This window comes from Salvelinus sp. IW2-2015, linkage group LG16 (genome assembly GCF_002910315.2).
Source record: "Salvelinus sp. IW2-2015 linkage group LG16, ASM291031v2, whole genome shotgun sequence".
NCBI lineage: Eukaryota > Metazoa > Chordata > Actinopteri > Salmoniformes > Salmonidae > Salvelinus > Salvelinus sp. IW2-2015.
The window spans coordinates 33708854-33777066 of NC_036856.1; the positions used below are offsets into that span (position 1 = coordinate 33708854).

A 68213-nucleotide genomic window follows, 5' to 3' on the forward strand; every position below is an offset into this window, starting at 1 on the left:
TTTCCCATCCATCCAGAAATGTCCTTAACTTTCTCTGGGCCTGGGGCAGAATCTCCGTCTCTCATCAGTCTTGAAAGTAGGTAAAAGAGGCTAAAACCACGGTTGAGAAGGAGAAGCCTTCCAATTGGCCAAACTAACATCGAGGCTGAATTGCAGGCAGGCAGCTCTACTGCGAAGACCTCTGTGAATGTTGTCCTGTTACACACGCTGCCTGGTCTGCAGTCTCCTCCTGGGTTGTGATTACTTTGAACCCTCCACAGGATATTGGCCCTAATCTTACTGTATGTTGTTACTGCATTAGATTACTGAGAGAGCACATTCAAATTGGAACTGGAACGCTTTAGTCCACCATAACATTGGATTTAGTGTGCTTTTCAATAGGCTTGGGCGGTGTACCGTATACCGGGGTATTTGGAAAAAGCCACAGGATGGTTTTTCAATATCATCAATACATCAACTATTTACTTGAAGTTTTTCAATACATTTGAATATTTGTAGCTACTTTTAAATGAATACCTGCAGTCAACTTGTGCAATACGTTAGGAGATCAAGCAGATTGCATTCTTCATTTCACCTGACATATTCTTTGACATTATGAAGTTTACCGTAGTTCCCCAGAACAGTTGAGCCAGTCAGGTGTTTTGTTTGTTTGTAAACAGCACAACTGGGAGAAAGCAGGAGCTGGTGAGTCCATAGCGTTCTATATCTATCATTCTATATCTATTGGTGAGTCTCTGTGAGGCGCACATGAGGTGATGAAGTTACACTTGTATGCAATTCACTACTAAATGTTTACCATCAGATATATTACAATGACTTTCTGCAAGAAGTCAAAGTACTCTGGATGAGTTAGCTGTACAGTTGCCATTTTTTCCCCTGTGCTTCCTACTAGTGTTTTTTTTCTCCTCCCTTTTTCTCCCTTCTGCTCTGAGTACACACTGCTGTTCCTTCAAAAAAGCATGCATCACAACTTTGTTCATTTGCACAATTTATCGTAAATGTCCACACTCACCGAAAATGACATGCAGTAGCCACTAGCTATGCGTGAATAACTTTATGAGCTGGATTTGCCTGTCTTTGCGATTAGTTATGTTAGTTTTCGCACGTTAACATTTAGCTAACAGCGTCTGTGATTTCACTATTAGTTTTGTGCTAATCTTGTTAGCATTCTGGTAATAGAGGCCAATGGGCTTTTCATGCGTTTTTAGCGTCCCCTTTGTGTGCTATGCCAGCAATGACAATATGAAAATCTAAGATACCCCTGAAGCCTACTTACCAAACGTACAGTTGAAGTCGGAGGTTTACATACAGTTAGGTTGGAGTCATTAAAACACTCCACAAATTTCTTGTTAACAAACTATAGTTTTGGCAAGTCCGTTAAGACATTTGCTTTGTGCATGACACAAGTAATTTTTCCAACAATTGTTTACAGACAGATTATTTCACTTATAATTCACTGTATCACAATTCCAGTGGGTCAGAAGATTACATACACTAAGTTGACTGTGCCTTTAAACAGCTTGGAAAATTCCATCATGGCTTTAGAAGCTTCTGATAGGCTAATTGACATAATTTGAGTCAATTGGAGGTGTACCTGTGGATGTATTTCAAGGCCTTCCTTCAAACTCAGTGCCTCTTTGCTTGACATCATGGGAAAATCAAAAGAAATCAGCCAAGACCTCTGAAAAAACAGTCGGGTTCATCCTTGGAGCAATTTCCAAACGCCTGAAGGTACCACGTTCATCTGTACAAACAATAGTACCCAAGTATAAACAACATGGGACCATGCAACCGTCATACCGCTCAGGAAGGAGACGCGTTCTGTCTCCTAGAGATGAACGTACTTTGGTGTGAGAAGTGCAAATCAATCCCAGAACAACAGCAAAGGACCGTGTGAAGATGCTGGAGGAAACAAGTACAAAAGTATCTATATCCACAGTATAAAACGAGTCCTATATCGACATAACCTGAAAGCCACTCAGCAAGGAAGAAGCCACTGCTCCAAAACCGCCATAAAAAAGCCACACTACAGTTTGCAACTGCACATGGGGACAAAGATTGTACTTTTTGGAGAAATGTCCTCTGGTCTGATGAAACAAAAATAGAACTGTACAGCCATAATGACCATTATGTTTGGAGGAAAAAGGGGGAGGCTTGCAAGCTGAAAAACACCATCCCAAATGTGAAGCACGGGGGTGGCAGCATCATGTTGTGGGGGTGCTTTGTTGCAGGAGGGACTGGTGCACTTCACAAAATAGATGGCTCCATGAGGATGGAAAAATTATGTAGATATATGAAGCAACATCTCAAGACATCAGTCAGGAAGTTAACGCTTGGTCGCAAATGGGTCTTCCAAATGGACAATGACCCCAAGCATACTTCCAAAGTTGTGGCAAAATGGCTTAAGGACAATAAAGTCAAGGTATTGGAGTGACCATCACAAAGCCCTGACCTCAATCCAAAATTTTGTGGCAGAACTGAAAAAGCGTGTGCGAGCAAGGAGGCCTACAAACCTGACTCCGTTACACCAGCTCTGTCAGGAGGAATGGGCAAAATTCACCCAACTTATTGTGGAAAGCTTGTGGAAGGCTACCTGAAACGTTTGACCCAAGTTAGACAATTTAAAGGCAATGCTACCAAATACTAATTGAGTGTATGTAAACTTCTGACCCACTGGGAATGTGATGAAAGAAACAAAAGCTGAAATAAATAATTCTCTCTACTATTATGACATTTCACATTCTTAAAATAAAGTGGTGATCCTAACTGACTGTAACGGCTTTCCTCTTTTTCTGGCGAGGAGTAAGAGATATCAGACCAATGTGCAGCGTGGTAAGTGTCCATTTTAATATATAACACTGAACAATACAAAAAATAACACCGGTGAATGACCAAACAAAAACCGAAAAAAAAAAAAAAAAAAAAAAAAAAAAAAAAAAAAAAAAAAAAAAAAAAAAAAAAAAAAAAAAAAAAAAAAAAAAAAAAAAAAAAAAAAAAAAAAAAAAAAAAAAAAAAAAAAAAAAAAAAAAAAAAAAAAAAAAAAAAAAAAAAAAAATCAGTCCCGTATGGTACAGACACAGAAAACAACCACCCACAAAACACAAAGGAAAACAGGCTACCTAAATATGGCTCCCAATCAGAGACAACGACTGACACCTGCCTCTGATTGAGAACCATACTAGGCCAAACACATAGAAATAGAACAACAGAACAAAACATAGAAAAACAACATAGAATGCCCACCCCAACTCACGCTCTGACCAAACTAAAATAAAGACATAAAAAAGGAACTAAGGTCAGAACGTGACACTGACCTAGGASAGGGAATTTTTACTAGGAATAAATGTCAGGAATTGTGAAAAACTGAGTTTAAATGTATTTGGCTAAGGTGAATTTAAACTTCCAACTTCAACTGTATATGCCTATAGGTGTAGTTGGCTTGATATTTGAAACTTGAACTCTTTTAACATATTTTTATTGGATTTACTTTCCAGTTCTATAGTTAACAAATGCAATAAATATGTCAATTCACAAAACAAAAGCAGTTCATACATTCTCATAAATAGTGTTACCTTCCTAGAATATGGGAAGGCTGGGAAGAAGGTGTGCATTTCCTAAGATTGACATAAATGCTCAAGTACAAACACATACAGTTCCAGTCAAAGTTTGGACACACCTACTCATTCAAGGATTTTTCTTTATTTTTACTATTTTCTACATTGTAGAACAATAGTGAAGACATCAAAACTATGAAATAACACATATGGAATCACGTAGTAACCAAAAAAGTGTTAAACAAATCAAAATGTATTTTATATTTGAGATTCTTCAAGGTAACCACCCTTTGCCTTGATGACAGCTTTGCACACTCTTGGCATTCTCTCAACCAGCTTCATTAGGTAGTCACCTGGAATGCATTTCAATTAACAGGTGTGCCTTCTTAAAAGTTCATTTGTGGAATTTCTTTCCTTAATGTGTTTAAGCCAGTCAGTTGTGTTGTGACAAGGTAGGGGTGGTATACAGAAGATAGCCCTATTTGGTAAAATACCAAGTCCATATTATGGCAAGAACAGCTCAAATAAGCAAAGGGAAACGACAGTCCATCATTACTTTAAGACATGAAGCTCAGTCAATACGGAAAATTTCAAGAACTTTGAAGGTTTCTTCACGTGCAGACGCAAAAACCATCAAGCGCTATGATGAAACTGGCTCTCATGAGGACCGCCACAGGAATGGAAGACCCAGAGTTACCTCTCCTGCAGAGGATAAGTTCATTAGAGTTACCAGCCTCAGAAATTGCAGCCCAAATAAATGCTTCACAGAGTTCAAGTAACAGACACATCTCAACATCAACTGTTCAGAGGAGACTGCGTGAATAAGGCCTTCATGGTCGAATTGCTGCAAAGAAACCACTACTAAAGGACACCAATAAAAATAAGAGACTTGCTTGTGCCAAGAAACATGAGCAATGGACATTAGACCAGTGGAAATTTGTGCTTTGGTCTGGAGTCCAAATTTGAGATTTTTGTTTCCATGGTCTCCGCATGTGTATTTCCAACCGTGAAGCATGGGGGAGGAGGTGTTATGGTGTGGGGGTGATTTGCTGGTGACACTGTCAGTGATTTATTTAGAATTCAAGGCACACTTAACCAACATGGCTACCACAGCATTCTGCAGCGATACACAATCCCATCTGGTTTGCGCTTAGTGGAACTATCATTTGTGTCTTCCGCATTTAACCCAACCCCTCTGAATAAGAGAGGTGCGTGGGGCTGCCTTAATCGACATCCACGTCTTCGGTGCCCAGGGAACAGTTAACTGCCTTGCTTAGGGGTAGAACGACAGATTTTTACCTTTGCTATTATTCTAATGAGCTCCTCCCCCAAACGGACAAATTTGGTTGACCGGACCAAATCTCTACCAATCATAGACGTCTTATGTTTCACGTTTAGTATATTCGCTAGCTAGCAAAACATACTGTAGCTAGCAAGCTAAGGACACTGCACTGACTTGGCAGCTGTTTCATGGAAACTAGCTAATCCATTGTGATTGAATTATGTCAATACTAGCTACAGTTGTTCACTAGCTTGGAGGAAGTGTTTAGTGTTGTGTMCATTGCGTTTGTACACCTAGCTAGCTACCATCCCATAGCCTACATTGCATATGAAGTGTGACTGGCTCATCCATGGATGTACAGAGAAAATGCCCGATTTGTTGCCACTTTTTTTTGTTTGCTCCCCCAGATAGGGGTTTGTGCATTCTGATTGGCTCATAGTCAAGTTGTTGGCCAGTGACAAGCATCGCAATTCTACAAGAAGAATCATCACTACCAGGGTCAGCACGCAGCAAGTACCGCTTTTGTTCTAGCAAGAGAAAGAACAGCCTCCCACTGTGATAAGTACCTACTGCAGTGAGATTCTCTGTGTGTTTCATGCTTTACAGAGGGTCAAGGATCATACKCCCAAGGCATGCTAATCTCCCATGTTATTGGTAATGGTGAGACATTAGCATGTCTTGAGGGTGTGATCTTTGACCCTCTGTAACTTTCTCACTCATCATTATTCACGATTAATTCAGGATTATCTGTATTCATAGTAGCATCCACATTTAWTGTAGAGGTGTTTAGAAACATTATATTCTTATCATAAAAGTGACTACAAAATGGCAATACATTATTTATCATTAATTTCTATTGGGCAAAAAATAATCTGAAACATAACGTAGAGTCACAAGCTTAATATAGTCATTTTGTGCTAGGAATATGGGACCAAATACTAAACTTTTGACTACTTTATTTATACACTTTTTTAGGGGTGTTAATATTTTTGACCACTAACTTTTTGAGAGATTTTTWTWTATTTTTTAAACAATCTCTTTCTCTGAGCAAATATTAGTATAAAATAATATAATTTTCCAKGTTTTTTGAGCATACAATATAGAATTATGTATTTTATACAGTCATTGCCCACTGGGCAAATTACGTTGAACCAATGTGGAATAGACCTTTATCAAGGTTGTCAATKATTTCTTAATAATTTTGGGCTTGAAGTGACAAATCCGAACTGCCCACTTTTGCAAATCCGTGTGAATGTGGTGTCTTTTCCTATGATGTGACACAAATTATTTTCATCCTACATTTCGTTTCAGGGCTGGGTTTTATTTTAATGTTACCACCCACCAGCATGTCATTGTTTATAAATCCAAAAACGCTGCACAGTTATTCCTCTTTGCGACTGAGATGAGCCAAACAGCCTTGTGTCCACTTGGCTGCCTGAGCCACGGAGCAAATTAAAATAGTGTGTGCAAATTTATTTTTGCACCTCCACTTTTTTTTTTACCAGAACATTATCATAATCCATTGGATCATTTGTAAATGTTCACTTATTTAGCTAGTCAGTATAAAATAATCTCCCCTAAATCAATGTTTATGACAAATCCAGCTCCAGACCCAGCCATAGAGCCAGCTGGCTAATCTTTTGAATACAGTGTWGTTAAAAAAGCAACAGATAACATTAMCTAGKTAATGTTAAGGTTAGAAAGATGGATAGGTAGCTAGATAGATAAGGTTAGAATGCTAGCTACACTGACAGCTGTCAGTTCCCTATTTGTTGGTGTTTATCAACTCCACATGGAAATTCACACACACAATTTGTATAAGTAGCCTTTGTCATTCTTCAGATGTGGAACTTAAACGTGCATTCTTCTCAAGGACAGAAAATCACATCAAAATAGTGGCGGTAACTTGTTCAAGACTTTTTCTAGTAGATGTTTTTTAAGACCCTTTTCTAACTGTGACCAGAAATCAAAGCCTTTGCTTTTTCCACATTTTTAGGATGGAAAATGGTTGAAAAACATATCTATGCCTTAATTTCCCCAAAATATAGACTCTTATATTTCATTTGACACCATTTGATATGCTCCTATGAACTTCACATGTTGGTGCTCATGGCTCCTTTTACATGGAAATGACCTTCACCATTACATATGATACATATGTCCAGCTGATGCAGCTTCTGGCTACTGTACCTGTGTCAGTGGGTCAGTGTTGCTATGGTGCTGCACATGGAGAATAAGGCCTTMCCCTCACCCAGCATCTCCAGTTTCCCTCTAATGGAACAGAGATGGGTAGATCGAGGGTGATTGAGAGATGGAGAGTGGAACAAGTGAAATGAGAGASGGGGAGCTTACTTTACCTGTGCGAGGTCTTTGTTCCCTTGTAGAGTATTTGTGTGGGGTATTTGTGTCACTGTGTCTCTTGCCCTCTGGCACTCACACAGCAGTAGCTTCATGACTTCCTTTTGAATTTGTTTGCATCTGGTTTAGATTTATTTAAGCAACTGAATTGTATTTCTCCCAGATGGTTGGTTGGGATCCCACCACCATGCTCTACAGCACTCTTTTACCCCACATGGTTTTAATGTGGATCACATAAGGACTTCTCTGCTTGCTATGCACCCAAATGGACACCAGTGTTTCTCTGCTAAGTGCGCAGGACAAGCAGCAAGCTCTTCATGTCCGCCACAGGTATGTGTGTTCTCTCCTCTCSTTTTGGGCATGTAACTATGCTGCCCTTTTTGGAATGTTGAAGACTTGCTGCTGAGTGCTTATCAATTAAAGGGATCTTATATAAATAAGAAATATTATAASAAATTATACCATAGTCTAATTCAAGAAAAAACTATTTTCCCAGGGCAGTAGGGAAGGAGTATACTAAAAATCATATCTGGCGTATTATCGAAAATGTATTGTGTTTAGTGTATTTTGGTTAATTCAGTGTTCAGTCTGTGTTCCCTGTGGTGACAATGACGGGGGTGTTCTCAGTCTCAGTAAACCTACCTCCCAGTGGGAGGCCAGTGATATGGAGTTGAGAGGCCTGTTGGAGTAGGCAAAAGAGGCCTGGGTTGTAAGCAGTGTCTCGTTCCTGTCAATATTTTATAGCAGAATGAAACAATAATGAGAATCCTCAAGCGATTGACTCGCTTTCAAATGTCTATACAGTTTGGCTTCTGTCCTCCACAGTGCACACTGTGTGAACCCAACCACACATTGGTGGGAACTCTCCATTTTGGAGCGTGTTTCTGAACTGAAGAATATTTTAAAATGTATACTATTGTCATTTCACAGACTGGTTTTCCTGGAATATAGGCCTAGTCTGAGAACCTCACTTACCCTGTCAGTCGAATACGTTGACATGTGTTGACAAACAGCCTTTGAGGTTTTTGGTAGAAAGCCATAGGATTGAATCCAATCCAGGGAATTCTATGTTTAAACTCCCATATCATATAGATTGCATAGCAACGTCTCTCTTGCTTGTAAAAATAGCCTGCCTCATTTCARGGGAGTAAAGATCCAGGTCAACAGACAAATAATCTCATGTCATTGCCATGTCCTTGACCAAAACCTTAATTCAATATAGCCTAACTCAGAGGCTTGACCTAACCAGTGCCTGGTCAGTTGGGGTTGTGGAGCTTTGATGCTGATCTGTTCTTGTGAAAGCTAATTTGTGGACATAGTGGTTGACCATAGCATACACCCAAGCCACGGGCACCTTGGGCCAGGACAGTCATTAATGAGTTAATGCACTAAATACACACAAGTGGATTTCTACAGATTGGCTTTATTTACCTGATTGAAGGATAAGGAGAGGGCTACAAGAGTGCATTGTGGGGAATGGAGTTTTTACCCTGTTCGATATGCTGCTGTAGTATCTGACTTCATGATATCTGTGACTTAAGCCTTGTTCACACTGCAGGCCTRAATACTCAAATCAGTTTTGTTTTTCAAATATTTTTTGGACTAATGACRGTCCAAACAGCAAGTTACAAATGACTAAATCGGATTTATGTGTGTTCAGACAGCAGTCGTTTGCTGACAAGGCTACGCTGGTTGTCATAGTAACGGTGTGTGTGTGTGCAGTGGTGTAGACTGATTGGTGGTGCTTGTGCTTCCTATCATTCAGAAGTTATGTAGCAAGCTAAGGTGACAATGCCTGCTATGGACATTTCTCAGTTGCTTTGATGTTCACAATCATAGGGTAAGAACACTTTTAAAGCCTTAAAGAATAAGATAATCCAAATTTCAAAATGAGTCCTAGCTAGCTGTTTTGCTTTCTAGCACATTCACTCATTTGTTTGTAAACAATTAACAAGCTAATTAGCTACCACATGTTCTTTTCAAACTGTCAACAGAGTAGCTAGCAAGCAACAAGATATACCAACTAATAATCTAAAAAACACTTGAGGGCAAATAAATCKGATTTTGACCTTCAGACACATGGCCAGGAATCAGATTTGTATCTGACTTCAAACCACCTACAAAGGTGGTTTGAAATGTGACTTGAAATATCCGATTCCATYTGCTTTTTGTCTGTTCAGAATGCAGGAAAAAGAACAGATTTGAATTGGATACGCAAATAAATAGGATTTGAGTCACTTCAAAGTGCCAATGTGAACACGGCTAAAGAGTCCGACCTCACTGAATCTCATGTACGGGTTCACTGCATCTCATCTCGTCTCTTTTTATTAAGATCTGTTTCAAGACAATAACATCTTTCAATAAGTGTCCAGTATTATGGCTAACTGCTTTATTGTGACACCAGTAAAAAGGAGTGAGTTTGACAGAGTGCATTAGTCGTCCCCAGAGCCACTTAGTAGCCCCTGTAATTACCTCTGAACATGCTGGCTAATGAGATGTGACACACACCAGCCGGTGGCCCAGATGAGGAGGGAGACTGAACCAGAAATGCAGCCGTCGGCTTAGCCCAGCTTACTGTAGTCACTACAATTCCTGAACCCATTCCTGTACGTGAAAACCTAACGTTACCCGGAGACTGAYGCCCTGACTGAACTGTCAACAAAAGATTTGACGCTCTGGACATCCAACTGGGAGGGGTCAGGAATCTCTGGACAGAAGGCAGTTGTAGCCCAAAGTTGTGCTGTTACGMCAGGTCAGAGAGACTGTTTTAGAGACTGTGTCGTTGGCGGAGAGTCTTACTAGGGAGAGGAGGTTTTTTGGCTGTGTCTGGGCTGGCTAACAGGTCATCGTCCTCGGTATGTGTCAGCATGCGAAACGACAGCAGCTGAGTTGTCTCACCCTGAAGGAGCAGGTCTCAATCATAACCAGTGACAGAGTGATCGAGAAGCTTGAGATGTCCATCCTGTCAAGGGTCCGAGAGTGGGTGAGGATGAAAAGAGGCAGCAGGTACAGTACTGTATGTTGTTTTAAGGTACAGTACTGGATGTTGTTTACAGGTACAGTACTGTATGTTGTTTTAAGGTACAGTACTGGATGTTGTTTACAGGTACAGTACTGTATGTTGTTTACAGGTACAGTACTGTATGTTGTTTACAGGTACAGTACTGTATGTTGTTTACAGCACTGAGGTCTATTGAAGACTGCTCTTGACTGGCCCAAAACTTAGGCATTATATTCTAATATAACTCTAATCACTGTAACGATTTGTCTTGAGATGGACATTGGTTTGTGGTGAAGTGCTATTTTTCAGCTAATGTTCACTAAAGTTTGAATCAGATGCTGGGAAGTGTTTGATTGGTATGAGGAGAGCAGGTGGTTATTGTATTTCAGGTATTGGATTGAGTTGACAATGTTCTTACCACTCCAGACCCCATGCATACAGCAGGCTGTATGTAATATGCTGTGCCATATGGAGGTGGGAGTCATGCTTGGACTAAGCCATGATGTAGGTTAATAATGATGTGATGTCATAATAATCCCATAGTTTCCACCACCTCAGCACTATATTCTCCTGGTAGATAATCTCGTCCCCAGGCTAATAGCCCAAGAGTCTGGTGAACGACATTACTATCCTGGAGAGAGCATATGGAATCACTTGTTATTGTTTTTCTGTCTTTATCTGTAGTGGCATGAAAGGAAGCCTGAAGCCTTTCCTTTTAAGAAAGCAACAGAACTTCCTGGAGGAGTAACCAACCACAGCTGTTTTAGAAGCCAGTGGTGGCAGGGTGTGGACTGTGGAGTTCTACAGTATAGATGCAGATCCTAACCACAAACACATATGGGTGTGCTGTGGAGCCGAACTGCATTGGTGGAGAGAAGTTTGGTTCTGTATACCAACATGACAAGGTATTTCTACAGTCCATGTCATTGGTCTGGTGTAGGGCTGTGATGGTCATGGAATTTTGGATGACAGTAATTGGACAGCCAAATGACCACTTCACCGTAATAACTGTTTGAATAGGCAAAAAAWTTGTGTGACTACACATTTTCTCCTCTCATCTGCTACTAACTGCATGTGCTGCCATAGAAATTGAATATATAGAACAGGCAATGATGGCATGATGGGTGGACTGCTGTAAAATGTGTAAAATATGTGCTATGATTTGTTGATTCAACTCAACTGACATTACAAACAATACATTCCATTGCATGAGCCACATCAGTAACATAATTTGAATGAACATTCTACATTAACATGGAAATTATTGCATCACAATACCAGACAGCCATTGCGAGTGTACCCATGAGTTTACCAGTCAAATTACCAGGGTTAGAGGTTCCAAGCCCTTTCTTTTGATTATATTTATGTGTGCTGCTGCATTGTGGGGTGCGTTTTCTAGGCAACCGAAGAKCCAGTTGCTTGTTTCTGCAAGGCGCAACAAAGCAAAGATGATTTAGTATGAAGATTTTTAGAAACTGCTTCTCCAACGGAAGTCCCCGATCAKAGCTTTAGGCGATGTCATGGCGACGTTGGCTAGCTAAACTTGCGCMCAGAAACACGTCATTGGGACTAACAGTTGTGTCACGACGAACTGCGCATGTGCATGCCATCAAACGAAAGTCACTCCTTCGGTAAAGTTGTCTTTGGCTAAAAGAAAAACGTGTCAGTTTGTCATTTTCATAAAGTTGGAGTAATAACATGTTTAGCTACTTAAGACATTGGCTCGAATCTAGGTTGTGCCTTTAGAAATCGAGAAAATGAACAACTAGGGAATCATTTTTAGCTTATCTCATTGACTTCCCAAACCCTGGTCGAGTCTGCCAAGTCTGCTTTGCAGGAGTCCCCGGAAGTATCACGATGTTGGGCCTCTGGGTTTAGAAACTCTGAACAAATTTTCATAACATTTTTAAGAGTCCATGTTATGGCCGAAACTGACTCAATCGCATAAATTCGTGGCGGTCKCATCTTTAGTCAGCTGTTGTTGTTTTATTTACGGCTATGGCGGTTATTTTATTTTCATGATGGTCTTCATACACGGTAATTGTGCCAGTTTGAGTGCCAGTCTGTTTGTGCTATCATGCCAACTCTTGTCATGCCATGTTTGGCTTGACAATGATAGCAGTTGTCATGTGTGCAAACAGATCTGAATGGGGCAGTACTCTGACCGTAACTGATCCTTTTGCTTTTTTCTATCTRATGGTATGTGTATATTTGTTGTCAAGTGGTGGTTGTTGTTGTTGGCTTTTAATGTTGTTTTATCCTGAATTTCCTCTGATATTAGTTTATGTTCCTAGACAGTCTGATCACGCACACACACATAGAGACTATGGGCTATAATGTGTTCTTCTTCTCCTTCTAGGATGGAGACGTCTTGTCTGGAGTTGGCCTTGGAGGGGGAGAGGCAGTGTAAGGTGGGGAATTACCGTGCCGGGGTCTCCTTCTTTGAGTCGGCAATCCAGGTTGGCACAGAGGACCTCCAGATCCTCAGCGCCATCTACAGCCAGCTGGGCAACGCATACTTCCACCTGCAGGAGTACAGCAAGGCTCTAGAATACCACCGCCACGACCTCAACCTCACCAGGTACACAATACCGCCTCAACCTCACCAGGTACACAGCACCGCCACGACCTGACCAGGTACACAGCACCGCCACGACCTCACCAGGTACACAGCACCGCCTCGACCTCAATCTCACCAGGTACACTGCACCGCCACGACCTCAACCTCACCAGGTACACAGCACCGCCTCAACCTCACCAGGTATACAGCATCACCACGACCTCAACCTCACCAGGTACACAGCATCGCCACGACCTCAACCTCACCAGGTACACAGCATCGCCACGACCTCAACCTCACCAGGTACACAGCACCGCCACGACCTCAACCTCACCAGGTACACAGCACCGCCACGACCTCAACCTCACCAGGTACACACACTTAGCAGGACCTCACACTGACCAGGTACACAGCACCACCATGACATCACAACACAGCTACAACCTCACTCTGACCAGGTGCACACTACTGCCATGACCTCACTCTGACCAGGTGCACACTACCGCCATGACCTCACTCTGACCAGGTGCACACTACCGCCATGACCTCACTCTGACCAGGTACACAGCACTAGAGGTCGACCGATTATGCTTTTTCAACGCCGATACCGATTATTGGAGGACCAAATTACATTTGTAATAATGACAATTACAACAATACTGAATTAACACTTATTTTAACTTAATATATTACATCAATAAAATCAATTTAGCCTCAAATAAATAATGAAACATGTTCAATTTGGTTTAAAAAATGCAAAAACAAAGTGTTGGAGATGAAAGTAAAAGTGCAATATGTGCCATGTAAAAAAGCTAACGTTTAAGTTCCTTGCTCAGAACATGAGAACATATGAAACCTTTTAACATGAGTCTTCAATATTCCCAGGTAAGAAGTTTTAGGTTGTAGTTATTATAGGAATTATAGGACTATTTCTCTCTATACCATTTGTATTTCATATACCTTTGACTAGTGGATGTTCTTATAGGCACTTTAGTATTGCCAGTGTAACAGTATAGCTTCCGTCCCTCTCCTCGCCCCTACCTGGGCTCGAACCAGAAACACATCGACAACAGCCACCCTCGAAGCATCGTTACCCATCGCTACACTCTGCAAGGGGAACAACTACTCCAAGTCTCAGAGCGAGTGACGTCACCGATTGAAACGCTATTAGCGCGCACCCCGCTAACTAGCTAGCCATTTCACATCGGTTACACTATGTACAATTCTGGCAAATTAATTACGGTCTTTGTTAGGAATAAATGGACTTCACACAGTTCGCAACGAGCCAGGCGGCCCAAACTGCTGCATATACCCTGACTGCTTGCACYGAACGCAAGAGAAGTGACACAATTTTCCTAATTATAAGAAATTCCTGTTAGCAGGCAATATTAACTAAATATGCAGGTTTAGAAATGTATACATGTGTATTGATTTTAAAGAAAGGCATTGATGTTTATGGTTAGGTGCAACGACAGTGCTAAATCATCAKCCGTTTGGCGAAGTAGGCTGTGATTCGATGAGAAATMAACAGGCACTGCATCGATTATATGCAACGCAGGACACGCTAGATYAACTAGTAATATCATCAACCATGTGTAGTTAACTAGTGATTATGTGAAGATGTATTGTATTTTATAAGTTTAATGGTAGCTAGCAACTTACCTTGGCTTCTTGCTGCCCTCGCGTAACAGGTAGTCAGCCTGCCACGCAGGCTCCTCGTGGAGTGCAATGTAAGGCAGGTGGTTAGAGCGTTGGACTAGTAACCGGAAGGTTGCAAAAACGAATCCCCGAGCTGACAAGGTAAAAATCTGTCGTTCTGCCCCTGAACAAGGCAGTTAACCCACCATTCCTAGGCCGTCATTGAAAATAAGAATGTGTTCTTAACTGACTTGCCTAGTTAAATAAAGGTGTAAAAAAATATTTWWAAAATCGMCCAAKTCGGTGTCCAAAAATAACGATTTCCGATTGTTATGAAAACTTGAAATCGACCCTAATTAATCGYCCATTCCGATTAATCGGTCGACCTCTACACAYCACCGCCATGACCCTTAGAACCTAAGGTCTGCCCTAAGCCACTGCCTTTATTCAAGTGAAGACGTCATAAGACTAGGCAAGTATGACAACGAGAAGCTATGCTGCCCTTGAAAACTGTTCCAAGGCGAGGTTTGTTAAGCTCTTAAAGGTAAACGTCTGAAGAAATGAGAGCTGGGAGCTGGGGAAGTGGCATGGTACTGTAAATCGTTGACATGTCTAAGATTCTGTGTGGGGATGTGATTTCTCTCCAGAACCATTGGAGATGAACTTGGAGAAGCAAAAGCCAGTGGTAACCTTGGGAACACTTTGAAGGTTTTGGGAAGGTTTGATGAAGCAGTGGTCTGTTGCCAAAGACACTATGACATTACCAGAGGGATGTACGATAAGGTGAGTACAAGTAATATACTGTGATTGTAATGAGTAGTAGTCATCAACCCTGGTCCTGGAAAGCTAGAAGGTGTGCTGATCGTGGATCCAGCCCAACACTAAGACATCTGATTCAAACATTCAACCAAAACATCAAGACCTTGGTTAACTGAGATTTAGTGCTAGACTGGAACGAAAGCGTGAATACCCAGGACTCTCCAGGACTCGGGCTGGTGACCACTGGTGGTGGCCATAACAGGCAGCTTGGTCTCCCACAGCTGAATAGTTGGGGAACTAGAATAACTGAGGCATAGTTATGTGCTGATGTCTAGAATAGTTTGACGCCCGACCCCTGTGTTTGTGTGCTGGGTAATGTATTTTAAGTGTATAATTACAACGTTGGTTATATTGGTCTGTTCCTGTGTGGTGGTGCCTGTGTGTGCATGTAGGTTGGGCAGGCCCGAGCACTGTATAATTTTGGCAACGTTTACCATGCCAAGGGGAAAAGCATCTGCTGGACTGGAGCAGAGCCAGGAGAAATCCCTGAGGAGGCCAAGGTCGCTCTGAACAAAGCCACAGAGTTTTACGAGTGAGTTAATCTCGTTTCTAAAATTTAAAATGTGTCAATAGATAAATGTGACTTTTGTTAGAATTAAAAACGTAACACACTATCTATGATGGTGTCTGCTGAAAAATAAGTCGGACATTTTACATTAAATGACAGTCTGTGAATAAATAGACTTTTGTAAATGTGTTACCTTTTTATATATTTTMTGTGTGTTTCTGTTTACCATAGATTCAACCTTTCCATTGTGAAGGACTTGGGGGATCGGGCAGCACAGGGGCGGACCTATGGTAACCTAGGTAACACACACTATCTGCTCGGAAACTTCCAGCGAGCTGTGGTGGCCCATGGACAGGTACATACCCTAACTTAGTGGCAGCATAGAACCTGACTTGCATCCATAAACAGTCAAGGTAATAGATTATAACAGGATGCGTCCCAAATGGCGCCCTATTTACACTATATAGGCAATAGGGGGCCATTTGTGGCAAAGMGATGGACATCCCTGTGTAGATAATGTTGTATTGCATGATCTCTCCGTTATTATGTAGAGGGATTGAGAACCTGTAACCAATGACCAATCTGCTTCTTTAACTTATTGTTGTAGCGTCTCCTCATCGCTAAGGAGTTTGGGGACAGGGCGGCTGAGAGGAGGGCCTACTATAACCTAGGCAACGCTTACATCTTCCTGGACCAGTTTGAAGTGGCGGCTGAACATTACAAGTGAGTAGTAGATTACTAAACTCAGCGGCCCAGTGCTTTTTCAGACACGCCTGTCTAGTGCTCTCTAGTTGGTCCAGACTTGTTTGACAGATGTTCGCTAACTCTGGTGCAACTTTGGTGGAACGCATCCCTTCTTACTTCTGAGATGTTTGTTTTTGTTGTACATTGTCCCTGTCCAAATTAACTTGATAAACTTAATAAATAAACATGAGTGAGGGCAAGCAATCAGAAGAGAAGGAGTTCTAGTGAGGTGAAAATGATAAGGAAATATAGTGTTTTGGCAGTCTCTGCCCACAGTTACACAAGCAAGACTAGTTTTTGGTGGTGACCCCTTACTCACCCTCTGACCCTTGACCTGTCTGTGCCTCTGCCCTCCCCCTCTACCCAGGAAGACTCTGCAGCTGGCCATGGTGCTGAAGGATAAGGCTGTGGAGGCTCAGGCCTGTTATAGCCTGGGGAACACCTACACACTGCAGCAGGACTACCAGAGAGCCATCGACTACCACCTCAAACACCTTATCATCGCACAGGAGCTCAAGGACAGGTACACTATATATACAAAAGTATGTGGACACCCTTTCAAATTAGTGGTTTCGGCTATTTCAGCCACACCTGTTGCTGACAGGTGTATAAAATTGAGCATACAGCCATGCAATCTCCATAGACAGACAAACATTGGCAGTAGAATGGCCTTACTGAAGAGCTCTGTGACTTTCAACATGGCACCGTCATAGGGTGCCACCTTTCTAACAAGTCAGCTAGAGCTGCCCCGGTCAACTGTAAGTGCTGTTATTGTGAAGTGGAAATGTCTAGGAGCAACAACGGCTCAGCCGTGAAGTGGTAGTCCACACAAGTTCACAGAACGGGCCTGCTGAGTGCTGAAGAGCGTAAAAATCGTCTGTTCTGTTGCAACACTCACTACCYAGTTSCAAACTACCTCTGGAAGCAACGTCAGCACAAGAACTGTTCGTCTGGAGCTTCATGAAAGGGGTTTCTATGGCCGAGCAGCCGCACACAAGCCTAAGATCACCATGCACAATGCCAAATGTCGGCTGGAGTGGGGTAAAGCTCGCCGCCACGTTTGGTCATGTAGTGACACACACACACACACACACACACACACACACACACACACACACACACACACACACACACACACACACACAGAGTAATGCACAAACATTCTAACCTGGAAAGTAAACATGTGCATTGAATTTATTTTTTAAAGATAATGGTGAATATGTATCAGAGAGTTTAATTGAATTTGCTGTTGTGTGTGTGTGGATGGAGGGTTGGCCTGAATGGGGGTCCTGACTAGCTATTGATCCACAGGGCTAAAATGATACATCACAGTAATCAATGGAGGCCCACAGAGACACCCAGCTCCAGCATCAGATTACTGACACAAGTGATGACATCAGGAAAACAGCCCATGAAAAGGGATTCTACAGTCTATGGAATCAGCATGTGCATTCAATATGAGCTTGATTGTTACTTACTTACTTACTTACTTACTTACTTTATCATCTTTACCCTGGACACACATGCTTTGTTGAACATGCTCAATGTGATCACAGTAGTGAAGTGTTCTCTAAATTCATTGGGGCTCCTCTCTCTGTTTGTGCAGGGTTGGGGAGGGCAGAGCGTGCTGGAGTTTAGGAAATGCCCACACAGCCTTGGGGAATCATCAGAAGGCCATTCACTTTGCTGAGAAGCATCTGGAGATATCCAAAGAGGTGTCTCTTACTTACTTACTTACTTTATCATCTTTACCCTGGACACACATGCTTTGTTGAACATGCTCAATGTGATCACAGTAGTGAAGTGTTCTCTAAATTCATTGGGGCTCCTCTCTCTGTTTGTGCAGGGTTGGGGAGGGCAGAGCGTGCTGGAGTTTAGGAAATGCCCACACAGCCTTGGGGAATCATCAGAAGGCCATTCACTTTGCTGAGAAGCATCTGGAGATATCCAAAGAGGTGTCTATTTACTGCTACTGGTCAACGGTGTACTCCTCCCAATCTAATGCATGTTATCAGTACCTGTTATCTAGTCACAGCTCTTTCTGCTGCGCATCGGAGGAACTACATGGAAATAACKTGCTCATTATTATCCAATAAATCACAACTCTGCGAATTCCCTATGGATAAAATAACTGAGGGGAGGGGCGATGACAACAAAACKTCAACTCTATATGGGCACATTATTCCCTTGCTATGTTTAAGTTATGTTCTTATGTAGCTAGTTCTCCCTTTTCTCTTCTCATCCTGTATCTGGTCCAGACTGGAGACAAAAATGGTGAGGCAACAGCCAGGATGAATATGGCAGACCTGAAGTTAGTGCTGGGTCTGGGTCAGAACCCAAGCTCAAGCCTCAACACCAACAACAGCTCTGTTCTGACTGAGAACCACAGGAAGCYGGATACCTTACCAGGTAAGTCCCTACAGGCCTACCTACCTGTAACATTATTATTATTATAAACTATATTTATTGAGTTTAGTTTAAATAAAAATGGTCCTCTGTGGCTTAGTTGGTAGAGCATGGCGCTTGCAACATCGATRGTGGGTTTGATTCCTACTTTGGATAAAACCGTATGCTAAATGGCATTTATTATTATTAAAAATAACCATTATTCTATTTATACTCATTATTCTGAACCCTACACAAATCTGTAGTTCGGAGTCAGTCCAGGTGRAAGCCTGGCAAAGTGACACGAATGCCTGTTGATCCATATTGGAGAAATACCCACCTCTGATGTTTGTTTCAGGTGTGAAGTCAGAAGGAAGGAGTAACAGTATGGAGAACTTGGAGCATATAGGACTGGGCCCTGAGAAAACAACTGTAGAAGTGTGTACAAAAATATGTACAGTACACATGCATATTAACACTCACATAGGCTTAGGAGCAGAAATGTCTCTCATCAGTCATGTTACAATTGTATTGATTTATGTAAATGTTGATTTTATTGATTGGTTATATAGCAGCAGTGACATCTCAACTAAACTGCCAAGACACCACCTATCACCCCCTGCCCTCTGTGTTGTTTCATGTACCGTCTGCCATTACCACAGAACTGGGACGAAGATGTATTTAGGCCTTCTAACCCTAAATCCAGCATGGCCAAGGCCTCCTCCAAACTGTTCTTCATCAACCGGTTCAGAGGGAAGAAACACAAGAAACACAGCTCTCCTACCAGAGATGGGGTCCTCCAGGACACCAGCAACAAGCCCACGGCCCGAGAGATGGACACACATACGTCTGGAGMCAAGGTAGCTTTAACCATAGAGATATGTCTATACATAGAAATAATAGAATTGGTCTGGCTATTATTTTAAATTCTATTCCTATGGCTTCAACAGCCTACTGTGGTTTCACTACAGTAGATCCATAATGTGGTATATCCAGTCTATTGTTACATGCTCGCCTTAGTAATAGTCTTTCTGATGTTTGTCGTGACAGTCTTTTCTGGTTGTTTTAATGGGTGTTTTGTTGATCTTTTCTACTGTAGATCGGATGTTCTGACACTCTGGGTGACGATGGCTTCTTCGACCTCCTCAGTCGTTTCCAGGGCAGCAGAATGGACGACCAAAGGTGCTCCTTATTGGACGGCGAGAGCCGTCTCTCCGATCCCTTCTCTCCCTGTACTACCCCGCCCGTAGCCATGAGGAAATGTGAGTTACCCCGGCCCCCCTCTGCATGCCACACCCACCAATGTTGCACTTGGTGACCTAAGTGTCATCCAATGCCTATCCATGCCTGTTCCTTATTCTCTTGTTTGGGGATAGGAGCTCATGCYCTGGTTATTTTACTCTGTTAGATTTTTGTGATTATGATAAATAAAACAGGTTTGGGAAAAAGGTTGCTTTGGAGAAGTGGATTTCAGGCTAAACTGAAACTACTTCCTTCCACTCATTCTATCCTCACCTCCCTTTCCTCTTCCACCTCTTGTAGCTACTTCCGCATGCGAGGCCAACCCGGAGCCTGGGCATTTCCTGYATCTGCAGGACAGCTCCCAGTGCAGTCAACTGGACGAGCAGAGAGCCAGCGTGGGCAACAGCCTCCCCGGTCTACGTCTCAGCACCTCCGATCAGTCCATCAGGCCCCACCCCATGCTCAGTCGCCTGATGACCAGTGCTGACCAGCCTCAGGCTGACGACGTCTTCTTTGACATGCTAGTCAAGTGCCAGGTAATCAAGACATAGCCTATTTTAGTTGGTTCTCTGACAATGAAGTTAGTATAAGCCTATATTTGCTTACATAATGAATTAGCACCTATTGTAAAGATGAATGGTAACTCATGTACCAAAGTTATTGAAAAAGACTACTGATACTGCTGATTTGAGATCACAATCCGGTCTGTCCCGATGTGCTTGTGTAGGGTTCAAGACTGAATGACCAGCGGTGTGAAGAACCCRCTCCCTCCACTAGAGGTCCTACTGTCCCAGCTGAGGACTTCTTTAGCCTTATCCTGCGCTCCCAGGCTAACCGGATGGACGAGCAGCGGGTCCCACCACCACCCCTAACTGACCAGCTTTAGTCTACTTCTACCTATCCTCAGCTTCTCTCAGCCCAGAAACCAGCACACCGATGCATTCCTCTACCAAAGCCCTAACTGAAAATGGATCTACCCCCCAAACTACTCTAGAAATCATGGAGTCCTAATGTACAGACTTATTATTCTGGCAGAGATTTTACATACTTTTGTTATGTTGATTGGGCTTCTTTCAGCCTTTCTCTGTGTGTGAATGACCCAGACAGTGCAATAAACTGACAATTTAACAGATTTTTCATAGTTAAACTTGTTTTGTATCATATATATATATATAAGCTTATGTTGATGGAAGAGTTAAAAAATTGTACAGGCCCGCAATGTTTTCTACTTCCGGTGTATGCACACCTTGAGGAAATAAAGCCTKATTTTAACAAAAAATAAGTTGCATTTCCGTGTCCACTCCAATTCAACCCTTGCTCGTGATTAGATGCCAACTGCCCTTTGCAACATTTTAGTTGGATTCCCAATCTACTGGGCTTGGGAAAAATACATTTAGGGAATAGCAACTTTTTTGTGCTATTCATTTTATTAATGTTGCCATCCCATGTCTTTGAACAATTCATGTTTTGATATTTACAGTACATTCAAATAATCAACATTCATCAGTGCATATCATTGTGGTCATCAACTTTAGTACATTAACAGGCAACTTACACAGTGACAATTTATAACAGGTCTAACCTCATCCCCAGYCTCAATTGCTACTGCATTAAGTTAGCTGGTGAATAAGATTAAAACAGGTCTAGAAGTACAGGACAATGTTTTGCTGGGCTAAACTGTACAGTAAAGTGCTGGTCATGGTTGTGTAAGGTTTCTTACTAATCTCTGACTGATAAAAGGTCCACTATGGCTCAGAGTCTATTGATTCAGAGCTCAGCCTTTCTCGTGAGTCCTTGCATCTGGGGGGAAAACAAAACAATTGACAGGTTAGTTGAAAGTTACATTTGTTAATCTTTGGACTGAAAGAACATGTCACTTCACATAACCTGTATTGGTTCCTTTAAGGGTGAAGTCAATTATATTTCAAGTAAACTGATTTGGAAATTCAATTTACTTCCTGAATTGAAATGTAATTGACCCCCCAACCCTGGTTCTGCTGTGGTCCAGAATTCAAGACTCAGAACATAATATTTTAGAGGTAACCTCTGACAGCCTGTTATCAACCCTTAGTAAACTTTAGTAAAAYATTGGACCAGATACAATGCTATTTTACAGTAAACAAATTGACAGACTTTCAGCACACGTATAGGGAAGGACATTCAACAAGCAAAGCACTTACACAAATGATTGGCTGAGAGAAATTCATTAAAAAGATTGTGGGGACTGTTTTGTTAGATTTCAGTGCGGCTTTTGACATTGTTGATCATTGTCTGCTGCTGAAAAAAACGTATGGCTTTACACCCCTTGCTATATTGTGGATAAAGAGTTACCTGTCTAACAGAAAACAGAGGGTGTAATGGAAGCCTCTCCAACATAATCCAGGTAGAATCAGGAATTCCGCAGGGCAGCTGTCTAGGCCCATTATTTTTTTCAATCTTTACTAATGACATTCCACTGGCTTTGAGTAAAGCTAATGTGCCTATGTGGATGACTCAACAATATACACGTCAGAAACACTTAAAGAGCTGCAGTTAGTTTCAGAATGGGTGGAAATGAATAAGTTAGTCCTAAATATTTCAACAACTAAACGCATTGTATTTGGYACAAATCATTCATTAAACCCTAAACCTCAACTAAATCTTGTAATGAATAATTGTTGGAAATGAGCAAGTTGAGGTGACTAAACTGTTTGGAGTAACTGGATTGTAAACTGTCATGGTCAAAATATATTGATAAAACTCCCGAGTGGTGCAGCAGTCTAAGGCACTGCATCTCAGTGCAAGAGGCTTCACTACAGTCCCTGGTTCGAATCCAGTCTGAATCACATCCAGCCGTGATTGGAAGTCCCATAGGGCGGCACACAATTGGCCCAGCGGCATCTGTGTTTGGCCAGGGTAGGCCATCATTGTAAATAAGAATTTATTCTTAACTGACCTGCCTAGTTAAACATTTTTTTTTTTTAAACAGTAACTAAAATGGGGAGAAGTCTGTCCATAATAAAGCACTGTTCTGCCTTCTTAACAACACTAGAAGGTTCTACAGGCCCTAGTTTTGTTGCACCTGGACGACTGGTCAGTCGTGTGGTTAGGTGCCACAAAGAGGGACTTACAATTGGCTCAGAACAGGGCAGCACGGCTGGCCCTTAAAAGTATACGGGGAGCTAAAAATGATATGCATGTCAATCTCTCATGGCTCAAAGTGGCGAGATCGACTTCATCACTACTTGTTTTTGTAAGAASTGTTGTCAAGCTGAATGCACCGAGCTGTCTGTTTCAACAACTAGCACACCCAAGTCCAGAACAGACTATGGGAGGCGCACAGTACTACATAGAGCCATGACTACATGGAACTCTATTCCACATCAGGTAACTGATGCAATCAGTATGTAAAAAATAAACAAAATAGATAAAAATATACCTTATGGAACAGCAGGGACTGTGAAGAGACAAACAAAGGTACAGACACGCATACAAGCGCTAGCACACGCACTCTACACACGTACATTGTAATATTGTTGTATGGTAGTATTATACATTTTGTATAGTAGATATGTAGTTGTGTAATAATGTTATCTGATGTAGTGTTTTATATGTAATGTAGTGCCGTTGATGTGCTTGGACCCTAGGACGAGTAGCTGCTGCCTTGGTAGCAACTAATGAGGATCCCTAATAAATACAAAATGCCACTAAGTCTGTCCTCACCTGGGGAAGCAGCAGGTGAAGGAGCCAGACTCCCCCTCTACCCGGTAGCGTCCTGAGGTGGGCAGATCTTTACACTCAGACATGAAACAATGCAGCTCCGACACTGGGCTCCCTTCCTGCTGCTGTTGCTGCAAAACAAAACGATAGGATTGTTCTGGTGAGGAAATGTTTTTACTCTGAATAGTATTGTAACAAAAAGCAAGTGAAATGTTATAATAACAGAAGTGCATATTTGACCATCAGATCTAAATATTAGGCATGGAAATCTGTTAAGGTAAGGGTTTAGTCTAGACATATGTTTAGCAAATCACCATCCAGAACTATTCAATATCTGCCGGCTGTACACTGCCTATAATGAAACTTAACCTTGATGGTGTCATAGGTATCAGTGATAAGGGTGATGAAGAGGCTGAGGATCATGTAGATGAAGAGCGAGACAAAGGTGTAGAGGTAGACTCTGCTGAACAGCCACACCAAGTAACTCTTCTGCTTCATGTACTTGAAGGTGGGATACATGTCATCTCCGTTGATCAGCGAGAACAGGCACTCTGATACTGTGTTCAGGGTCCGGAACTAACAGAACAAAACAGACAAGGTTATGGTAAAAACACCTTTAAAAAAAAATCCAGTTAAAGCCTCCTTTTGCTGTTAAAAACCCCTGGCACTTGTGTGGTTGAGTGATAACACTGCCAACAGGTTGTGGGTTCAARCCTCGTTTGATCTCCTACCTTCTCATGGTAGGGCCCGAGCACGATCCAGCCACAGAAACAGTACCCCAGGTAAATGATTCCGGCACAACCGATGAACCGAACCACATTTGGGAAAGCTGCTCTCAGGGTCAGGATGAGAATCTAGGAATAACCAATCACAATCCACAGATCAATGGAATTCACCCAGTATTCCACTTTTAAAAAACAATGTCTTGTGTGAAGCATCAAGTGTTGAATTCAACACGAGTGTCCTACATTGTACTTCTTGAAGTATCCCATGTAGCGTATGACTCCGATCCAAACAAACATTGTGCCTGTTCCAAGAAAGATGCTGCAGACATCATAACTGGTGAGAATCTGAGAGAAAAGCATACAAATTAGACTAATAATATTTGTGTAATGTGTGAAGGCTAATGCGAATAACATGTCACACTCACCTTTGTCTGGATTTCTATTTTAAGAATGGAACCGATGATGGTGAGTGTATCACTGGCGATGATGAGGATATACCAGCCGTTCAGAAACTCCAGCCTATCGGACCATGGAACCTTCTTCCCTTGACGGACTAGGCAGAAGTCTGTGTACTCCTGGAAAAATGAGACGGATACAGACAGCTTTACAGAAACCAGCCATTACACACAAAAACCCCTCACCTCACTCACCATTCACTGTTGACAATACTGCCCTGCAAAAGTGCAGTGCCTACGTAATTAGACAGACGGCAATTTCTGGTACTTCATGACATATTCTGATCGACTGGCTTGTTCTTGTGTCAAGGAACTAAATACCACATTAATCAGATAGTATACCTGGCCATAACAGATTAAAGCTTTTTTTTACCAAATTCGTAGTTACTGCACTTTGCCTTTGTAGGGCAGAATAGTAGACTTACAAACTGTAGCCGTATCCCGTTGAGCACAGAGCGTGTGCAGAGGGCCAGAGAGGTGATGCACGTTACAATGATGAGACAGTCAAACAGCAGTGGGTAATAGATGTTCTTGGGAGCTGGGGAGAGAAAACTAAACTAGAACAACACTGCCAATGATTGGTTGAAAACAATTACTGCAGAACTCTGATTTATAAAACACACCCTTTCTTTCAAATACAGATGGCTCTAAAATGAAAGAGGAAAGGCTAATGATTATACACTGAACATACAGGCCCCGGTAACTTTCCAGTCTCTACATTCATTTATATCAACGTCATTGTCCAGGTCGACTTTTATTCTGCCACTGTGGGCTTGGTTGTTGAAGGTGATCTGTTAACCAGAGAAAGACACATGGTTTTTAAATACGGAAGGAAAGGGTATGAGAGTTAATCTTTAACTGGCCAAGCCCTAGCTAGCATTCCAATCACACCTAATACTTTTCTCAAGTTTCAAATAATTAACTACCAACTTTGAAGAAAACAGTGGAACTCGAATGGATAAAAATTGWTAAAAATGGGAACAAACTTCTAAATGCAGAGAACATTCCGTCATACTGGGAATATGTCTATAATCTACCTAGCCAATAAGTGAGGTGAGGTAGAGAAACAGCCTGGAGTCAGATGACATACCGTGACATCAAAGTCATAGCAGTTTGGCAGCTCTCTGTTTCTGACTGTTTGTAGGTTTATGGCCTTCAGAGTGAACTTGATCTTCACATTCAACAATCTGCAAGTCACAAAGATYAATACAGTATCCTAATCACTGACAAGTACAACAACCTACATTTAGGACAAAAACACGAGGGATCCAGTTATGAATATTATGTAATGTGTTTGTTTAAAGAGCCGTCACCCCACACCCATCTACTATAAGCAAAAAAACCTATGTTTTTGTTAAAAGTATACAGTGGATACAGTTCTATTACTTATGAGTATGCATTGTAAAATTCTAAGTTTAATATCACGGCCTGATACCTTTTGAAATGCACAACGAAATTCAACAGATCATCCTTGGTTGTGCTTCCCATGGGGAACACTGGAACAATCTCAAGGCATTCTGTTGTGGGGTAAATAACCAAAAGGTGACTTTTAAAAACATTTCAGCAATAAATAAAAAAAATCTGAATTTAAAAAGATTTATCAAAACCTCCTCAGTCCAAATCATAACGTTCTGTTCAGACCATTCTGATAAAGTGATTAAAGCATGTCGAACATCTTAGACTTTCCTGGCTACCAAAACTCCTTGCTCTGGCCAAATGATACACCCATGGCCGTTAGTTTCTTCTCCGCATTGAGTCTGGATTGGAATGCCTCRCCAACGATTTCAAGAATGGAAATCCATTCTAGACCGTCTGATTGGTCCCAGAACACACGTGTGTAAAGCAGCGCTTTGAAAATGTGTCATTGGCTTTGATACTCTGATTGGTTAGAGATGATCCAATTGATGATTACTTTGTACAACACCGCTCATTTTGATGTCACCACAAACAACTTCAATAATGGCAGTCTCAGACTGACGTATGTAGCGAACAATAGAGCAGTGGAAGAATTCAGTTTGAGTCGTCAGGCAACTCTTACACACCACTGAAAGCTAAACTGCAAATTACATATAGTATACAGCGACCATTAGCCTACCAGTTTCAATCTGTGCGTCTATATCAAAGGTCTCATTGGCTGGTGAAATGCTTCCGTTCCTGTAGAACTCTTGGCACAGAGACAGAGGGGAATAGGTGTCCCCCTTCTTCTCATAGGCATGGTTACCAACGGTGATATTTCGCAGACGGGAATACTACAATTAGGACATAAAACAATGACAACTGTAACATTAAAAAGTAAGCAATCACATACTGTATTTACTCAAAAGATGTTTGACAAGGGATGACATGAATACTGCACAATTTTAACACTTGCCCCCCAATCCCCCCTTCCTTGATACATGTGTAAATACTGGACTATAAATTGTGCCTTCCTGTATTATACTTATGCGAAAAATGTTTATTCTATACTACTGAGCCATTTACTTTATGTTCATATTCAAATGTTGTATTTCTTATTGTTGTTGCATTGTGGAGAAGGAACCTGCAAGTAAGCATTTCGTTGGACGGTGTATACCATGTGTATCCTGTACATACGAATAGTACAACTTGAAAATGTTGGTGAACTATCAAGCTATGACAGAACAGAAGTTGGAGGCTAAACACAAATAAAAATAGACAGACATTGGGTAGGTATTTCATTGGAATCATGCTCCATAAACACTACCTTTACACAGCAATAAGCCATAAAAAAATGAAAGGAGCTAGGTACTGTACAAAGTCCTCTAAGAGGACAGAACTATACAAGCTACTTTACCTATAAAACTCAACCAATGATTGACCGTAATGTGACAAAACAAAGGAGTAAACCATTGTGCTGCTTGACAATCACATGCCATTATGTCACTGTCAACTGTTCCTGAGGATGCAAAATATTGTTATCTAGGTGGTGGGACTAGGGGGAATACACCTGGTAAACAGTATTTTGAGTTTTCGGGACACAGAGTCTCACAGGATGATGAGGGAATGGTCAGAACTAGCTTCTGATTTCCAGCCAACAAAAAKCGGTTAACATCTCACAGGTTTGACCTACTGTCCTCAATTAGAAACAAAAAGCAATACAGAGGAGATATCCCTGTATATCATTAATTTCCAATCACAGTTTATGTTTGATAGAATGTGATAGCAGCTGTTGACTGTCCTTACCTTATCGACTATGTAAGAGATGTGTTCATACACCTCATCCTGCCTGTACACAGCATAAGAGTCCCCACGGCCATCCACGTAATCTTTGAGGAAGAGATGCTTGAATGTCATGAGGTTCTCCTCTTTGAAGGTTACCACCATCTGATTGCTCAGTCCAAAAGACACCAACTGGGAAGAGAAGTTATTAATGACACACAGAGGATGCATTCCAACAAAATGCCATATATAGTGGCTTCCATCACTATGTATGAAAAAGTTGGTGACCACTGTCAATGAGTACTGGGATATGGCATACATCTGGTATAGTTGGGATGGTTTAAAACTATGACACTTATTCGCTTATTCGTGTGATCAGGATATGGCTGTGTCTGTCTCTATTTATTTATTTATTTCTATGTTGGGTCTTTTTAGGTTTGGATATGGAATAGTTCAGAACTAAACAACTAAAAAGTACCCCGTCTCTGTTGACTGTTCGCTCATTGGTCAGTACCTGGATGGTAATGATGGCGATCTTGATGATCTGGAGCATCAGTTTCCATGGTTTCCGTCCACGGGCTTTGTATTTCTCACAGGGGTTCATGAAGAAGTACTTGATCTTCCTCCTGAGGTTGTCCGCTGTCTCCTTGTCCTGATGCTGCTGTTCGTCTGCCCAGGCAGCATGCCCATTTGGCTCGTACACAGAGCTGTACAAACCACCTGAGTGCTCCATCTCTAAAGGAAATAGAAACAATACGTGTTTAATCATAGAAATATAATCTATTCCCATTCTAGTTCTTCTATTTCTGTGTTCAACAGTGTTCACTTTTACACAATTGATAGCCTAACTCTAGACTATTCACAAATCCTTTCCAAACATGCTGTGGGATAAGAACCTGCTCACCAGGCAAATGGTTTACTTTATCTTGATAAATAGCCTAACTTAAATGGTGTGCAGTGTATCCGTTCCTCATTCTTGGTGACACTGACACCTGTAATTGTGTTGGACTAGTTTGCACACCCAGGTGAGCAAATAGAACAAGGACACCTTGCAGAAATGATGTGGCACTGGCAAGATGGGCATTTTACGAATAGGCATTCAGTTTGTTCAACACGGTATGTGCGTTGCCTTTACTGGTAGCATATCATCATGKCATTGTTTCGCTCTCTGTACATTCGTTCTGCGTTTGTCATCATTCATTCATTCGGAAAGTAAGTTAGCGGAAGACAATGAGAGAATGGGTCAGGTTCGCTCGCTTTCTTACCTGAGCTTTGACCCGAGCAGTGCTGAATAACAAACCGCATCTCACATTCTGACACATGATCACTTTCCACCATTTCGCTCAACAACACAAAAACAGCACACTAAGCATGCAGCATAGTGGGGGACAAGCTAAAAAGTATGCTACCCAACGTGCCCAACTGGACCCGTCCCGAGCACACTTGACTGGGATCAATCATTTGAGAAATGGTCCTGATAGGCTCCTTACCATCTACTTTTGGTTGCTGGCTAATTGGCTGTTATTGAMGTCAGTTGATGAATGGTCAGTCACATTTGCGATCCAAAATGTATCCAAAAATGAGTCCCCAGTCCACTTGAGATGGGATACAGTAGTAACCAGTATATCCGATGATTAGACAGTTTATTTCATCAGACAATTATCTCAACATTATCCAATTTTAATTGTATATTCAAGTATTGCTGTAGCCTGGATAAATATGATTAATATTTTCCATGTGAAGAATAATATCCTGAGCTGTCCCGTCCTGACAATAATAGTCCATAAAAAAATCATAATGAGTCATGTCCCAATTGTCAATATAATCACGAGTCCCAGAATTAAAAGTGCGAGTGAGCAACAGGTGTCTTTTGCGGGTAGTGTGGTAAAATAGGCGTGGCCAAGTGGGAGGCTTCATTTCACGTGGCCGCTACTGGCTGTTCAACCTGTCCATCAGCTATTTTGCTCAAGTAACTACTAGCAACCAAACTGATGCAGGAAACTTGTTCTTGAAGCTGAACAGCGAAAGTTGGGGATTTATTTTGGTTGCTGAGAATGAGGGAAACCCGAAATTAATGTACGGTAAACATAAGGGAGGCCTTTGTGCATATTTGAACATGTATATTAACATCTAGCTAGCTACATAGCTAACAAGATTAACAGCAACATTTAGCAGTCAGACGAATACAGGGCTGGCTATCTCGAATAATGTTGTAGCTAATGTTAGCCAGCTAGAATTAGCTGTAGCTGGCGTTAGCTAACTAGCCAGCCAGAGACCCAACCAGTTAGCTAATTCCACCAACTCGTTTACACACTTTATAATTCCTATCCTATCATCATTGTTTTTTTCTAAACACAGTTTAGTTTCGCCTTGTGTCTTCACTGTCTCTAACAATAGAAGAGTAGCGAGTATTTGCCACCGGATGTCGCCACAGCACATGTTTTGGCTATCCGGCTCTGTAAACTGGCCTAAAAATCACAGTGAACAAGCCTCACTCCATTTCCATAGATGTTTATTTTTAGATTAGACACATCTAATTTATAGACAAAAGAGAGTAGGTGTAGACGGCTGTTTGATACACCACAGTAACTCTCAATATCTTAATGCTCCACAGCAAATATCTCTGTGATTAGGCTTAACTGCAGAGATGTCCACAAAGAGACCCAAGAGCACAGCCACTACCAGTAAGGGGAAAGGTATGTATGATCCCTTCAGTACATCTGACTTTTTTGTATCATACTTCACCTGTCATGTTTATTTTCCTAATTTTAATGATACTAATGCAAATATAAATGAAAAGTAAAATAAAAGTACATCAAGTATGACAATTCACATTTTCTGCTGTTTTGAATCAATGTAGACAAAAAGGCTGACGAGTCGTCTGCAGGAAGTGTTGCAGGGTCTGGTAAGATTTATTTGATGCATTATATAACTATTTAATCAAAAATGTTCCTGAATATTCCTGGCTCTTTTGCTGTATATCAAACTTATGATACTGCAATGGCTATAACTTAGATATAGAACATTAAGTGTAAACTACCCCAGCATGAGTTCAGTGAATTCCCTGGGTTTTTGGCTGCTCCAGAAATGTAGACCGCTGACACTGTTCCTCTGCTGATTTCCATGAAATTCCATAAACCATTAGCAACCTGAACTCTGCTTTCTGAATAGGCCGGCAATGYGTCCCTAACAAGGTTTGGGAGTAACTGATTACATGTAATCGGTTACATGTAATCTTTTTTTAATTTTTTTAACTGTAACTGTAATCAGTTATGTTACCAGCAAAAATATTGTAATCAGATTACATTAAAATACATTATGACTGTTTTCTCAATGACATTTAATTCAACATTGAAAAATGCTGCAAGTTTAAGTTTGTTCCAACTGAGCAAGTCTGACCACAAGTCAGAAACCACTATGTTGACACCAAAAGTATTTGATGGACCCGTTTCGTTTTCTAACGCCTCTTAATGGGTAAGTAATCTAAACGTAACTTTAAGTGATCAGATTCCGTTACTGAGTAAAATTTTGGACAGGTAACAAGTAACTGTTAAGGATTACATTAGAAATTAACCTACCCAATCCTGGTCCCTAACACAAAGGGTCATGTGAAAACTATTTTCCTTAATTACTGCAGCCTCTGCCATAGTAGAATATGACTATAGCCTTACAACTTAGTCCTAAGGCACTAATTCCCSTCTTGTGAACAATCAGGTCTGTCTGATAAACACCTGCATGATCTACATCTGGCCTCTCATCAGATTACCATCGTAGCAGAAAGAAACACAGTACACTAATGTGTTCCTGTTCCACAACAAACAAGACAGAAAACAACATCTTTCGGCAAACTACCCTCCTGATTGAATGACAAGCCTGTATTTGATTGCTTCCATCTGTGTAAGAGGGGCTGGTTCTCTACGGTGCATGTTCACTCAGACAGGGACAGAAGATGCCAGAGGAAGCCTAAGGCCTGAGCCTATTTGACTCTTTAAAACGGTGATGTAATGAGCATGATATATTAATCAGCACTGTCTCTTTGTGGGAGGAAACCTGTATACCCTATGCATGCTTTTCATGTGAGCGTGGGTGTACTGTTGCAAACTCTGTGGACATACACATAACCGTTGGTATATTTCTCTACAACTCAATCTCATACCTTCATTGTCAGAGGGAGAGCTGCTTTCATGTGTTTCAGTGCCACCCCTGCCAACATACTTTTGGTCTTCCATCTCAATTTTAAGTCTTATCAAATGCCGGCCAGACCAGTAGAAGGATAGGGGTAACTTTTTACTTTAGATTAGGTCATCGGCTATCATGTAAAGGGAACATGATAGTAGCATTATGCACTTGGGAGGGTCATCTCAGTTGATGCAGTATGAAACAGCCCTATTGAATGTAATGTGTTGGAGAATAGTTGGAGCTATATGCTTGGTCTATCTTCTGTCATTTAAAGAGATATTTTAGACAAACTCCAATACATGTAGTGGATTTAAAATGTGTGGTGTTGGTGGTAACAATATGATTCACAAACACTTTATATGGATTTTACCTTCAAAGGGGGATGGCACCTGTTTTTCATACGTTACATTTAACCTCTCATCATCACTCAAGCATAACATATTTTCCATAAGTACCACATGGCATGTTTAACACATCACCCACTGCAAATGAATGGTGTGAGTTTCCACTACAATAATTTGGCATGGGRGCTGGTGGTCTGAATACAAAGGGAAGACACACCTAGTTGGGAAGTGGTTACTTAAGTTGTACTTCAGCATTCTCTGGGTCTCCTCAGCCTCAACCCTGTGGAAAGGCTTTGATGCAGGCCACAGGTGAGATGAGAGCTATAATTATGCAAAGCCCTGTTTACTATAGCATGCAATGCACTGTAAGCCTGTGTTTATGTCCAAGATAAGTTTATTTTAGTAAGTATACAAGAGAAGCTTCCTAGCCTGTTAACCAAAAGGCTTCAAAGTGGATACTGTCGTGCTCTGGTGTTATACACATGGCGTTACTGGAATCATGRTGTTGTTCTGATTGTTTGTAGGCTGGTGATGATGTTTGTTTTATCATACCTTTTTACAATCAGATAAAACACAATTAAGAACAGTGCTGTACGTTTTTGTATTTGATATTTTCTTGTTATTGCAACTGGGAATTGGAGGTACTCTATTGGGTAGGCCACAGCACAGCAAAATGTATTGCAACAGAAAACAGAAGTATGTGTTCTTATTGGACAAATTCCCTGAACAGTCTGACCCTTGTCCCCCTCACATCAAGGTCATCCTAATGACATCTTGCCCTTGACGTTGACCTCGGCTACCCAGGAGCTGTTTGGGTGTCGCTGTGACGAGGACGTCACGGGGGACAACCCCTACAAGATCCTGAGGAAAGAGGACATCGTGCAGGACATGAGGATGAGGGCAGCTGTGTCTGATTTCAGCCCCGTGAAGCAGCTGGTGCTGGTAGGCTAATCTCTATGTCGTTGTTATTGTTGTCATCCAGAGGAAGCATACAGGCAATCCCGTGTGGCTCAGTTGGTAGAGCGTGGCGCTTGCAATGCCAGGGTTGTGCGTTTGATTCCAACGGGGGACCAGTATGAAAATATATGAACTCACTACTGTAAGTCGCTCTGGATAAGAGTGTCTGCTAAATTACTAAAATGTCATATCCTCCCAACCAATATGATGGTTGATTCACAGGCCTCATGTTTAGGTTGAGTGGTCTGGGGGAAAAACACTGCCTCAGTTCCTAGCCTGGTCCCATATCTGTTTATGCTGTCTTTAACCATAACAAAACGGTCACATCGCCTCTGTTTTGGTAAAAAAGCTGATGGATGGGCCTGGAGAAATGTAACCACTCTTAGATTAATAGATGCAAGGACTGACCCTCCATAATATCAAAATTATTGTTTTATCCATGCTATTACATTTACAATGTTTACAAACATTGGGGGAAAACAAGCTTATATTTTGGTTTCTCATGGAGTGTGACAGTTGAACTAAGCTCATGAGGCATTTCTAAGTTATATTCTTCAAGAATCAGTGGATTGGCATTTTTCCTATTTTGTTGCCTTTACAACCTGTAATAATTTTTTTTGGGGGGGGGTTGTAACATTTGATTTACACAACATGGCTACCACTTTGAAGATGCAAAATATATATTTTTTGTTAAACAAACAAGAAATAAGACAAAAAAACTGAAAACTGGAGCGTGRATAACTATTCACCCCCCCAAAGTCAATACTTTGTAGAGCCACCTTTTGCAGCAATTACAGCTGCAAGTCTCTTGGTGTATGTCTCTATAAGCTTGGCACATCTAGTCACTGGGATTTTTGCCCATTCTTCAAGGCAAAACTGCTCCAACTCCTTCAAGTTGAATGGGTTCCGCTGGTGTACAGCAATCTTTAAGTCATACCACAGATTCTCAATTAGATTGAGGTCTGGGCTTTGACTAGGCCATTCCAAGACATTTAAATGTTTCCCCTTAAACCACTCGAGTGTTGCTTTAGCAGTATGCTTAGGGTCATTGTCCTGCTGGAAGGTGAACCTCTGTCCCAGTCTCAAATCTCGAGAAGACTGAAACAGGTTTKCCGCAAGAATTTCCCTGTAATTAGCTCCATCCATCATTCCTTCAATTCTGACCAGTTTCCCAGTCCCTGCCGATGAAATACATCCCCACAGCATGATGCTGCCACCACCATGCTTCACTGTGGGGATGGTGTTCTCGGGTGATGAGAGATGTTGGGTTTGCGCCAGACATAGCATTTTCCTTGATGGCAAAAAGGTACATTTTAGTGTCATCTGACCAGTGTACCTTCTTCCATATGTTTGGGGAGTCTCCAACATGCCTTTTGGCGAACATCAAACGTGCTTGCTTATTTTTTTCTTTAAGCAATGGCTTTTTTTCTGGACACTTTTTTTCTGTAAAGCCCAGCTCTGTGGAGTGTTCGGCTAAAAGTGGTTCTATGGACAGGTACTCCAATCTCCGCTGTGGAGCTTTGCAGCTCCTTCAGGGTTATCTTTGGTCTCTTTGTTGCCTCTCTAATTAATGCCCTCTTTGCCTGGTCCATGAGGTTTGGTGGGCGGCCCTCTCTTGTCAGGTTTGTTGTGGTGCCATATTCTTTCAATTTTTTAGTAATGGATTTAATGGTGCTCCGTGGGATGTTCAAAGTTTCTGATAATTTTTTATAACCAAACCTTGATCTGTACTTCTCCACAACTTTGTCCCTGACCTGTTTGGAGAGCTCCTTGATCTTCATGGTGCCGCTTGCTTGGTGGTTCCGCTTGCTTGGTGGTGCCGCTTGCTTAGTGGTGTTGCAGACTCTGGGGCCTTTCTGAACAGGTGTATATATACTGAGATCATGTGACACTTAGATTGCATACAGGTGGACTTTATTTAACTAATTATGTGACTTCTGAAGGTAATTGGTTGCACTAGATCTTATTTAGGGGCTTCATAGCAAAGGGAGTGAATACATATGCACGCACCACTTTTCTGTAGTATTTTTTTAGATTTTTTTTTTAACAAGTAATTATTTTCATTTCACTTCACCAATTTGGACTATTTTGTGTATGTCCATTACATGAAATTCAAATAAAAATCCATTTAAATTACAGGTTGTAATGCAACAAAATAGGAAAAACGCCAAGGGGGATGAATACAATTGCAAGGCACTGTATATATATATATATATATATATAATTTATAAGTCCAAAAATGGATGTAGCAACTACAGATTGCCCCTTTAAGTCTATCAAAAGTGTGCAAGTTTGAGCATATTTTTTTTCCTCGCAAACATCCTTTCTGAGTTTAAGTAATCATCAAGTATTTCAAAATAATCTGTAATCTGATTACAATATTTTAGCTGGTAACATAAGGGATTACAGTTACCGTTTTTTTGCAATGCCTTTACATGAAACGGATTACATGTCATCCGTTACTCCCCAACCCTGATCATCAAATATCACTCCGCTGTGTGGGGTAGTGCTGTTTCCATGGTGACYTGTGGGTGGTTGTTTGTCCTCTCTAAGACCTTGAGACAACAATTCAGGTTCTCACTGACAAAGACCCCCCAGCCATTATAAATGATCTACTGGTTCATGTTTCACTCACAATGGCACTCATTTTAAAGGTTAAGAGTAAAAAAATCTGGTTTTGAAAATATATCACTGTTTTAGTCAAATTGTACTTACATGTTATGCCAACCTGCTAGTCTCTGTGTGTGCAGTGCACTGTGCTCTCAATGCCCTCTCTCRTATGTGATACAACAGGACTACCCTGAAGATGAGCTCCTCCTGGTCTACGACAGAGACTTCATCTACGGATCCAGCTTCTACCTGGTTCTAACAGCAGATGCCAAGGATAGGCACCTAAAGGTGAGTCCATTTACCACCAGTATTCTGCTCTTCAGAAGAAGAAAAAAACATTTTAAAAACAGTACTATGTGACATACTAGGAGAAAAACGCCCTTTACTACTGTATATGAATGATAAAGTGATTATAAAATAAGTAAAGAAAGTAATGATTCAAATTCAAAACATCTAAAGAAGAATATCATTCATGTCTTCAATATAATCCCTATTACTCATTACAGTGTTCTCTGTATGTCTGGCCCATGTAGCCTGTAGTGGCTTTGGGAGTTGAGGTAGCTTTGGAGCGGGAGCCGTCGGAGGTGTTTGCAGCACAGAAAACCCCTGAACCCCAGCCCTGGATCTCTCTGGGCAGCGAACAGGAGATAGAGGAAGAGTCTGTCACTGACTCCAGACCCAGGGTAAAACACCGGAACAACATTTAGGGCCCTAAAAATATAATTAAAATATCAAAACAGAAAATAGAATTGTCACTAAATGATTGTTCTGAATGAATTAGATAATGATCTAATAGCTAAGTTCTCTCTCCACTCATTCTTCTTTCTCCTCCTCCGTCTCAGTTGAAGTATAGGATCTCCAGGGTGCGGAGGGAGTTTGGGGCACCGATCTTCTTCTCTGACCGTAATGCCATGGAGACCAAGGATGGCTTCCTTGAATGTACCCCCTACCAGGACAAGAACTTCAGCCTCAAGCAGATGGAGAGACACACTGGGGTGCAGACTATCCCCAACCTCAAGAGCTCCAGCACCCAAACACAATGGTAGGRCATGTTGTAACTAGAGCCAGGTAGAACAGGGGAAGAAAATAGACCATGGTACAGTCCTGTAGCTACTAGTCCACATTGGCAGTACCTAACAATGTCAGATGTGTTGTAATGATTCATCACATTTTTTATGAATCATTACAATGAATCATCAAATGCTTTATCATTTTAGAATGACTATACCCTGTACTGAAATATGATCTGAATTGAACATTGAAGCAAAAGTTTGCCTACTTTATCCATTATTGTTCTATTCCATAGGACATATCCAAGGAGTATGTGCACGCAGTACGAACCCAGAGAGTTCAGCAAGGAGGAGAAAGAGAACTGCCTCCAATCTGAGAATCTGAAGAATTTTGTCAACTCGGTGGCCTCCAGGTAAGGGATCATTTAAATGATGGATACGATCGAGTGTCTGGGACTCAAGGGGAGCGTTTTAATGCATGGAATGACTGAAAGCCAACCWGAGTTATACATTATAGTGCAGCCTTGAGGCCTTGAGGAATCCACTCTCATACATTATGAAAGCCAAGGCCTGATCAAGATATGCACAAAGTAACTTATGGAGACTTAACTTTTCTTCTGGCAATTCTCCATGGTTTATGCTGATGTATGTTTTCTGCTCATTATCTAAGCTCTAATGTTTTTTAAAGTCAAACTAAAATAACATTTTATTGACTAGTACTCGATAAAGTCCTATCCTATCTGTATACCATCAATCTATTACATGACCTACTGTGTTCTACATTCCATCCTGTTCTGTACATCAGACTAGTCTGGTTACCAGTCTTTTTAGCTAACTTTCCACTCCTTGCCAGTCCTGAGTATTTGGCAAATGACAGGAGTGACAAGGAGTGGAATGTAATAGCTGAGCAGAGACAGGATCCAGGCTAACATAACATTTTTTTTTCTGAGAAGGAGAGATGAGAGTATTACTTAAACTATATATATATATATAGTTTATCTTTTGTTAGTCAGCACCTCACCTGACGGCCGAGATATACTGTAGATGGGTTAGCTGACAATGTCACAAAAATTGTTTTATACTATACAGCAGTAACTCTCCTAGCCACGCTATGGCCGCCTGCATGTGGGTGCTAACAAGCTAGCAAGCATGCTAGGTAGTGCTAAGTATCAACAGCCATTGTCAGCCAATCCAGTAGGGGTTGGAAGCTATGGTGAGCTTCGATTGGTTACTTGCGCCGTGATATCGCTGTAGATTTGCATAAAGTTCAGCTTTTCCCAATTTTAGTCCCGCCTTGTTCAGCTCSCTCGCCCATGCTCGCATCGCCCAACTGTCCCCCCGCCCACTCTGCTTCTCACAGCTTTCCTTCCATTGAAAATGAATGGGAAGCCGCTGTTTCACCGCGCGATGCCGTCTCGAGTGTATATGCCCTGTAAAGATGTGTGTGTTCTTTATTAAATMAACTTCCCAGGTTTGAGATAGCCATCCAGCAGAATGAAATCATGGATGTGTTCTTTGACGACTGGAAGGCCCTGAGTGAGGAGGACAGTGGCTACGGACGGAAGGCTGACCCACACCTGAAGGAGTACCAGTCCTTCACTGACCTGCACTTCAGCAAGGACAAGACCATCAGCAACATCAACTGGCACCCCACCATCAACGGTAAGGGACAGGAACATCATAGAAATAGAGTTACTAGAATGGGCGTCCAGTTCAATTCAATGAGGCTTTAATGGGTTGGCCGGTGGAAGTARAGCAGGAAGCGTCCTCATTAACCAGGAGGTAGTAATCATATTAATATGAGGAACATGGACACGGGGTCGAGACAAGGGGAACAGTACAGGTGCCTACTGTATTGAAGGGTCTGCAGTGTGAGTGTGGTTATGAATGATTGTTACTGTGGCCCGAAAAAAGATCAGTGCAATCATTTACATTTAGCAGACAGACAGTGATATACAGGGGTGACTGTCTGTCAAAATGAAGGAACAGTAATGTTCCGCCACTGAACAGAACATACAGAATACTTATCATCATCAGTTACTGTATGGGTGTTACAATCAAATCAAAGTTTATTGGTCGTTTAAACAGATTTGCAGATGTTATCAGGTGCAGTGAAATGCTTGTGTTTCTACTAGCTCCAACAGTGCAGTAATACCTAGCAATACAATAACAATACACGCATAATCCAAAAAAATGAAAACATGTATTATATAGGAGGAGCCATGACTACAATACAGTATATACTTATAAAGTGGTTGAAAGAGTATGTAAACATTATTAAAGTGACCAGTGTTCAATGACTCTATGTCACAGGAGGTCTGTGGCACCTTGATTGGGGAGGATGGGCTTGTGGTAATGGCTGGAGCGGAATGGTATCAAATACATGTGTATGGTTTTGACAGTGGTTATATGTGGTTGTGGTAGTTTCTGTATGGTTCTGTAACGTTGTGACAGTGTTTATCAGAATCACCTTTAAGTACATTTACATATGCCCGTAATTCGAGCTGGCGAAATAGTGCTAAACAGAAGGTACAGACAGAAGGTACAGACAGAAGATACAMACAGAATGTATAGAKAACATCCACATACAGATGGGTATACAGACACAATCCGTATTACACATAGTAAGAAAGAATACGTGGTTGTGTTTAGGTGTGATAGCGGTGGCTGTGACAGAGAGGCTGTCCTTCGAGGACAGGATCAATGGCTCCACTAAGCTGCTCCTAAACCCCTCCCTCATTCTCTTCTGGAGCTTCTCTGATCCCATCAACCCACAGGTATGGTATGGCAAAGTCTTCTCTTTCATTTCATCCTCTTCTATCTCTCTCTCTCTCTCTGGATAAATCCTCACTGACAGCTTACAAGCAATATCTCTCTTCTCACCCTTGACTCACGTCAGATCTGTTTGAGATGAGTTCTCCTAAAAAGAGAATGGCTTTAGAAGTTGCTTTGAACTGTCATTCAAAGCCTTTGTTTGGTTAAGTTGAAGTAAGAGCCTCTTAATTAATTACAATTGAGTTGAACAGTTGAATTTACCCAAGGATAATAGAGCCATTATAAAGTACTGTATATGAGCTGGTTTAGGGATTAAAAAAAATACTGCAATACATTTTCAGCAGATAAAATAAACACATTTGTTAGGAATATACCAAATTCAGCTCTGCACTTGTTAGGAATATACCAAATTCAGCTCTGCACTTGTTAGGAATAGACCAAATTCAGCTCTGCACTTGTTAGGAATATACCAAATTCAGCTTTGCACTTGTTAGGAATAGACCGCAAATTCAGCTCTGCACTTGGTTAGAGGAATAGACCAAATTTCAGCTCTGCACTTGTTAGGAATAATCAAATTCAGCTTTGGCCACTTGTTAGGAATAGACCAAATTCAGCTCTGCATTGTTAGGAATAGACCAAATTCAGCTTGGCATTGTTAGGAATAGACAAAATCAGCTTTGCAATTTGTTAGGAATAGACCAAATTCAGCTTGGCACTTGTTAGGAATAGACCAAATTCAGCTTGCACTTGTTAGGAATAGACCAATTTCAGCTCTGCACTTGTTAGGAATAGACCAAATTCAGCTCTGCACTTGTTGGAATAGACCAATTTCAGCTCTTGCAACTTGTTGGAATCAGACCAAATTCCAGCTCTTGGCAATTGTTAGGAATAAGACCAAATTCAGCCTTTGCAATTGTTAGGAATATACAAATTCAGCTTTGCACTTGTTAGGAATAGACCAAATTCAGCTTTGCACTTGTTAGGAATAGACCAAATTCAGCTCTGCACTTGTTAGGAATAGACCAAATTTAGTGCTGCACTTGAACATAATGTAGCCTAACTCATTGTTTTGCATTACAAAGCTGTTACTCTGTTATTTTTTGTTTGTTTTATGTTCAGTGAAATGGAATCATTTGCACATGGGATTAGCCAAGGCCATGGATTTAAAATGCTGAGTGTATTGAATGACTAGAATAAATAAATACATTCGATGGCAAGGGACCCTAGTACTTGAAAGTCTCTCTCTGCTTTGAAATGTAATGCCTCAGCCCACTGTAACGCTGTGGGTTTCTCTTTTTCTGCTGTTTGCAGTTGCTGTTGGAGTGCCCAGACGACGTCTTCTCCTTTGAGTTCTGTCCTTCCGACCCAAATATTATTGTTGGTGGCTGCATGAACGGCCAGGTTCTGACTCCGTCTCTCTCTCTCTTTCTCTCTTTCTCTCTTTCTCTCTCTCTCGCTCCCTCCATCTCTTTACTGCTAAGTTAACATCTTTCTATTGCCCTCTTTGGTGCTGCTGACCAAATGTTTCTCTCTTGATGTTAATACTCTTCTCAACTACGTTCTCTCTCTCTCTTGTCATCTCAGGTTGTATTATGGAATATGGGATATATCCACCCACGTATTTCCCTCTCTCTCTCCCTTCCCTTTCCCTGGCTCCCTCTCCCTCATCCTCTCTCCCTTTCCCTCTCTCCCTCCTTCTARCCCTCCCTTCCTCCCTACCTATCTACCTACCTCCCTGTCTCTGTTTCAGTGCCCACTAACTGTCAGCACTGTGGATTTTTTCTTATGAGGCTGTATTATATAACCATCTCAGGAGTAGATTTCATTTCCCATGTCCTCCTCCGTCCCAGGCCTCACTGGCCTCACTGGCCTCACTGGCTTCATTTCAAGGGAATCTGATAAAACAGATAAATAGCTGTTTATAGAAGGTGCAGCTTTCTTTTCGTTCTCTCCTTTTCGTTCTCTCCTCTTTGGCCATTATCCTCCATTGTTTTCTCCGTGGTTTTCTTTCATGAAATGTGTCATATTAAACTGAAGCATTATTAATACGTTAAAATGAGAGGGTTTTATGAGAGGAGGTGAAGGTGTAGTTGTTGATCCACCCTGAGTAATACACTTATTTGTGTTGTTGTCATCTCAGGTTGTGTTATGGGATATATCCACCCACGTAGAACAATTACAGGGCACACGCACCAGTGGTGGAAAGAACATAGCAGCAAACACCAACGCTTTAGTAAGTACTAATCAACATTCTGTCCTGATCACACTGACTCAATCCCAATGGCATGCTTCTGCAGATGAGGTCATTGCAAGTCTATGAGGGGTCCCAATTCTGGTTCATAATATTATCTTCAATTTAGATGCCAAGTTCTAGGCTAAGTTTTAAAGTTAAAGCCCTGTGACGCAGTGAGATGATGACACATTGGCTTGCCGGGTTTCTCTTCATCCTCAGCCTTTAATTAAAGGGGAATGCAGCMGTCCTGATGGTCCTTTTCAAGCCAACCCTGGCGATCACAGCAAGCCAGACCTAACCCATATACTTAGTCAGCTTAGCCCCACAAACCTCAACTCTGTCCAGGTCAGACCTAACCAAAGCCTGTTACAAGGGCAACATTACTACAACATTATAGACCATCTCTGACCTAACCTAACCATATACCGTGGCAAAACCAGCCTTAACTAGTAAGCAGAAAACCTGGAACCCCAAAGCTGTTGCCTGCCACATCCATCCCATTTCCAATGGGGTGGGACGATTCCAGTATTGCGATATTCATTAGTATCGTAGCAAGGAAACAAAACATGAAGCGGATTTCACTTCTTTATGAAACAKACATGGAAACAAATATCATTATGTTGTCATCCAGAGTCACATGTATTTATTTTCCAACCTGTAGCACACAATATTTTACAGCAGGTTTTTAAAGAACAAAAGAGTTTGGTCAACTTCATGTTTTCATGTTTGCAGTGGAAAAATATTGRGATACTGTTATCGTCACAGCCCTAATATCCAACCTTCATTAGTCTCTATCTCAGTTTATTCTTTGTTTATTACCTGGTACAATATGATAGCAGCTGCATCCATCTTCCTTCCCTCCATTCACTGTCCCTGTTCACTCCAGAGTCAACATCCAGTATCCAGAGTCAACGACACCAACACACACCACACTCCAGTTGTTGCCTAACCCCTCTATGCCCCTGATAGGTCTTTCATGTCCAATAACACACACACACACACACACACACACACACACACACACACACACACACACACACACACACACACACACACACACACACACACACACACACACACAGCTGACATAACACACATCTGATTACAGCTATGTGTTTTCAGAACAAACAATGGCAGTTCTATCAGCTAAAGATGTCCTTTACTAGCACCTGTTACTGCCTTGTAAACCCCCCGTATGGTTTTAAGGGAACGTGTGTATGTCCTAACCTGCCATATTCACACCTTTTGTAGAGACAGGCTGTGTCCCAAATGGCACCCTATCCCCTACATAGTGCCCTACTTTTGACCAGAGCCCTATTGTCCCCGGTCAAAAGTAGTGCGCTACAGTATATAGGGAAAAGGGTGCCATAACCCAGTAGACATGCACAAACAGTAACATATACAGCACTCTCCAAGCATGCAGCTGTACTGCTAAGTCTACATCTCTTTCCGATCAGCCAGTGATCTCAGTCTTAATGAGAAACAGAGCCAACGACAGCGGTGGCCAAAGTGCAAAGTGAAATCACATGCACTGCTCTAGGTCCTAAACCATTTAGAGCAAAAAAACAAAAATCCTTCTGTATATAATATAAACCACATTCTGGTCTTAATTRCCASTGTTAGCAAAGCAACTAACTGTATATTATTTGAATTCTGTCTTTAGTAGAATAGAAAGGACAATTCTGGGACAATAAAGTATTTCACTCTGTATCCTCCATAGTGCTATTATGGTATGGAACCTGTTGATTGACCTGACAGTGCTTATGCCACCCTGCTGTTTGCTGTTTGCTGTTTGCTGTATTGTGTGACTAAAACCCTGCTTTTTGCTGTAATCCCTGTGTGTTTGTCACCCCAGCAGGGCTTTGAAGACAAGCGGGAGAATGAGACCCCTGTGGTGCGTTACTGTGCTGTCTCAGGCATAGAGAATGGCCACAAAGCACCCATTACAGACATCCAGTGGCTGCCAGGAACCTTTGAGGTACAGAGTTACTGTAGGGGGATGAAGGGAAGAACTGTAGGGGGATGAGAGGAGGAACTGTAGGAGGATGAGGGGAAGAACTGTAGGAGGATGAGGGGAGGAACTGTAGGAGGATGAGGGGAGGAACTGTAGGAGGATGAGGGGAGGAACTGTAGGAGGATGAGGGGAGGAACTGTAGGGGGATGAGGGGAGTTACTTTAGGGGGATGAGGGGAGGAACTGTAGCCCCGACGTCATTACATACCCCAGTTTGGGAATACCTACTGTAGGGGGATGATAGCGGGGTGAGGGTAGGCTGATGCCTTATGAAGAGAGCAATTTGAGGGATACTTTTGAATCATTATGAATTGTTTGTCTTTTGACTAAACTTTAAAGCAGTGATATTCAAACTTTTTCAGTGGGAACCCCAGTTTCTTATCCAGAATTTCTGGGGGACCCCACCCCTCCCCAAATCTAGAAACAMAATGTTAAAGGCCCAGTGCAGTCAAAAATAGATTTTCCTGTGATTTATATATATTTCCACACTGAGGTTGGAATAATATTGTGAAAATTATGATAATGCCCTTTTAGTGGGGTGGCAGGTAGCCTAGTYGTTAGAGCGTTGGACTAGTAACCGAAAGGTTGCAAGATCGAATCCCCGAGCCGACAAGGTAAAAATGTGTCGTTCTGCCCCRGAACAAGGCAGTGTTCCTAGGCTGTCATTGAAAATAAGAATTTGTTCTTAACTGACTTGCCTAGTTAAATAAAGGTAAAATAAATTTWAAAAATAAAGTGTAKGYGCTGTCTGAAAAAAACACCTGAAAGTCCTAGCAAAATTCTTGCTTGAGAAATTGCTCTTTGTAAAGAAGCTACAGTATTTTAGTTTTATTTTTGARCATTTTAATTGAAAACAATTATAGTGAGGTACTTCATTGTTAGTTACCCAGAAATTATTCGATATTCAGATAAAATGGCTGCATTGGACCTTTAAAATCAATACATTTATATTTTTCAATCAACAAAAAAACTTTAATTAATAACATTTTCATCGCTCTTCTCAAATTACCTTTCCCCAAAACTTTTATATATTGGCCCATACAATATTCTGTACCCTTAATTTTTTGTTCAAAATTYTTTCATTTTGGCGACACCACTGCAATTGTCTCAACCCGACTTTGAATACCACTGACTTAAAGMGATAGTTCMGGATTTTGGCAATGACACCCTTTATCTACTTCCCCAGAGTTAGATGAACTTGTGAATATTTCTCTCCATCCAGTATGAAGGAAGTTAGAGGTGGTTGCAAAAATCCTGAACTATCCCTTTAAGATGCTTTATTAGCTAATTATTTGATTGTGATTTCTTACCATGGGAAAATACTAATGTGATTTGTGCTTGTCTATTTGACTTTTCTGTTTCATTCTTGAAAGTTTTGGTCTCAACACACCCGGCTCCCAGCACAAATGTTTTACCCCTTTTTTCACCCCAAATTCATGGTATCCAATTGGTAGTTACAGTCTTGTATCATCACTGCAACTTCCGTARGGACTCGGGAGAGGCGAAGGTCGAGAGCCGTGTGTCCTCCGAAACACAACCCAACCAAGCCGCACTGCTTCTTGACACAATGCCCACTTAACCCGGAAGCCAGCCGCACCAATGTGTCGSCGGAAACACTGTAGTGTCAGCGTGCACTGTGCCTGGCCCGCCACAGGAGTCGCTAGTGCGCAATGGGACAAGGACATCCCTGCCGGCCAAACCCTCCCCTAACCCAGATGACTCTGGGCCAATTGTACGCCGCCCCATGGGTCTCCCYGTCGCGGCCGGCTGCGACAGAGCCTGGACTCAAACCTAGAATCTCTAGTGGCGCAGCTAGCACTGCGATGCATTCCCTTGACCACTGCAGCACTCGGGAGGCCCCACCTTATGAGATCTAAAGTAAATACACTTAACTAAGTACCAACCTACCAGGGTTCAGTGAGAACTACTCAACTGACAGTTTTAAGCCTTCACACCTAATTTACACACTGATATTCAAACACTTACATTAAAAGGGTTAGCTAGGTCCTCTTATCACACTAATGATTTCTGAGTCTAATTTTGYTATGATGACCCTGTTTAATTTACGATCCAATCTGACTTAAAAGCACTTTGACCGTTACACAATACATTTTAGCAGGATCTGAGATAGATGATCAGTGAAAGTAGTCACAGTAGAGAAGGTCTATAGGAATAGCTTTATAGGAGTGGTCAAGGGTGAATGTCACAACAGGCTTTTATACATAATTGCTATGGTCCATCTACGTCAGGAAGCACCATAGAGATCATCTCTATGTCAGGGATCCTGTCAACACAAGCCTCCCTAACAGGTCAGAGCAGGTAATAGTAGGTAACACGTATCTTCAAGTGACTTGTCGTGATGCCTATATAGTGCTGTCTTAGTAATAATATCACTACAAGCCTTTCACACTAGCCTGGGTGCCAGTGTAATATTGAGCATGACAATTCCAGAAGGAGTTGGCAAGAGAGCAGAAACAGACTTGACACCCAGGCTACATTCACATGGTTTTATTAAAGAGGTGGATAGTAATGAAGTTATCCCTTCCTCAATCTCCTTGTATGCTCTGCGTTTGAAGTGAGTGAACATTCATTGGTTATACCATCTAATAAAGTGTGTCTTTTGTCTTATGTCTAAAGAAGCGTGTGGGTGGTGCAACGCTTCGTTACAATCCACGGACAGTCGTTGGTTTAAGTGAAACCATGCAATTATCAAAGTGTCCCCAGGGAGCCAAACCTGGAAAACCATAGAGGGAGGGATAGCATTATGCTAGGACTAAAATACAGCTGCACAATGGTCTATGCTCCCAAGTGCTCCCTTTTATTAGGACAAGGTTTCGACCCTAAATGGGATATCATTACTCACCGTGACAAGGACTGAAAAGCCTACCTGTGGTGTAGTAGATATTCATTCATTTTCTCTCTTTCATTCTGATAAGGTCTCTAGAATGGGGGTACCGATGGAGAACAGGAATGGAATATGTGTTCAGATCGTCACCTGCGCCCCTGATTGGTACAAAGTGACATTAATATTAAATGACTGACTAAATGCAATCGTTTTATTTATTTTTTWAAATATTGAATGAAAAACAATACAATTATAATTTAGATGCCTCTTTGTTGGTGTTTTTGTTTGTTTCTTTTGTTTTCCCTGTGTTTGTCTCTCCCTACCAGTTGTGTGATGTTCTGGGATATTCGTGCTCCGAGGGTACTCCAGACCATGGCCGACCAGCGGAAACAGAAGGTGGAGGAGAAACCCCTGGAGAATCCTCACGGTGTTCCCAACACCTTCAAACACCTCGACCTCACATGGAAACCACTCATCAGGGTACAGCATATATCATACTGTACCATTACTGATTTATAACAGACCCCTTGGTTAATTGGTAACACTCCTGGTATGACCCCAGAGACCAGGGTTCAGTCTCCACTTCAACCCTTTATCTACACTTTAATTTTCCCCTACACTTCTAATCTGTTGGAATTACACACAGAAAATATGAAGGGAGAGTGGTGTTCCTAGTGTTGCRTATTTTTGGAATGTACTGTGTGTTTGACAGTTCTCTAAAGGCATTAGATAGATGTCAAAGCTATCGTCTTGTCATGTGTCAGGTTTCCCTGCCTAAGATTGATACCAGCGGGGAATACAGCCCTTTGAAAATCAGCCTGCGAGACAACACCTGTGACAACCATACAGGTAGCAACGCAGGTGAGTATTTACCTTCCCTCTTCCTCTACCTTTTTTCTCTCTCCTTCTCCTTCAGGCATTGATGCAGGTGAGCATCTCCCTTCCCTCTGTTTATTTCTCTTGCTGTCACTTTCTTTTCCTATTTTCATCCTCCCTTTTTTCTAACCCCTTCAAGCAACACAGATGAGCAGAACACTAAACAGTAAGCCAAAACAACATCTGTCTTCAAATCAAYAATCTTAGGAGATAAAGATATAAGAGACTAGTTACTCTTTGTAATGGACCCGCAGGGCACACACTGTCTGTGGAGTGTGTGATGTGTTTGTCAGTGTGTCTGTACATTGCGTTCGACATGCTTGTGTATGTGTGTGAGTGTGCCACTGTCTCAGATTCTACTTTGGATCAGTGAGRTCCATGATCAGTGGGGCATGTCCGTCTGTCCCTTCACCACCCCCCCTCACCCATCTCACCCCTCTCGCCTCTGGTTTCATACTGTTTTATTAAACGATCGGTCCCAGACCTAGACAAGGCTCTCATAGTCAGGGGGCATTAACCTTGTTGACTGTCAGCTGTTTGCAATATGCTGCTGAGCCCCTGGGGCCAAAAGATGTTACTGTGTCTCGGGTGGTACATCAAGAAGAAAACCTGCCTTTGTCTTGCTGCTTTAAGATCTGCCTTTATACACACAGCTTTCATAATGGTTATGGAATGAATTCATTTTCAYTTACTGAACCTAAAAAGTGCTGAATTTTGGGGCGTTTTTTGGGCATGTCGTGGGCTGTTTCGATATGATCTATGTAATGAATAGGGTCAGCTGTCTTGAGTTAAGGTGGGTAGCGGCTTTGTCTGTTAGAGAATGGAAGGTCAGGTAACTAACATAGAGAGTCTTGATTGGAAGGTGTTACCTGTCCTGTCTTAAAGACTCCTCCCTACGATCCTCCAACCCAATAGGAACACTAGGTTTAGATTGTAGAAGGTGGTGATCTTCGTGTCATCAATGACGCTATGATGATCAATGTCATCAGTCATCACTGGAACGTTTGTTAGTGTAACCCAATTTGATCTTAARCACAGTTATAATGAGTAGCCTACATCTCCTATAACAAATAGTGTGTAGTGATCAGACAGATATACCCTAGAGATAGCTAATATAATATGGCGATAAAGGGCTGTGAACACGCTGTCCAGTCCTGCACTATCACTGCAGACAGTGGGGCTTTTGTCATTGAAATGGCTGCTCCTTACCTTCTCCCTCTCCTGCTGGTGGTGGTCAGATGACTGAGCTGGTACCAAGCCTTACAGAGCCACAGCCCCACGTGCTCTCRGGTCAACTGCCCTGCCTGTTTCACTCACAGAGTAACAGTCATTAAAGAGCTACAAAAGGCTATCTGGAATAAATGCCCTAACTATGATGTTTAACTGCATAACAACACTGCTCACTCTGTGCTTCCCCCTATTAACCCCTGACAGACAGGGCCCACRTGAATGCAGAGAGGTCAGAGGTTGCTCCAGAATACGCCCTGCTCAGAGTGCCTTCAGCCAAACAACTCAAACCGCTGGAGGACATCTGCACCCAGTTATACGCAGGGACCGAGGTAACGTAGCCTTTCTTCTCCATAGCTATTCTATGGATGGATGGATGGAAGGGAGTTCCAAGGGGGAACTATTATCAAGTAACTGAAAAGTACATACTACTAGAGGTGGAATGTGTTTCATTGATGAGTTATGGAGTTAATACTTTTCATGAAGAACTCAATTCAAGTCACAGGTCACTTCATACTGTATGCCAACTGTAAACTATCCATCCTGGGGCTTGGTGGTAAAACTCAGCTACAACTTGTTCTTTCTACCACATTTTGCCCTCAGGACGGAGAGCTTGTGTACACAGACTGGAAGTTGGAGAAGGACAACGACTCTGGACGACTGTTCAGTAAGATCATCATAAATGAGACTTTATCTATAATATCATTTAAACTATACTCTTACAGTTAACACGTCCGTTGGTTCACAGCCAAGGAAAATACATAATCTCCTAAACCTCTAGAGCTCTGAGTAATCMGGGAGATTGGTTGCTTGTTTCATATATCTTAAGTATCATGAATGTAACTGCTCTACAGATTCCATGGAGACTCAAACAATGCCTTCAGGATCTCCTATTCTCCTCCTAATCATAGTTTGTTTAAGCACAAGAGATTTGAGGCAGTCAAGAAACAAAACAAGGCATTTACTGTCTGGGAAATAGATMTAATATCATGGCTGCTAGACTACAATAGTATCACTACTAAAGTATTGAGCCATTCAGCAATTTATGACCAATTACAGGAGATTAAACTTGGTTCCCTCATCTCGTTTTGGCAGGGCACAGGAATGTGATTACTTAATAATAAACTGTGTCTCATGTCACAACAGTGTCAGGGTAGACAAAGGTTATTTGCTTGTACATTAATGGTAAATTGCTCCCTATAAAGCACGTTCCTCATGTTAGTTAATGGTAAGGGGGAAATGGTTCCCAAGGGAAATGACATTATTATACTATAATATGTGCTCCCAGTGGTCAGTAGACTGTTTATTTAGCTTTAACGTTATTACTGTATCCCAATAGGAAGATACTGGTCCTTGGACATGGCACCACTGTTGATTCAAATCTTGATGAAACATTCAGACACAGACACACATACCTACCTCAGACTCATTTTCCATGTGTGTCACGACTTCTGCCGAAGTCGATGCCTCTCCTTGTTCGGGCGGTGTTCGGCGGTCGACGACTTCTAGCCATCGCCAATCCATTTTCCATTTGTTTTGTCTCGTTTTCCCACACACCTGGTTTTKATCTCCCAATTACTGGTCATGTATTTAACCCTCTGTTTCCCCCATGTCTTTGTGTGTGATTGTTTTTAGTTCATGTCGGTACGTTTCCGGTTGGTTTTGTCCGGGTGCTGTTTTCACCCGTGTTTTGTGGCAACCATTATTGTTCGCACATTGGTACTGTTACTTGTGCTATTTTCTTGAGTAAAGTGRGTTGTTCACTCATCTCTGCTCTCCTGCGCCTGACTTCATGCACCAGCTACACCCACCGCCTGACAATGTGGCCCGTCTCCTATGTGGTTGAACTGGGGTAATCCCTCTCTCAATTCAATTTCAATTCAATTTAAGGGCTTCATTAGCATGGGAAACAGATGTTTACATTGCCAAAGCAAGTGAAATAGATAATAAACAAAAGTGAAATAAACAGTAAAAGATTAACAGTAAACATTACACTCACAAAAGTTCCAAAAGAATAAAGACATTTCAAATGTCATATTATGTCTATATACAGTGTTGTAATGATGTGCAAATAGTTAAAGTACAAAAGGGAAAATAAATAAATAAAAATATAGGTTGTATTTACAATGGTGTCTGTTCTTCACTGGTTTTCCTTTTCTTGTGCCAACAGGTATTCTCTTGAGAGCCAGGTCTGCCTTCAGCGGCCTTTCTCAATAGCAAGGCTATGCTCACTGAGTCTGTATATAGTCAAATATTTCCTTAATTTTGGGTCAGTCACAGTGGTCAGGTATTCTGCCACTGTGTACTCTCTGTTTAGGGCCAAATGGCATTCTAGTTTTCTCTTTTTTTTTTGTAAATTCTTTCCAATGTGTCAAGTAATTATCTTTTTGTTTTCTCATGATTTGGTTCTGTCTAATTGTGTTGCTGTCCTGGGGCTCTGTGGGGTCTGTTTGTGTTTGTGAACAGAGCCCCAGGATCAGCATACTTAGGGGCCTCTTCTCCAGGTTCATTTCTCTGTAGGTAATGGCTTTGTTGTGGAAGGTTTGGGAATTGCTTKCTTTTAGGTGGTTGTAGAATTTGTCTCTCTTCTGYATTTTGATAATTAGCGGGTATCGGCCTAATTCTGCTCTGCATGCATTATTTGGTGTTTTACATTATACATGGAGGATATTTTTGCAGAATTCTGCATGCAGTCTCAATTTGGTGTTTGTCCCATTTTGTGAATTCTTGGTTGGTGAGCGMACCCCAGACCTCACAACCATAAAGGGCAATGGGTTCTATAACTAATTCAAGTATTTTTAGACAGATCCTAATTGGTATGTTGAATTTTATGTTCCTTTTGATTGCATAGAAGGCRCTTCTTGCCTTGTCGCTCAGATCGTTCACAGCTTTGTGGACGTTACCTGTGATGCTGATTTTTAGGCTGAGGTATGTATAGTTTTTTGTGAGCTCTAGGGCAATGGTGTCTAGATGGAAGTTGTATTCGTGGTCCTGGCAACTGGACCTTTTTTGGAACACCATTATTTTTGTCTAACTGAGATATACTGTCAGGGCCCAGGTCTGGCAGAATCTGTGCAGAAGATCTAGGTGCTGCTGTAGGCCCTCATTGGTTGGGGACAGAAGAACCAGATCATCAGCAAACAGTAGACATTTGACTTCAGATTCTAGTAGGGTGAGGCCGGGTGCTGCAGATTGTTCTAGTGCCCTCGCCAATTCGTTGATATYTATGTTGAAGAGGGTGGGCTTAAGCTGCTCCCCCGTGTCACCGCCCGGCCCTGTTGAAAGYAATGTATGTGTTTTTTGCCAATTTTAACTGCACACTCTCTCTCTCTGTCTCTCTCTCTGTTTCTGTCTACTTCTCTCRGTTTTTCAGGTGCCAAGCCCTCTCYTCGGTTTATAATCCATGATGGGCAGGTGAACACTGTTCGTCGGTCTCCCTTCTTTAAAGACATCATTCTGACCGTGGGAGGATGGACCTTTGCCATCTGGAAGGAGGGCGTCATGGTAACAACAATAACAACATTTGGTCAAACACAGACTKATTAAGATAATTTGGTATCACTTAACTTAAACCCTGCAGGTATAATGCATTCTAACTTGTTGTAAGTATATATGAGCCTTTATAAGGTTATATGATAAGGCTTATAAAATGTTTTTAAGCATTTGAACTTGTTGTGATCTACGACCTTTCAGAACGGCCCCATCATCCAGTCATCGTGTTCTCAGAAGAAGTGCACTGTGGGATACTGGTCCCAGTCACGTCCAGCTGTGCTCTTCATCGGTAAGGAGGATGGGAACATCGATGTGTGGGACCTTCTGGAGAAGACCCATGAGCCCTCCCAGACCCAGAACATCACTGCCACCCAGATCACATGCATCAAACCCTGGATCGTCTCCTGTGAGTCGCCGCTGATCTTGGTGCTGCCAGCATGGTCCCAGATCTGTTTGTGCTGTCTTGCCAACTCTTATGGTCATTGTGGCAGTAGGATTGACAAGACAGCACAAACAGATCTGGAACCAGGCTATGTTGCTAATGCTGCTGCTGCTGCTGGATCCCTGCATTTATTTATTGTTGGATTCAGAAAGTTCTGTATTAATCTGATTCACTTTTTGTTTGTTGTACAAACAGCAAAGCAGCATCTCCTGGCTGTGTCTGATTACCTGGGCACTCTGCATATTCTGGAGATCCCATGGACACTTCGCAGCCCCTCCAGCAATGAGGTTTGTACTGGAGGTGGCCTCTAGGACAACAGGATGGATTCAATTTTACCATCTGTGTTTTTTTATCTCCAATGCGTTTGATATAACTCTACCATCCTCCGTCTGCGTGCATGTGTGTGTGGTGTGTGTGTGTGTGTGTGTGTAGAAGCTGAGCATGAGTAAGTACTTTGAGAAGGAGGTGGACAGGCTGGTGTACTTTGAGAAGAGGAGGGAGATGAGAGCCAAGGAGAAGAAAGACTCCGAGGCAGAGGAGCTGAGAAAGAAGATGGTGAGATGCAGTATATAGAGATGATTATTAACTGATGGAAAACATTATCTGTGTATAATGTCACATGGTCAGAACAGATTCAAACTGGTTCTAAAGTTTTGCCATTTTTAGCTCATACGTTTAAAGCCAGAGCATCGAATATTGCCTGCTTAAAGTTGGGCTGTCTGCACATAAAAAAAAATATATATATATATTTTCCCAAAATCATTTAAGACAGCCATGACATAACAGATTGCTAACAGATTGCTTGATGCATAATGTGTGTGTACTCCTGAGTACCTGTTTCTAAGTTATTCTCAACGTCTTGAGCCAGAAGGTGACAATCAGCTACATACTGTAAGTCTTGCAAACGGATTTAATTGACCCAAAGTTACAGTTGAAGTCGGTTGGAGTCATTAAAACTTGTTTTTCAACCACTTCTTGTTAACAAACTATCGTTTTGGCAAGTCGGTTAGGACATCTACTTTGTGCATGACACAAGTAATTTTTCCAACAATTGTTTACAGACAGATTATTTCACTTATAATTCACTGTATCAGTGAAGTTTACATACACTAAGAAGTTTACATACACTAAGTTGTCTGTGCCTTTAAACTGCTTGGAAAATTACAGAACATGATGTCATGGCTTTAGAAACTTCTGATAGGCTAATTGACATAATTTGAGTCAATCGGAGGTGTATCTGTGGATGTATTACAAGGCCTACCTTCAAACTCAGTGCCTCTTTGCTTGACATCATGGGAAAATCAAAATAAATCAGCCAAGACCTCAGAAAAAAAATTGTAGACCTCCACAAGTCTAGTTCATTCTTGGGAGCAATTTCCAAACAACTGAAGGTACCACGTTCATCTGTACAAACAATAGTACGCAAGTATAAACACCATGGGACCACGCAGCCGTCATACCGCTCAGGAAAGAGACGCGTTCTGTCTCCTAGAGATGAACGTACTTTGGTGCGAAAGTGCAAATCAATCCCAGAACAACAGCAAAGGACCTTGTGAAGATGCTGGAGGAAACAGGTACAAAAGTATCTATATCCACAGTAAAACGAGTCCTATATCGGCATAACCTGAAAGGCCGCTCAGCAAGGAAGAAGCCACTGCTCCAAAACCGCCATAAGAAAGCCAGACTACAGTTTGCAACTGCACATGGGGACAAAGATCGTACTTTTTGTCATCTGGTCTGATGAAACAAAAATTGAACTGTTTGGCCATAATGACCATCATTATGTTTGGAGGAAAAAGGGGAAGGCTTGCAAGCCGAAGAACACCATCCCAACCGTGAAGCACAGGGGTTGCAGCATCATGTTGTGGGGGTGCTTTGCTGCAGGAGGGAATGGTGCACTTCACAAAATAGATGGCATCATGAGGATGGAAAATGATGTGAATATACTGAAGCAACATCTCAAGACATCAGTCAGGAAGTTGAAGCTTGGTCGCAAATGGGTCTTCCAAATGGATCAATTTTGCCACAACTTCCAAAGTTGTAGCAAAATTGCTTAAGGACAACAAAGTCAACGTATTGGCCATCACAAAGCCCTGACCTCAACCCTATAGAAAATTTGTGTGCAGAACTGAAAAAGCGTGTGCGAGCAAGGCCTACAAACCTGACTCAGTTACACCAGCTCTGTCAGGAGGAATGGGCCAAAATTCATCCAACTTATTGTGGGAAGCTTGTGGAAGGCTACCTGAAACGTTTGACACAAGTTAAACAATTTAAAGGAAAGCTACACTCAATTAGTATTTTGTATGTAAACTTCTGACCCACTGGGAATGTGATGAAAGAAATAAAAGCTGAAATAAATCACTCTCTACTATTATTCTGACATTTCACATTCTTAAAATAAAGTGGTGATCCTAACTGACCTAGGACAGGGAATTTTTACTAGGATTAAATGTCAGGAATTGTGAAATGTATTTGGCTAAGGTGTATGTAAACTTCCAACTTCAACTGTAGATGAGCTCAGTCCAATTCTGCAAAGTCAAGTGTGTGAGAGGAGCGGGAATCTGTTCACTCTCATGACTAATTCATAGCTTGGTATTTGATTCTTAGCAGCAGAGAGCAGGAGAGGTGTACAGTCTGTAATATTCACATCCACTCCATAATGGTCTATCAGAGGGAGATGTCTGGACAGCGGTTATCAAACCTTTCAGGCCAAGGAAAGCATTCCTTGCCAAACTAGTTAACTGGTTTATCAAACATTTCAGGCTAAGGAAAGCACTCCTTGCAAAACTAGCTAACTGGTTTCACATAACCATTAGACCCATTATCTGATGCTTGAGTGGGCAACTTATGGCTGTGATTTCAACCAAGGTTACTGGGAAAAATACGTATACTTCCCCTTGTGTCCCCCTGAAAGAACACCTTGCCAGTTTGGTTCTAGTTGTTGTAGTTGCTGTTGTTGAGCAAACTTTGAGTTTGTTTAATTCACCTTTAATTCACTCAGTCTTTAAATGCTCTCATTCTCATTAAACAGTATTTAGTCTGTAACCATTTAAGATCATTCTAAATCATCAGATTTAAATTATCTTTGCCACCCACCATGGAATGTCTACTCCCAATCTAAACTATACACCATCTACATATAAGGGAAAATTACAGTGATTATGATTGAAACACGGTTTTATATCTTTGTGCAACAATGATAGCGCATTTGTCCCAGAGCTCATGTATATTTATTCTGTCTTTCTTCCCAAACAGACAGAACAAAATTACTGTTATGGGACAAATTAAAGTTTAGAATAAATCCCCTAACCCGCTGGCTTATGTCAAGATGATCGAAGACTATCTTAAGGCTAGTGAATACATTTATTTTCAAGTAAACAACCAACATTCAATTCAGACATGTCTCCCAACCTATTATTTTGCACTCATTTGGAGAGAAACACACAAATTAAATTCCATCCAGACCAAATACTTTTACGAGTAGGCTACAAAGAKGCAGACCTCAAGAATTTAAAACCAAACACGGTGATTACTGTTTTCAGAAATGTGTGTGTGTTTAGATTTTCTCCCGTCTGGCCCTGATAAGACAGAAATTCAAAATGGCCATTATATATAAAAAAAACATTCACTTTGTTATCCTCTCACTTTCTCACACCACATGCTGAATTTTTGTACTTGCTAGTCCTGGCCTGTTGCTAGGGAGACCACAAACTCTGATGTTTTGAATGAGGTTAGGTTTAACCATAGAAGGATATTATGAAAGACAATACAATGGGTTGGTTGACCTTCTTTATATAACTGATCTTTGCATTTCCCTGACAAGGTAGAGTAATTACTGATCACAGAGATAGTAATCTGATAGAGTTCTACATTTTCTCTATGATGGAAAACTATCAACAGCTGGGAATCTGTCTCTGTGAGGTTGTTGTGAGAGGTCTCACAATTGGTCTGAAGGGTTGAAATAAATTGAACAACATATGATTTTGGTTGTTATTAATTTCTCTTTTCCAAGATGAACCAAAAGCATGTTTCCTTGGTCTGTCCCCCTCCCAGGAACCCATCATACCAGAGAAGCAGGTGGAGCAGATCTTGGAGGAGGCCATGAAGGAGTATGAGGACTACCTGTCCTTGGAGACAGTCATCCTGAAGGAAATGGGGCTGCTGCCAGACACAAACAAGGTTGACATCTGACATCTTAACCCTAATCCACTGTTCAGTCTGACACCTGATATCACACCTTGTGTGACCAGCAGGGTTGCGGTCAATTCCATTTCAGTTTACTTCTTGGAATTGACCCCAACCCTGGTGTCCAGTGTTCAGGCTGATGTCTGATGCTCCCTGAAACCAGTGGCCTACCACACAACTCATTTAACACAGTACTACAAAGTGTCTATTCAATTGAAAATGGAATTGTTACACTTTTTATTTTCTATGTACAGTATTAAAAGCTGGATTTGGTTTTAGTAAATTGTTCAGAACTGTATGCCTCTTGTTTTGCTTGTGGGTACATGTAGTGAATGGAGAGATTCCTCAGAGTTAATGAGTGAGTTTTTCACAKACACAAGTCAGCTGTTTTTTGTTATGATATTTGTGTTTCTTTATGTAATATGTATTTGTTGTTCTGTATGTGTGTCTATAGMTTTGTTCAATGTTGTGTTAAGTGTATGTGTCACGTCCGTCGTTAAATGAAGACCAAGGTGCAGCGTGGTAGGCGTACATTTTCTTGTTCCATGTTCCACCAAAAAACAATAAACAACTCAACGAACGTAAAGCTAGGAGTGCAACACCTGCAACACAAAAAGACAAGATCCCACAACAGAAGGTGGGAGAAAGGGCTGCCTAAGTATGATCCCCAATCAGAGACAACGATAGACAGCTGCCTCTGATTGGGAACCATACTCGGCCAACAAAGAAATATAAACATAGATTTCCCACCCTAGTCACACCCTGACCTACCAAATAGGGGGAAAAAAGGATCTCTAAGGTCAGGGCGTGACCMTATGTAAGTTGTTTTGTCTGAAACATTGTTCTCCCTGCTGCTGTTGGACCAGGTCTCTCGTGAAAAATAAATTTAATCTCAATGAGAAAAACCTGTATAAATAAGTGTTAAATAAAATAAAAAATATATAAACATATATACATATTTGTCTGCGTGAACTCTGGTTACTGTGTAATGCCTGCCATCCTCCCTGGTTCATCATTGGTTCCCCAGAGCCCCTGATAATGAAATACATTGTGAGTACCCAAGGATTTGAACTCGGCAGGAAATCATTTCACAGGTCTTTGGTTTCATGGTTCTGCTCTCATATGAAGTATTGATTACTCCATGTCCGCCTGATATTGATTAAACAGTATTGATCCACACTGCAGCAGCAGCACTCAGCAGATACTCTCAGCACTACGGTAGAGATTATAATTAGCATGTCCATTGTACTGTTACTAATCGCCATGAAAGGATATATAGCCGCTCTACTCGTGATCKTTACGGCAAGGTTATTTTGAGAGTAGCTTGAATTATTTTGACAATTTACCTCAACAGTTGAATTTCAAACATCGCACATTCCAGATAACAATTGTTTCAAAAATATTTGGAACTACCAGAGTTCACCCTCTGCAGAGGCTGGGTTTGAGATTGACAGTGATGAGTTAAGGGTTGAATAGAGTGAATTTGGTCTGGGTTGTTATGGGGGCACCTAGGCTTGCTCTTCCCTGGGGGAGTCTGAAAGGAGAGGGACAGGGTCCATTAGAGGTCGAGAGTGGGTAAACAGCTCCATAGTCACCAGTGACAGCCGGTGGTGGTTACCATGAAAGAGATTGGTGGAGGGTAGGGAGAGAGGATAAGAGGGAGGGATGAGGGGAGGGAGGATAGTGCATAATGCAGAGGCAGCTGCCTGTTGCCAGGTTGTCACGCCGTGGGTCAGATGCCAACGTAAGAGAAATACACAGAGTATGAGAGAAAACATGGAGAACACCAAGGGAAAACGTGGAGAGAGAGGGATGAATGAGCGGTACTGGTTAAGAGGAGAAGAAAGTATGAGATATATAGAGATAAAGAATGAGAGGTGAAGTAGAAAAGTAAGAGAGAGAGAGGGTAGTGGGTTAGCGTCAGTGGGGAAGTCTGAATGCGAGTGTGAAAGGGTGCGAGAGAGCGAGACCGAGCGATAGAGAGGGAGAGAAAGAAGAGAGCACACACTGGGCCTCTGAGCGGAAATGAGATGCTGCAGTGTCGGACAGATTAAACGCCACACGGGTGACTTCACTCTCTCCATGACTCACTCACATGGACCTGTCAGAGAGAGGAGGGGTGAGAGGCATAGGGGGGTATGAGGGGGGACAGAGGCAGGCGTCCATATGGCCCCCAGGAACCAAGGGCAGGGTGACAAAGGACCCCCCATCTCCCTTCCCCTCTGTCCCCTCCTCCTTAACGCTCTCTGGGACCTGATCTGACTGGAACACCCCTCTTGCCCCCTGGAGCCACTTGTTCACTCCACACTCCCAGGCTGGCTATGGAATGTGCTCAAACATGTCATCTCTGTGATTTATAAGACAGTTATAATCAATTATAATGCAGTTATAACACTATCACAAAATAGTTCTGAAGCCCGTGAGGGCATATTTGACTACGCATAATATAAAAGCATAAATGGGTTGGTGATTGTAGTCTTAGAAAGTATGCACTGTTAAAGCGCAAACCCTCTCTACAGTCACACAGAAAATATGGGGCGGCAGGTAGCCTAGAGTGTTGGGCCAGTAATGCTGGTTCGAATCCCTGAACCGACTAGGTGAAAAATCTGCCGATGCCCCCTTGAGCAAGGCATTTAACCCTAATTGCTCCTGTAAGTTGTGCTGGATAAGAGTGTCTGCTTATTGACTCAAATGTAAATGTAATGCTGCTGTAGGCTTTTATCAAGACGGTCTCACAGATCAGCAAACGGCAACTCCAGAACTCCACCACTACCCCTTTAGGAGGAGGCTATTCATGTTGTCAGATCTTCGTCAGTTGATTTCTTCATCTAAGAGATTTCCCAAACATAAAAAGAGGAGATCTTTAGCTGTGGGACGTCTGACTACGGCGGGATGCCTAGTGTAGCCTGGGCTGGAATGGGCTGCATTCCTATTTTATCACTGCTAGCCACTGCTTGAGATTTATCCTCCAAATCCTGGGAAACAATGGAAGCAGGTGCTGGGCAGGAGGCCTGTAAATCTGGCCTGTATAATTAAGCCATTGGCTGGGCATTGTGCTGGCCTGGCCCTAGCTGCTAGCTGCTCAGTGGGGGTGTGTGGGGGTGCGAGGGAAGGGTTAGGGGGTGGGGGTGGGGTGCACAGGGAGGTCTAAATCTCTCTGTGAGGGGGCACTCCACACATTTCACACATGTTCATCTGAGCTCTTAGGCACAGCTGCAGGGGCTAAAGAGTGTTTTCTGGAGCTCACACACATGACACAAACACTCTCCCGCCCGCACGCACACACAAACACACACCCGCGTTTATCTTCACACACACATACACTCACGTAATGCGTTTATCTGCTTGGAGTGGATGCAAACACTAAAACGGCAGCGTGAGATGTCACATGACATGAAGGCAAATATGAGCATATGACTGCAGAGTCAGAAGGAGGCCGCTGTGCTGCTCTGGGAAGGAGGACAGCAGGAGGTAACATAATGCCAGTGTTGCTATGGACATGTTATCCTCGAGAGATTCTAATTTCTCACACTGCTACAGGGACTGTATGATATCAAGTGCTATGGTTGGATTCAAGAGGCCTAATCTTGGTTAGGATTATACTGGGCGGTGGACATGAAGCTAGGGTTAGGGTTAGAGTTAGGATCGGGGTTGAGACCAGGGTTAAGGTTATACTGGGAGGTGAACAACATCCTGTTTTAACCCTCAACCCTAACCCTAGCTTCCACATCCCGGTTCAACCCTAACCGTAGCTTCCACATCCCGGTTCAACCCTAACCCTAACTTCCACATCCCGGTTCAACCCTTAACCGTAGCGTTCCACTCCACCGGTTCAACCTAACACGTAGCTTCACATCCCGGTTCAACCCTAACCGTAGGCTTCCACATCCGTTCAACCCTAAACCCTATCTTCCACATCCCGGTTCAACCCTAACCCTAATCTTCCACATCCCGGTTCAAACCCTAACCCTGAGCTTCCACATCCCGGTTCAACCCTAACCCTAACATTCCAACATCCCGGTTCAACCCTAACCGTAGCTTCTACATACGTCAACCCCTAGCCTAGTTTCAACCCTAACCCTAACTTCCACATCCAGTTCAACCCTAACCAACTTCCACATCCCTTCAAATCGACTATTCCGGTTCAACCTAACCTAACTTCACATCCCGGTTCAACCCTAACCCTAACTTCCATATCCGGTTCAACCTAACCGTAGCTTCCCATCCCGGTTCAACCAACCCTAACTTCCACATCCGGTTCAACCCTGCCCACGCCTAACTTCCACATCCGGTGTCAACCCTAACCGTAGCTTTCCACATCCCGGTTCAACCCTAACCTAACTTCCACATCCCGGGTTTGAACCCTAACCCTAGCTTCCACATCCGGTTCAACCCTAACCCTAGCTTCCACATCCGGTTAACCCTAACCCTAACTTCCACATCCCGGTTCTCAACCCCTAATCCGTAGCTTCCACATCCCGGTTCAACCCTACCCCTAACTTCCACATCCCGGTTACTAACCCTAACTTCCAACATCCCGGTCAACCTACCCAACACATCCCGTTCAACCCTAACCGTAGCTTCCACATGTCCCGGTTCAACCCTCACCCCTAACTGTCCACATCCCGGTTCAACCCTACCTAGTCTGTCCACATCCCGGTTCAACCCTAACCCTAGCTTCCACATCCGGTTCAAACCCTAACCGTAGCTTCCACATCCCGGTTCAGACCTAACCGCCTAGCTTCACACATCCCGGGGTTCAACTCTAACCCTAGCTTCCACATCCCAGTTCTCCTACCCTACTTCACATCCCGGTCAAATCCTAACCGTAGCTTGCCACATCCCAGGTTCAAATTCCTAACCCTAACTTACCACTCCCGGTTCAACCCTAACGGTAGATTCCACATCCCGGTTCAACCTAACCCTTAACTTCCACATCCGCGGTTCAACCCACCTCGCTTCCCACATCCCGGTTCAACCCTAACCGTAGCTTCCACATCCCAGTTCAACCCTAACCCTAACTTCCACATCCCGGTTCAACCCTAACCCTAGCTTCCACATCCCGGTTCAACCCTAACCCTATCTTCCACATCCCGGTTGAACCCTAACCCTAGCATCAACCAATACTGGTTACACCCAGTAGTAACAACACTGTAATGTAAAGTGTTTTAAATGGCTCTATTCAATCCATATCGTGGAAGTTCAGCATTACAGTGTGAACTAAAGGCAATGTTCCCGCGTTAGCAAAGTCTGCACTCATGGTTAACACTGCATATGTCGGCTCAATCTGAAATTACCTTTACATTTCTGTTGTGCAATCATAAATACTTGCGATCCAGATTGAATAGAGCCCTAACACTTTAGCCTATTTTACAGACTGATTGTGAATTTGCTGCTTCATAACAAATGTGGCCACACACCTAAATCGTTCAGGTTTTCTTTAAAGTCCCCTCAGGGGTGGGGGGTGAATTTCATTAGTTGACCTTTGACCCCATAACAGATCAGGTAGCCAGGGTATTGGAAATGGAATGTTACCTCTTGACTCCTATAATTTTCTCAATTGAAAGCTATGTTGAGTTTTGACCCAAGTCTAGTCTAGGCCTATTCTCTCTACCAAAAAGCTGAAGTCTGAGGGACATACCACAACTTGGCAATGGGAGGTATCTGAAGGTGTGTGTGTGTCTGTGTCTGTGTCTGTGTGTCAGGTGTTTGAAACTGCATATCAACATCCCRTCAAACATTTTTTAGTTTTAGAATGATCTCAGAACACTCTCCAATTCTCCAATGACCTACGGGGGGATTCTAGAATGAGTGACACCAACCTCTAAGCCACCACCCCCATCTATGCCGAGGAACAGGAAGCAGTCACGACAGTCTTGCCTTACAGTCCCAGTGCACTCTGGGTAGCCTGAGCTGAGATGATTTAAGTAGAACTCTGAGAGGAGACTGGGCGGTGACATCATGGCAATCTGGAATACCAATGATATCCCTTCGCTTCTTCCTCTGAGGATATAATCATCACCACAACCAAGTCCTGTATCAATAAAACCAAAGGCAAATGTAGGAGAAAAGATTGAAGGTTGGTTTTGGATTGAAAGTGGATGCTAGTTGAGATCTGTCACCTGCAAATAGAAGGAGCCACAATCTCAAATGAGAGACCGACGCAGCTGTTAAAACTCACCTTTCACTTTTCTGTCTCTCATCCCCGCCGAAGCCAACCCAGGACCTCATCCTGAAATTGCACTCTCCTGAAGATGGGAGAGAGGGAGTGAGAGAAAGAGAGGGAGAGCAGGTGAGAGAGCAAAAAGACGATGAGCGAGAGAGAGCGAGAGAGATCAAGAGAGAGGAGAGAAAAAGAAAGAGGGAGGAGGAGGGAGAGTGAGTGAGAGAGCGAGAAAGTGGATTGAGAGAGAGATGAGAGGAGAAGATGAGAGAGGAAGGGATTATTAGTTGAGACTGAGAAGAAGGGAGGCAAAGGGAGAGGATTACACTACTATACACTACCGTTCAAAAAGTTTGGTCACTTAGAAATGTCCTTATTTGAAAGAAAAAGAATGAAGAATACCTAGGATAGGATAAAGTAATCCTTCTAAACCCCCCCCCCTCCTTAAAAGAGTTAGATGCACTATTGTAAAGTGGTTGTTCCACTGGATATCATAAGGTGAATGCACCAATTTGTAAGTCGCTCTGGATAAGAGCGTCTGCTAAATGACTTAAATGTAAATGTAAAAGCAAATTTTTTTGTCCACTAAAATAACATCAAATTGATCAAAAATACAGTGTAGACATTGTTAATGTTGTAAATGACTATTGTAGCTGGAAACAGCTGATTTGTTATGGAATATCAACATAGGCGTACATAGGCCCATTATCAGCAACCATCACTCCTGTGTTCCAATGGCATGTTGTGTTAGCTAATCCAAGTTTATCATATTAAAAGGCTAATTGATAATTAGAAAACCCTTTTGCAATTATGTTAACACAGCTGAAAACTGTTGTGCTGATTTAAGAAACTGAAGATCTCGTACAACTCTGTGTACTACTCCCTTCATAGAACAGAGCAAACTGGCTCTAACCAGAATAGAAAGAGGAGTGGGAGGCCCCGGTGGACAACTGAGCAAGAGGACAAGTACATTAGAGTGTCTAGTTTGAGAAAAAGACACCTCACAAGTCCTCAACTGGCAGCTTCATTAAATAGTACCCGCAAAACACCAGTCTCAACGTCAACAGTGAAGAGGCGATTCCGGGATGCTGGCCTCCTTGGCAGGGTTGCAAAGAAAAAGCCATATCTCAGACTGGCCAATAAAAATAAAAGATTAAGATGGGCAAAAGAACACAGACACTGGACAGAGGAACTCTGCCTAGAAGGCCAGCACCCCYGCGTCACTAGTATATCAGTCTATCAACCCTCCATGAGTAAAAGAGACTCCTTTACTGAACTAAACCCCAGTCATTCTCCCAGCATGTTGCATTACCCCTACCTACAGTGCACTCGGAAAGTATTCAGACCCCTTCCCTTTTTTCACATTTTGTTAGGTTACAACCTTATTCTAAAATTGATTAAATAAACGTTTTTTCTCATCAATCTACACACAATACCCCATAATGACAAAGTGAAAACACAAATAACTTATTTACATAAGTATTCAGACCCGTTGCTATGAGACTTGAAATTGAGCTCAGATTTCCCGAAAGGAGGGCGGGGGAGGGCCTTGTATGCATCCCGGAAGTTGGGGTAACAGTGGTACTACAGACGATATGTTGATAGAACTTTGGCAGCCTTTTCCTCAAATTTGCTTTGTTAAAATCCCCAGCTTCAATAAATGCAGCCTCAAGATATATGGTTTCCAGTTTGCATAAAGTTCAGTGAAGTTCTTTGAGGGCCGTCATGGTATCGGCTTGAGGGGGGATATACATGGCCATGACTATAACCGAAAAAAACTATCTTGAGAGATAATTCGGTCGGCCTTTGATTGGGATATGTTCCGGGTAGCTTCAGAGAATAACATCAACATATATACTGACACGGTGACTGAGTTTATCAGGAAGTGTGTAGGCGATGTTGTACCCACTGTGACTATTAAAACCTACCCTAACCAGAAACCGTGGATACATGGCAGCATTCGCACAAAACTGAAAGCATGAACCACCGCATTTAACCATGGCAAGGTGACTGGGATTATGGTTGAATACAAACAGTGTAGTTATTCCCTCCGCAAGACAATCAAACAGGCAAAGCATCAGTATAGAGACAAAGTGGAGTCGCATATATAGCAGGGTCTATAGACAATCAAGGACTACAAAAGGAAAATCAGCCACGTCGCGGACACCAACGTCTTGCTTCCGAATAAGCTAAACACCTTCGTCGTCCGCTTTCAGGATAACACAGTGCCACCGACGCAGCCCGCTATCAAGGACTGTGGGATCTCCTTCTCCATGGCRGACGTGAGCAAGACATTTAAGGGTGTTAACCCTCGTAAGGCTGCCAGCCCAGACAGCYTCCCTAGCCGCGTCCTTAGAGCATGCGCAGACCAGCTGTCTGGTGTGTTTACGGACTTATTCAATCTCTCCCTATCCCAGTCTGCTGTCCCCACATGCTTCAAGATGTCCACCGTTGTTCCTGTTCACAAGAATGCAAAGGTAACTGAAATAAATGACTTTCGCCCCGTAGCATCATGAAGTGCTTTGAGAGACTAGTCAAGGATCATATCATCTCTGTCACCCTAGACACCTTACCTGTCACCCTAGACACACTTCAATTTCCTTACCGCCCCAATAGATCCACAGATGATACAATCGCCATCACACTGCACACTGCCCTATACCATCTGGACAAGAGGAATACCTATGTAAGAATGCTGTTCATTGAATATAGCTCAGCATTCAACACCATAGTACACTCCAAGCTCATCATCAAGCTCGAGGCCCTGGGTCTGAACCCCGGCCTGTGCAACTGGGTCCTGGACTTCCTGACGGGCCACCCCCAGGTGGTGAAGGTAGGAAACAACACCTCCACTTCGCTGATCCTCATCKCTGGGGCCCCACAAGGGTGCGTGCTTTGCCCCCTCCTGTACTCCCTGTTCACCCATGACTGCATGACCAAGTTTGCAGATGACACAACACTAGTTGGCTTGATTACCAACAATGACAAGACAGCCTATAGGGAGGAGGTGAGGGTCCTGGGAGTGTGGTGCCAGGAAAATAACCTCTCACTCAACATCAACAAAACAAAAGAGATGATCCTGGACTTCAGGAAACAGCAGAGGTAGCATCCATCCACATTGACGGGACCGCAGTGGAGAAGCTGGAAAGCTTCAAGTTCCTCGGCGTACACATCACTGATAAACTGAAATGGTCCACCCACAGAAACAGTGTGGTGAAGAAGGTGTAACAGCGCCTCTTCAACCTAAGGAGGCTGAAGAAATTTGGCCTGGCACCTAAAACCCTCACAGACTTTTACAGATGCACAATTGAGAGCATCCTATCAGGCTTTATCACCGTTTGGTATGGCAACTGCACCGCCCGCAAARGCAGGGCTCTCCAGAGGTTGATGCTGTCTGCCCAACGCATCACCGGGGGCAAACTACCTGCCTTCCAGGACACCTACAGCACCTGATGTCACAGGAAGGCTTAAAAGATTAATTAAGGACAACAACCACACAAACAAACTGCCTGTTCACCCCGCATATCATTCCAGAAGGCGGGGTCAATACAGGTGCATCGAAGCTGGGACAGAGAGACTGAAAAACAGCTTCTATCTCAAGACCATCAGACTGTGAAATAGCCATCACTAGCACATAGAGGCTGCAGCCTCTATACATAGACTTGAAATCACTGGCTACTTTAATAAACAGAACACTAGTCACCTTAATAATGTTMACATACCTTGCTTTACTCATCTCATATGTATATACTGCATTCTATACTATTCTACTGTATCTTAGTCTATGACGTTGCTCGTCCATATATTTATATATTCTTAATTACATTCCTTTACTTAGATTTGTGTGTATTGGGTATATGTTGTGAAATTGTTAGATATTACTTCACTGTCGGAGCTAGAAACACAAGCATTTCGGTACACCTGCAATTACGTCTGCTAAACATGTGTATGTGACCAATTAAATTWGATTTGATTTGAGGTGCATCCTGTTTTCATTGATCATCCTTGAGATGTTTCTTCAACTTGATTTATGTCCAACTGTGGTAAATTCAATTGATTGGACATGATTTGGAAATGCACACACCTGTCCATATAAGGTCCCACAGTTGACAGTGCATGTCAAAACAAAAACCAAGCCATGAGGTCGAAGGAATTGTCCGTAGAGCCCTGAGATAGGATTGTGTCAAGGCACAGATCTGGGCAAGGGTACCAAAAAATGTATTCAGCAATGAAGGTCACCAAGAACACAGTGGCCTCCATCATTCTCAAATGGAAGAAGTTTAGAACCACCAAGACTCTTCCTAGAGCTTCCTGCCGGCCAAACTGAACAATCGGGGGAGAAGGCCCTTACATTTACATTTACATTTAAGTCATTTAGCAGACGCTCTTATCCAGAGCGACTTACAAATTGGTCAGGGAGGTGACCAAGAACCCGATGGTCACTCTGACAGAGCTCCAGAGTTCCTCTGTAAAGATGGGAGAACCTTCCAGAAGGACAACCATCTCTGCAGCACTCCACCAATCAGGTCTTTATGGTAGAGTGGCCAGACGGAAGCCACTCCCCAGTAAAAGGCACATGACAGCCCGCTTGGAGTTTGCCAAAAGGCACCTAAAGGAGTCTCAGACCATGAGAAACAAGATTCTCTGGTCTGATGAAACCAAGATTGAACTCTTTGGCCTGAATGCCAAGCGTCACATCTGGAGGTAACATGGCA

General features: G+C 42.3%; 3 protein-coding genes across 5 annotated transcripts; 2 read left to right on the forward strand and 1 right to left on the reverse strand.

Moving 5' to 3' along the window:
• The first annotated feature begins 9958 nt into the window (after positions 1-9958).
• On the forward strand, positions 9959-21141 carry LOC111975988 (G-protein-signaling modulator 2-like). The gene is made up of 14 exons (XM_070447673.1): positions 9959-10200; positions 12555-12776; positions 15041-15176; positions 15605-15744; positions 15952-16075; positions 16328-16443; positions 16832-16987; positions 18071-18179; positions 18723-18873; positions 19208-19287; positions 19512-19709; positions 19949-20111; positions 20392-20627; positions 20819-21141. The coding sequence occupies exons 1-14, from the start codon at positions 10052-10054 to the stop codon at positions 20975-20977; spliced, it is 2139 nt and encodes a 712-aa protein (XP_070303774.1). The 5' UTR covers positions 9959-10051; the 3' UTR covers positions 20978-21141.
• Positions 21142-21505: 364 nt separating this feature from the next.
• mcoln3b (mucolipin TRP cation channel 3b) lies at positions 21506-29605 on the reverse strand. Its single transcript, XM_024004656.2, has 14 exons — positions 29413-29605; positions 28662-28882; positions 28172-28339; positions 27066-27219; positions 26406-26487; positions 26061-26157; positions 25662-25761; positions 25396-25508; positions 24941-25090; positions 24759-24860; positions 24522-24644; positions 24160-24366; positions 23794-23921; positions 21506-21891 (listed from the first exon to the last, which is right to left on the reverse strand). The coding sequence occupies exons 1-14, from the start codon at positions 29483-29485 to the stop codon at positions 21837-21839; spliced, it is 1773 nt and encodes a 590-aa protein (XP_023860424.1). The 5' UTR covers positions 29486-29605; the 3' UTR covers positions 21506-21836.
• A 524-nt stretch (positions 29606-30129) lies between these two features.
• Positions 30130-58293, forward strand: dnai3 (dynein axonemal intermediate chain 3). Of its 3 annotated transcripts, none has more exons than XM_024003456.3 (24): positions 30130-30223; positions 30762-30843; positions 31008-31052; positions 33428-33612; positions 36421-36525; positions 36771-36920; positions 37080-37279; positions 37544-37660; positions 38719-38909; positions 39900-40024; positions 41334-41423; positions 42163-42255; positions 44111-44233; positions 47205-47278; positions 47440-47593; positions 47878-47974; positions 48129-48155; positions 49424-49548; positions 49820-49883; positions 52590-52720; positions 52910-53114; positions 53346-53437; positions 53583-53705; positions 57204-58293. In XM_024003456.3, the coding sequence occupies exons 2-24, from the start codon at positions 30795-30797 to the stop codon at positions 57339-57341; spliced, it is 2703 nt and encodes a 900-aa protein (XP_023859224.1). In that variant the 5' UTR covers positions 30130-30223; positions 30762-30794; the 3' UTR covers positions 57342-58293. The 3 variants fall into 3 exon arrangements, with proteins under 3 accessions (XP_023859224.1, XP_023859225.1, XP_023859226.1); XM_024003457.3 differs by having other exon boundaries at positions 44114-44233; XM_024003458.3 differs by lacking the exon at positions 48129-48155.
• Positions 58294-68213: the final 9920 nt, after the last annotated feature.

What these genes read in the sequence shown, in the direction of transcription:
- mcoln3b (XM_024004656.2), bottom strand. Translation starts at nt 29,485, where the DNA reads ATGGTGGAAAGTGATCATGTGTCAGAATGTGAGATGCGGTTTGTTATT. An exon ending in ACGGGATACGGCTACAGTTT is followed by an intron (nt 25,091 to 25,395) that starts GTAAGTCTACTA and finishes TCATTTTTCCAG; the next exon opens with GAGTACACAGACTTCTGCCT. An exon ending in ATACCTATGACACCATCAAG is followed by an intron (nt 23,922 to 24,159) that starts GTTAAGTTTCAT and finishes TTTGTTTTGCAG; the next exon opens with CAACAGCAGCAGGAAGGGAG.